At 36.4% G+C, this 72089-nt stretch overlaps 2 protein-coding genes across 5 annotated transcripts in view; one reads left to right on the plus strand and one right to left on the minus strand.

Annotated features, from left to right (window-relative positions):
* Positions 1-2768, minus strand: part of LOC133314423 (methyl-CpG-binding domain protein 4-like protein) — a 5252-nt gene extending 2484 nt beyond the window's left edge. Inside the window, exons 1-2 of the mRNA XM_061515933.1 lie at positions 2654-2768; positions 1702-2506 (exon numbers count right to left, since the gene is read on the minus strand). Coding sequence (XP_061371917.1) covers positions 1702-2502 — 801 coding nt within the window. The 5' untranslated portion in view covers positions 2503-2506; positions 2654-2768. The remainder of the gene's footprint in view (positions 1-1701; positions 2507-2653) is intronic.
* Positions 2769-37029: 34261 nt separating this feature from the next.
* Positions 37030-60269, plus strand: LOC133313628 (methionine aminopeptidase 2B-like). 4 transcript variants are annotated; one of them, XM_061515177.1, is made up of 13 exons: positions 37030-37297; positions 38003-38139; positions 40922-40958; positions 41049-41156; positions 50508-50607; positions 51114-51259; positions 52391-52482; positions 52598-52692; positions 57707-57803; positions 58560-58703; positions 58787-59004; positions 59904-60028; positions 60121-60263. In XM_061515177.1, exons 2-12 carry the CDS (start codon positions 38013-38015, stop codon positions 60012-60014), a joined length of 1275 nt encoding a protein of 424 aa, XP_061371161.1. In that variant the 5' UTR covers positions 37030-37297; positions 38003-38012; the 3' UTR covers positions 60015-60028; positions 60121-60263. The 4 variants fall into 4 exon arrangements, with proteins under 4 accessions (XP_061371161.1, XP_061371211.1, XP_061371035.1 ...); XM_061515227.1 differs by having other exon boundaries at positions 40925-40958; positions 59904-60269; XM_061515051.1 differs by having other exon boundaries at positions 59904-60268.
* Positions 60270-72089: the final 11820 nt, after the last annotated feature.

A 72089-nucleotide genomic window follows, 5' to 3' on the forward strand; every position in this document is an offset into this window, starting at 1 on the left:
CGGACCGGGGAACCCACCGGGTCACCGAGTCCCGGGTCGACCCGGCCGGTCCGAGCCGGGTTTTAAAACACTGGTTAGAATATATCCTGTATAATGCCATCACTGTTACAGTCAGCTGAGTCTGTTATCGTTAGTCTGTTAATGACGGTTGTAGAAGTTAATTATTAGACAGTTAGTTATGAGTTAGTTCTGTTAGTTTAGTCTAAAAATTTGTTTAAATTCTGGTTGTTCTGAATAGGGGATGGATTCTGCAATTCTCTCAAAGCTCATTCTCTCCCTTTCCACTTTCAGTCAATTTATCTCCTTTTCTATTACGGTATCAAAGCCCTAATTTCAGCAAAGACATGACAGTTGAGATCTGAAATTTGGAACATCTAAAAAAGAGGAAGAACGCTCTCAGAGTATCAACTCAGAATAAAGGTTATTGCGGATTCTCTCATGCAATCTGTCCATAGGTGATCCAATCTCATCTAGAGACCATATTAATATTATTGGGGAAGAGTTTTCAAAAGAATATAATGCATGCATTACATCCATGATCATCAGAATGGATCCATACAAAGCTTAGTTTCTTGCACAGGAAGCAAGAATGGAGAAGAATAGAAAGTGTACTTTGTCCGATGCAATGTCCGGGAACATAGATCATGCACCTGCAAATAATAGATTCTCTCAAAGCTCTCTGTCTCACTTTCACTTTCTATCAAATTCTCCTGTTTTCTATTAGCCTCTGCGCTCCACTAGAACATGACATACAAATCCGGAAAAAGAGTGAAAAATGATGTATGAATCCGAAGAAAGTCATTTGTGTCAACCCTGTTATGTATGGATGTCTAAACAAAATACTTGACCTTAGAGAGAGCCTAGGATTTCAAATGAGTTTTTCAAGGAGGAAACTTCGAAAGTTAGAAGTATGAGTAAGAAATTGAAAAAAAAGACTTGCAAGAGAAAACAACAGAAGAATCCCATGTCTAAATTACATAGTTTGGTTCAGAGAGAAGAACACTCAAGTAAATCCACAAGAGCTATACTCTCAATAATTGAAATCTGTAAGGAAATGAAACTCAATAGGACGAATGATTTTAAACAGAATAAGAGTATTGTGCAAATTACTAAGAGTGGATAGAGTAAAAAAGCGAGGCAAAATCCTCTATAAAGTTTAAAAGGAACACTCCCCACCCAAATGTCCTTCCAATAATAATGAAAACTATATATAGTCAACAATCAAGCAAAAGGACCTCATTTTGTGAAAAGAGTGGTATTTATATTCCGCAATGCTCTACAAATATTTCCCAAATATATTTTAATCTCTCCCTAAACATATCAAGAACTTGACACCTGAATGATAACCGCTGGGCTCTTGTTTCAAAGATGACAATACAGCATTGCTTTGGTAACCCACATAATAAACAGTTTAGAAACCCAAAAAAGAGATCTATAGCCTCAAGTTACAGAGCCTTTTAAAGCAGACCAACAGATGAAGGGCACTGCTCATGTATAACAGCTACAAATATTAGAGTGAGAAACATGCTTGTTCCTCCAAACAGTACTTATTCAAATAGAAAGATACAATAGCATGGTATATGAATGCCAAGGCCAATAGTAAAACATTGTCCCAGAATAGGGGCTAAATTGGGAAAAACATTATGCAAAGAATCAAATATCCAGATGCTATTAAATCAGTAGGCGAATACATGAATATACCTGCCGACCGGTAGTTCTGTTGAGAAGCATGCATATAACCAACACCCTCCAAGGGTCATGAACGTGATCCTCTTGAAGGAGAACAATCTCAGACCGCGGAGGCTTCCATGTGTTATCAGGAGTTCTTCTTTCATATGCCTCATCCCGCTTCTCAGAAGCCGAAAGGGTTCTTTTAACTGTAATCGGTTTTTCACTGCCACTAGATTTATTTTTCAATGTGCTTTCTTCTATTTTAGGCCCCTTATCGAAGTATGGAGAGACCTTTCGAGAAGAAGAAACATAGTTCACACTAGCCGAATCTTCTACTTTCAAATTTTTCGATTTCCTCTTGGCTTTTTCAACCCGTTCACATCCTTCTGAGCACGAGAAATAAGGGGAAACTATTCGAACTTTTTTTTCAGCATTTTTGTTCTCCAATGTACTTTCTTCAATTTTAGGCCCCTTCTCGAAGTATGGAGAGACCTTTCGAGAAGAAGAAACATAGTTTAGGCCACTAGATTTATTTTCCAATGTACTTTCTTCTATTTTAGGCCCCTTCTCGAAGTATGGAGAGACCTTTCGAGAAGAAGAAACATAGTTCACACTAGCTGAATGTTCTGCTTTCAAATTTTTGGATTTCCTCTTGGCTTTTTCAACCCGTTCACCTCCTTTTGAGCTAGAGAAATAAGAGGAAACTATTCGAACTTCAGTCAACCTCTTTCTCTTCTTTACAGCATTTTTGTTGTTCCTCTTGGACTTCTTGTCGACAATCAGAGTTTCTTCATTCAGATTAGAGTGTGGTAAAATAGCTGGATACTCCATTCTCCTAAAACGATAAGATAATAAACATTAAGCAGTTCAGAAGAGAATGTAGTTATTCAACGTCAACAAACTCACCATAGAATGAAAAACAAAAAACAAAAGAAAACAATATAATGAAACGGTGTCAGAGGGATAGGAGAAAGTAACTTACAGCGAAACGAGGGCTTTGAAAATAAGATATGGCGGGAAGAAAGGAAGGAAACTGAAGGAACCAGTAAGGGTTAGGGCAACAAGTAAAAGAGAGAAACTGAAGGAAGAAAGGCAAAGACTCCTCGATAATGGTAAAATGATATATTGACTATTGAGTTACTAGCACGACGGCGTATATGGACAATTATAAAACTTATTTAACTTTCTGCATTTTAAATTCAATTCTTTCGTTTAATGTTTTGATTCACGGTTTGCTTTTTTTTATTATCTGCAATAAATTTAATATGATGTTATTTTGGACAAAAATTATAGTATTTTTATAATTTTAATTTATTTCAAGATTATTATAATTTTTATAATTATAATTTTTTAATATTTCAATCTCAAAACGACGTCATTTTGAAAGTAAATACAAATAACTTATATGCAGTATTTACAAAATTATTTTTCATTTTGGTTTATTTATTTTTTTCTCTTTTCTTTTGTAAGGTTGGAAATCAAAGACGAGGATTGAAATGTCTGGCTTCATTTTCAATAATACTTTTCAATAAAAAATACAATGTCACTACTCACTGGTTCTATGTAGTGAGGAAGTAAATATTACTAATTCTGCAATATTTAGAGTTTTCCTTTGCGTCTATGTTCATTATTTTGAAATCAAGCCAGATTTAAAAATAATTTCATTAATAACGTAATTTAAAAGAATTACCATTATTTTAGACTTAGGACTCTTATTACCTCTTTAATTATCGTATCAATTCAAAATCTACCATTGAAAAGGATAAAAAATTAATCGTCATTGATTTCAGATTATTAATCAAATTAATTTAACAACAACAAAAGAGATAGTAAGAGCAATAAACTTAAAATAGTGATAAATATAAGCGTTCCAAATTAAAAGTAGATCTAAAATTCCATTAAAAGACAGTGAATGGAGGTCTAGAACCTCAATTTTGAAAGACCATGACCATAAAACAGAGTACAGTAGATCTCATGAGATGTTTTCAATATTATGATCATCGTCCATGAATAATATTGTATCAAGAATAAATTTGCTTTATAATTTATTGGGTCAAACTTATTAATTAATCAGTATTTCGCAATAAATTATAACCATTGATTGACAAAAATCAATGCATACAATCTAAAATGACACAAATTATTTTATTTTTTCCGTGTGAAAAATTATATCTTTTAAAAGGACAAATGTTTTACCCAAATAAAATATATGGCAAATTAAGCTACTAGGATTGTCTAGTTCTAAAGAGTGTGGGTAATATGCATAAGATCATAAATTCGAACTATAATATATATATGTCAAATTAAGTTACAAGGATTACCTTTAGTCTATTGAGATATATAAATGTGATGAGCTCCATATTGATTAATAATGAACTAAAAAATATATATCAATAGATAAACCCATAAATCAAATGCTTTGAGATTTTATATGGAGATATAATATCGGACTCACTTAGTGTATTTAATCCACTTAGCTCATTAATAATGTTCCCCCGTCACGAATTTTCCAGAGCTACGAAATTTTGGGGATGACATGAGATAACAAACAATAAATGTGCCGGATTTTCTACAGCTTACAATTAAAAAATTGTATTATTTTCACTGAGTTTCCATTTCTCATATTTTGTTTCTAATACTCTATATTTTTTTTTAGAAAAAAAAAACTTTTTAAATGCCATAGCCCATGGGTGATCATTTCCATTGTGGTGGAATAAATGTTGGATCACAATTCCAACATCATCTTCAATATTGATGATTAGAGATGTTATATGTAGTAGTAGGGTGTTAGCAGCAGTAAACGAGAGAAAAAGCATCCAGAAAAGGGAAATCTCTACGGAAACTATAAGGTGATGATGCTGAGAAGTTAAAGACCGGATAACTTTTAGATGATGTCATGTCATAGATTTCCGATACTCGGTAATATTACATAGACAATAGAGCGACATATATATAGCCACATCTTTAGTTGAGTTTTTCTCCTTCTAGGCTTTACAATTGCCAACCACATACAATACCTTTTCCTTGAGTTTCTCTATTGTCTGCAGAAAAGATGAAACAAGATATCATTATAAGCAATGGCACCGCAGAACAAGTTTTTATACGGTAGAGTTACATGGTGCATACCAAGCAAGAATTATTTGCCCATCTTCTGATGGAGCTGGCAGCGTTTCTGAGGTGAGAACAGTGCGGGGAATCGAAATCCAAATAATAGGTCGAGGTTTCAGTGGCATCAGCAACCCATATATGGTTTGCATAGTCCTTTTCCTTTTTTATAAGATTACAGAAACCAACCTGCAAATAATGAATATACAGGTCTCATCCAAGTCATGAAGGAATGCAACTTTATACTTGTTTCGCAAGCTAGACAACCTTTATTTATTTTCATATTATCCATAAGTTCATGGATTACTCAACTAGTCCAATTCGAGCAAGGTAGGATTATATGGGCAGCAAAGTTCTCCCTACCAAGTTTTAAACACATTATGTTAGAAATTTTTTAATTCCTCTAAACCTTTTGGTGATAACTATCACCTACAAGCCAAACTCCATCATACCAAATCATAAAGAAATAAGAACATAAAGGTGGAGGCATACATGTCTCTATTGCAGCGGAATAACTTTGATCTTGTCTCTTGGGGTTTGTAGTCTTCCTCAGTCAAATTACCCTAAAACTAAATTCCTTAGTGTGTCGTCTCTCTCTTGATGGGGAAGAGAAACTAGGGTTGTTATTTGACGTCTTGGGGATCATAACCCTTATAGTGTTTTTATCTTTATTGTTGGGCCAATAAGCTCCCATTATACCTAGTTGGCCCAACACCGGTATCCACTCATTCAGCCCATACTCACTTAGGAATCTATTTGAAAATATTTAACTGATCACTTTAATTTACCCAATATATCTAAATAGCACAATATAATTGTTAATATAATATGTGACCCACAATGATTATTAGAAAATATAATTTCCTAACAATCTCCCACTTGGGCCACATATTAACTTGAGATAATTATATCATATATCTTTAGTGCGCAACTGTATGCTATTTTTCTTTAGATCCTTAGATACAATCTGGTCCACCTCCTATATCAATATGAGATAATGGCGGCTTTTGTCAATTTAAAGCGTAACTAAACCTTCCATGGTCATCGCACCAATATATTCAATGACATAAATCAAGTATGGATGAGTGGCATGGAAATTACATGCAATGTGATCTTACCATGCCTATTTCCAACTGGTCCTACTTTAATCTTTATGAGATCAATCCTAAATTTTATGCATACACAAAGCAGAAACACTGCTGACTTGTTGTCACAATAAATCTTCAGTGGCCTTTCAACACCACTCACTAAATGCAGCCCTGTGACAAAGTTTCGCAGCCATACCCCATGGTTGGATGCCTCAAAACAAGCTACAAATTCAGCGGCCATAGTAGAGAAAGCTACGAGTGTCTGTTTAACACTCTTCCAAGAAATAACTCCTCCAGCCAACATGTAGACATAACCTGACGTGGATCTTTTACTATCTCGGCATCCAGCAAAATCAGAGTCAGTATATCCGACGATCTCTAATTCATCTGACCTCCGATATGTAAGCATAATCTTTTGTTCTCTTTAAATACCGCATAACCCTCTTGGTTGCTTTCCAATGATCCATTCCTGGATTGCTCAAGTATCTTCCTAACATTCCCACTATAAATGCTATATCAGGGGCGAGTACAAACCTGGGCATACATAAGGCTTCCTACTGTCGAAGCATAAGGTACTTTTGTCATTTCTATCATCTCAAGCTTACCTTTAGGGCATTGGGCGAGACTAAACCTGTCTCCTCTAGATATGAGCGTATCTCCTGACGTACAATCCTTCATGCCAAATCTATCCAAAATCTTTTCAATGTAGGCCTTTTGTGATAACCATAGGATACCTTGAGCGCGATCTCGAAGTATCTGTATTCCTAAGACAAAAGATGCCTCACCAAGGTCCTTAATCTCAAAATTTTTAGTGAGAAGTTTCTTGGTTTCATGCAATAAGCCTATATCGCTACTGGCAAGTAAGATATCATCAACATATAGTATCAGGAATATGAATTTACTCCCACTGAACTTGTGATACACACAATCTTCCACTAAGTTCACCTCAAAGCCATAGGAGATAATAACCTGATGGAATTTATGGTACCACTGACGAGAAGCTTGCTTAAGGCCATAGATGGACTTTTTCAATTTGCAAACCATAGACTTTGAATCTCCCAATACAAAGTTTTCTGGTTGCACCATATAAATTGTCTCATCAATGTTACCATTGAAAAACGCTGTCTTTACGTCCATCGGATGTAGCTCTAAATCCAAATGAGCCACAAGCGCCATTATTGTCCTAAAAGAGTCCTTCGTAGAAACCGGAGAGAAAGTCTCTTTATAGTCTATGCCTTCTTTCTAAGTGAAACCTCTAGCAACTAGACGTGCCTTATATCTTTCGATGTTGCCATTTGAATCCCTTTTAGTTTTAAATATTCAGTTACAACCAATGGGTTTCACACATTTAGGCAACTCAATAAGATCCCAAACATCGTTGTCTTTCATAGATTGCATCTCATCTTTCATGGCATCAATCCATTTATGAGCATTAGAGCTTTCTAAGACTTGTTGGAAGTTGATTGGATCATCTTCCTTCAAGCTTAAAATATTTTCATGCTCTTGAAGAAACACAATATAATCATCCGGAATTGCATTTCTCCTTTCTCTGGTGGATCTCCTTAATGACACTTCTTGAGTTTGTTCTATAGGTGGCATAGGGGGTGGTTCATTATTGTCTTGACCCAAAGCAATGTCAGGGACCAAAGCCTGTTCCATAACAATGTCATGAACAGGGACCTGATCATTAATTTCTTGTTCTGTGATTGCATCTTGTATGATGACAATATTAGGAAGAGAAATATAATTTTCTTCCTCATCAAAGACAACATTCCTTATTTTATCTTCCCCCTCAAACTCAACATCTTCAAGGAATCTGGCATTTCCCGTCTCAAAAAAAGGATCTTGTAGTGGGATTATAAAACTTAAAGCCCCGAGAGCGTTCATCATATCCAACAAAATAGCAGCTGATTGTTCTTGAGTCCAACTTTCTTTCATTTGGCCTATAAGGCCTCGCTTCTGCTAGACAACCCCAAATGTGTAAATGCCTTATGCTAGGTTTCTTTCCATTCCAACTTTCTTTCTTGAAATATGTACTTTTAAAACAACTTTTAAACTAAAACTTTTACGTGATTACCAAACAACTTTTAACTTTTCTTTTTTAAGGAACGGCTAAAAAAATGAAGGTTGCGTAGCCTCATGCGCGCGATTATTTTCCTCTCTGCTAGGGTTTGCTGGTTTGCGACGTTTGCAATCAATGGAGTCTGTAAAAGTGATGATTCAGGATTCGATGGAAGAAGATGGAGTTAAGGCTTCGAGAGAAAGGATCATTTCTGAAGAGGATCTCTCACATCGGAGTGGTAAGAAATCGAAGGGTGACGTGGTGGTTGATTCGACCATAGATGAAAGCATGCAGGAGAAAGGGGAGGGAGGATACGACTCCCAGACTGCCCCGGGTGTGTTTCCAGACGAGATCAAGGTGGATCTGAAGGGTAATCCCCCGAGAGTAGTGAAAGTTCGAAATGGCCTTGAAGGCCGATGCATGCAAGAGAGAAAAACAAAATTTTTCTTTGCGGAATATACATGCACATCAAGATCATGCTTTAGGAAAGCATGATGTTACCTTGTTCGTGAAATCACCAGATGATCAAGGCCGGTCTGAAGGGTTCAGACCCTCTAACGTTGATCCACACCACCCACTCGTCTAGGTGCAAGAACTCCTTCTTGTGAAGCCACCGGATGATCACCACAAAGAGGCTTGCTAGGCGCTCTATGTGTGAAGATGGAGGCTAGCTGAAAGTGTTTGAAAAAGTGAAGCTCTCAATGTGAAAGCTTCATAAGTGACGCAGGAGAGAGGAGAGAATAGGCTAGGTTTTCAGAAAAACCCTTGGAGGAACAACTGAACTCTTAGGCAAATAAGAGGAGAGTATTTAAAATAAAATACCAATCATTAGGCGCTAGATAGGAGAGAGAGAGAGAAGTGGAGCTGTTTTATTTCAAAAATTGCTAACGGGCTCCTAGAATATTCTCTTGAGAATTGGTTCAAAACCTATTCAAAATTCTGATCAGAAATCTTCATAAGATCAGCTATATGGTGCGCCCCATATAGCCCAAAAAGGTGACCAGATACATCTGAGTAGTTGCATTCAAATTTGAATCAACTCACTCAGATTTTCTCCCAACTGACTGAATCTTCTGGAGCTGATTTTGATGAGCAAATCTTGCTCACCAACAACCCAAATCAGCGCCATATATGGCCTTGGATCTTGTCCAAAAGATTCTCTCATGATACTAGTGATTTGTTCCAACAAGATTGATGTGCCTCTGGCAAGTATGATTTTCTGTGTTAAAATTGATAAGAATTGAGTCACAAAAGAGCAATTTAATTACATATTTGCTAATTATATTGATTCTTTCTTGTCAATAATATTTCTCACGTCTTGATTGTATTTTTACAGGAAATAGAACTGAAAAGATAAAAAGTTAAATGATGCAACTCATCATATTAGTGTCAGTACAATCTCCAGAGAGTTGGCGCAAGTTGACGCCAAAGTGAAGAAATCCCACGCAGAGTTGCGCCGTGCTGCACAGGCCAAATGCCAGAGAATTGGCGCTAGTTGGCGCCAGAATGGCGCAAACTAGCGCCACCATGCCACCTTGCGCCGAACTTGAAGCAAACCGGCGCCCAAAAATTACAAGGAAGTGGCGCCACTAAGCGCCCAAAGTCAAGGGAGAATGGCTCCAAGTGGCGCGGGATGGCGCCAATTGGCGCCCCAATGTGAAGGACTGGCGCCAGTCCACGCAACCCTTTCGTATTCGAGGCAGCAAGTTAGCGCAAACGTGCGCTAAACCGGCGCCAACTGGCGCCGGGTTGCGAGAAAATAACACCGTATTTCTGCGGGGGTATTTTTGGAAGAAGGAAAAAAATAAAGTTTATAAATAGGATCCTTGTGCAAGAGCAGCTAATTCCAGTCAGAGGAGGCCGACGGCAGAGCTCTGAAGGATTCTTCCACAGTTCTTCTTCTTCATCTATTTCTCTGTAATTTTATGCTTTTGAATATTGAATTATTTTTAGCCATGAGTATGCTTGGCTAGTTTTCTTTTATTGTAGTTAGGGTCACGAGCCCTATGTGAACCCTTGTTATGATGGATTGATTTAGTTTTATTTATTTATATAATTATCTTTGTCTTTACCTTGTGCGTATTTTCTATTTTCTTTATTAGAACTGATCAATCTGATAGTTGGGAATAGTTTGAGGGTTAGAACCCTAGATAAAAATATTGGGGTTTTGATCTTGAAAGGGGGTAGGACAACAATTGGTATGCATGCTAGGAATAGATGTGTATTTAATTGCGGATGCTTAAATTATTGCGCTCATTGCTTAAATCCCATGAGGAACATTGCAAGGAATTGGGGTTCCAATTGGGGATTAAAGGGTTAACCTTGCAAGGAATTGAGGGTTAACTAATAAATATTTTTAGATAATAATTTATCTGAGTAATTATATGAATAAATATTGTGAATCAATCCAAAGTAAGAAGTGGAGATCATAAGGTGAGTGCGCTCTAGCTACAATATTTTTCTCATATTTTAAAAATCAAATCTCAGCGTTATTGTTTTATTTCTCTTAAATAAAAATATAAAAACAAGTCTTTATTTTATTTCATATTGTTACTCGAATTCAATTCACAATTTTTCAAACAACAAACCGAGTTTTCCAACTTAGGGGGACTGGTTATTGTAGTACTTGGTTTACAATCCCTGTGGAGACGATACTCTACTTACTTTCTATATTACTTGTGCGATCGGTATACTTGCCGGAGAGCATCAAAGATCTCATCTTATCCTTTTGTTATGAAACAACCTTTCATAGGCAATTCAAATTCAAATTCAAATATTTGAATTCAAACATTCAAATATTCAAATTCAAATGTTCAAACATTCAAATTCAAAATTCAAATTTTCAAATTTCAAAATTCAAATTTCAAAATTCAAATTCAAATTTCAAATTTCAAATTTCAAATTCAAAATTCAAAATTCAAATTCAAAATTCAAAATTTCAAAATTCAAATTTCGAATTCCAAAATTCAAAATTTAAATGTTTGATAATTAATTTAACTAATTAAATTAATTAGTAATATCTTGGACTATCCAAGCCCATTACAATGAACCATGCGCCCTCCACCCCTTTAGGTGGAGTTCCAAACAACTTCTTGGGCTAATAACTATTATTAGGCCCAATACCTTTAATGCTAGAGCATCTAGACAATTAGGTGTTTGTGTGTGACCCATTAGGTCCAACTTAGCCATTGACATAAATGGGCTTGGGCCCAATAAGCCCACAACCCATCTAATGACAACACAGAGCACTAGCAATGCTTTGTTGCCCCAGAACTAGTTAGATTAATGATTTGATCATCCTATTAAACATATTTGGTTGCCGTATGTATTTCCTTTCGTCTCGGTTACCTTCCCATAAAACCTAGGGTAAGGAAGCGTATCAACCCCTGCGGTTTAGGGTAAGCTTTATTCGAAATAGGGAATCTTCAATTTACAGACTCTAAGGGTGTGTTTGGTACGAGAGAAATTTTTTGATGACCGGGAATCATGATTAATGGGAATACAGTAGAAATTGAGTTTACTTGGAATCTTACGAAAGAGGTGTTTGGTTCGCCAAAATATTACCGGGAATATTGGGTAAAAATTACTGATTACATATTTGGTTTAGAACGAAATATGACTTGGAATATGAGGTTATTTTACAAAAATAACCCCAAACTATTTTTACTTTTGTAATTGATACATTAGGTCTAGATTTTTATGTGTATTGGGGTATTTTTGTCTCAAAATTTATTGTTGTGTTTTCCCTTTTCTTGGTATTCTGATTGGTATTCCGAATTACCATATTATTTTTGGTAATCTGAATAGTGACTTTTCTTTATAAATCAAATTACCGGTAATCCTTGGATATCCGGGAATCGTAATTTATTCCTTCTACCAAACGTGGTAATTACATTTACCAAAGAAGGATTACCGGTAATCCTCTCCAAAAACTTGAAACAAACACCCTCTAAAGGCAGATCATCTCATGATCTCTTTTACTATGCATAGATTCCCGAGTCCCTGTAAATGTCATCCCGATTTCTCCGGTTTACAGATAACCTAATCTCTCACAGAGATTTGACGAATTCCTTCAGCTTATCACCCTAGCCCTATGTTCTTTCAGGACAAGCCCAACAGTATACCTATGAGTCTCCATGTTTCAGGCAGACGAGGTGCACAATCAAAGCATGCCTTCTAGAACACAGTCTAGTCTAGGTAATAACTTCTGGTCTTAGGAAAGACATACCCAAATATAAAGAGACTACTCTAATGATACTCTCTGTGAGAGTTCCTCATAGAGTCTCTTTGTGGGTTCGTTCAGTGCGAGCTATAACCTTATAGGTCCACCCACGACTTTAGCTAAGACATCTCCATATCTGTAGCACATGAGGTCTATACCTTGTATCCATATACAAATTGATAAGTCGTGCTAGTCTTACCCGAGATTACTGACCCCATTCTCAGTATCTCTAGACTAGGAACATAAAATTAGGAATGAACATCCGGTATTCTTGAATCCTCATGATTGTGATCTCATCACAGATACTCAAGAGATACCTATTTTATTCCACGGGGTTTATCAAGATATTCATAATATATTAATATTAATATCGAGACATAATTATGAAATAAGATAAAGAGTGCTTTTATTTATTTGCGACAATATTAAAAAGGTCTACATCTCTGTCCTTATTTAATCATAAGATTGTCTCCAGGACACCCAAATACTAACAAGTAGTGTCGTACAAGGATAAGCTCCTTCGTTTAAATGGGAAAGGAGGCCAGTCTAACTACGAAGATGAGGACTGGATCACGAAGCAAAAAAGGCAAGAAGAAGAAGCAGATCTCATGGAGGGGCTTGCACAAGAAACTCCTGAAGATCCACTTTGCCCGAGATACACCTTCTCCATGGAGGAACACAAGAGTGACTGTGAAAAATTGAGGAAAGCTCTTATCATTAAGATGCTTGGGAAACGAATAGGGACCAGATTCCTTATGTCGAGATTGCTAAAGATGTGGTGTCTGGTAGGTCCTCACGAACTTATTGATCTCGACGATGGTTATTTGCTCTTGAAATTCCAAGACGATAGTGACTATCGCCATGTGCTGGAAGAAGGACCATGGATAGTGAATGATCACTACGTGGTTGTGCAAAGGTGGAGGCCATTCTTCGATCCTTATGATGAGGATTTCAGGAAGCTTGTTGTGTGGATTAGGATTCCGGGGCTTCCCATTGAATTATATACAGCTCGGCATCTCTGGAGAATTGGGAATATCTTTGGTAGAACCCTCAAGGTAGATAGGAACTCGCTCCAAAAAAGTGATGTAGGGGAAGATGTGATCACTGAAAGAGCTAGATTCGCTCAGATTTGTGTAGAGGTTGATTTAAGGTGGAGCTTCCTGTCCAAGTTTACAATAGGAAGCAAAGTGTATCATGTTGGGTACGAGGGGTTACACCTCATCTGTTTCAAGTGTGGCTTGTATGGCCATAGAAAGGACCAGTGCTCTGTGGACCAGGGAACAGTCAAGCATCTTGAAAGGGAGGATGCAGGTCAGGGTATAGCTTATTCTAAAAAACCAGAGAAAGTTATTGTTTTCGACGGTCGTTCAAGCTGGTAATTTTGATCGTCGTTGAATCCTTCCCGACGATTGATTTGGCGACGGTTGGTTAACCGCCGCACTACTATTTTTGCAACGGTTCTAACCGCGACAAAATGATAATTCAACCGGAGCTATATACACCTTTTCTTGTAGTGGGATTTCCCTTGTTTTTTTTTTCTATTAATGGTTTTTATGTCTGTTCTTTCTTGGAATTGTAGAGGGGTTGGGAAGAAATAACCAAGAAAAACACATTTAATAGCCTTAGGGTCCAACTTACTGTGATGATGTTTATGAACATGAACAAAAGCAACACACCCAAACACTCGTGGAGGAAGACTCATAGTTGGAATAGAAGGGAAAAAAAAAGTTATAGAGTGAATATGACTTACATGGTCAAGTACCCGAGTGGGTAAACGGTTGATCAAGAATGCTGCAGTAAAAATAGCATCTCCCCAATAGTATTTGGGTACATGTGTCTGAAACATTAATGCACGAGCCACTTCAAGAAGGTGACGATTTTTTCTATCAGCAACCCCATTCTGTTGAGGGGTGTCAACACAAGTAAGTTCATGAATCATACCGTTATTTCGTATAAATTGGGAAAAACTGTGATTAACATATTCAGTACCATTATATGTTCTTAGTCTCTTGATTTTTTTACCAAATTGGGTCTCAACCATTTTATAAAATTGAAAGAACAATTGTGGTACCTCAGACTTTTCACGCATTAAGTAAACCCAAGTTACACGAGTGCAATCATCAATAAAAGAAACAAACCATCTATTTCCAGAAGCATGAGGGACTTTAGAAGGACCCCATACATCAGAATGAATAAGATCAAAAGGTTCAACACTCTTAGTAATACTAGACGGAAAAGACACACGATGATGCTTAGCAAACTCACAAACATCACAATGAAAGGACTCAACAGACTTAGACAGAAACAATGACGGAAATAAAGACTTGAGTAAACTAAATGGAGGATGTCCCAAGCGCTTATGATGAAGCCAAATCAAAGAATCAGCAGTTGATTGACCATGAGAGATCAAGATGTGATATGTTACTTTATTTGCATAAAATTGTGACACCAGATAGTACAACCCACCTTGCTCTTTAGCACTACCAATCCTCTTCCCCGTGGCGAGATCCTGAAAAACACAATGGGTAGGGAAGAAGGTTACAGTATAATTCAATTTTTTTGTAATTTTATGAATAGAAAGAAGATTCGTGGAGAGTTTAGGAACATGAAGAACATCTTTAAGATGTAAGGACTGCTGTAAGTTTATGTCACCAGAACCCGCAACTGATGTATGTGAGCCATCAGCTATGGCTATTGTATGAGTTCCAATGGTAGGATGATAAGAAGTAAAGGAGTCAGCACAACAAGCCATATGATCAGTAGCACCAGAATCAACAACCCAAGAATGTTTAAAATCATTACATGAAGAAAGGAAAGAATGCGTTTTGGAGCTCATACCAGTCATAGCCAAAGAACTAGTATCAGATGGCTTACTCAGATAATCAAGGATGGTTCGGAGCCGTTCCAACTCATCTGGATGAAATGCAGGTTGGGTCTCATTAGGTGCAGGAGTTATTTCAGAGGAAGTAAAATGTGCTTGACCACGCATCCTTGCCATCTTTTCTAAGACAGTTTGCTTACCATGGAGGCGAAAGCATAAATCCTTGATATGACCTGCTCTTTTACAATAAGAACACCATCGATCATCTCTCTTAGGTCTAGAAGATGCACCATCATAAAACTTTGTAAAGGAACTTCTTTGAGAAGAGGCCATACTGCACAAAAAATGGTCAAAGGATAACACCAAGAAGCCAAAAAATCAAAAAAAAAAAAACCAAACGACGTTTGATCTGAGAGTACAGCACAGATCCAGAAAGAGGATGAAGGGACGATCAAAATGGCAGTCGTTCGATTCGAAAATATGGTCTCACGCGCCTCCACGCGGCGGTGAGACTGGCTGCGCGTGGGCTTCACTCGCGGATGAAAGGGAGGCGCGTGTGGCGCGTGCGGTGGCCTTCCGGGCTGAGATTTTTGGGGCAACGTCGTCCGGCGAGCGCGATTCTATCTGGGGCTGGTCGGAGTTGAAAAGCCGCCGGGAAAAGGTCCAAACGCGATGAACAAATTTTGTTTTGTTGAAACGCGATGAACAGTAACAGAGGTCTAGTGTTTAACGTGACTGAAGTGTTAGTATTTGGGTGTCCTAGAGACAATCTTATGATTAAATAAGGACAGAGATGTAGACTTTTTTAATATTGTCGCAAATAAATAAAAGCACTCTTTATCTTGTTTCATAATAATGTCTCGATATTAATATTAATATATTATGAATAACTTGATAAACCCCGTGGAATAAAATAGGTATCTCTTGAGTATCTGTGATGAGATCACAATCATGAGGATTCAAGAATACCGGATGTTTATTCCTAATTTTATGTTCCTAGTCTAGAGATACTGAGAATGGGGTGAGTAATCTCGGGTAAGACTAGCACGACTTATCTACTTGTATATGGATGCAAGGTATAGACCTCATGTGCTACAGATATGGAGATGTCTTAGCTAAAGTCGTGGGTGGACCTATAAGGGTATAGCTCGCACTGAACGGACCCACAAAGAGACTCTATGAGGAACTCTCACAGAGAGTGTCATTAGAGTAGTCTCTTTATATTTGGGTATGTCTTTCCTAAGACCAGAAGTTATTACCTAGACTGTGTTCTAGAAGGCATGCTTTGATTGTGCACCTCGTCTGCCTGAAACATAGACACTCATAGGTATATTGTTGGGCTTATCCTGAAAGAACACAGGGCTAGGGTGATAAGCTGAAGGAATTCGTCAAATCTCTGTGAGAGATTAGGTTATCTGTAAACCGGAGAAATCGGGATGACATTTACAGGGACTTGGGAATCTATGCATAGTAAAAGAGATCATGAGATGATCTGCCTTTAGAGTCTGTAAATTGAAGATTCCCTAATTTCGAATAAAGCTTACCCTAAACCGCAGGGGTTGATACGCTTCCTTACCCTAGGTTTTATGGGAAGGTAACCGAGACGAAAGAAAATATGTACGGCAACCAAATATGTTTAATAGGATGATCAAATCATTAATCTAACTAGTTCTGGCGCAACAAAGCATTGCTAGTGCTCTGTGTTGTCATTAGATGAGTTGTGGGCTTATTGGGCCCAAGCCCATTTATGTCAGTGGCTAAGTTAGACCTAATGGGTCACACACAAACACCTAATTGTCTAGATGCTCTAGCATTAAAGGTATTTTGCCTCATAATAGTTATTAGCCCAAGTTGTTTGGAACTCCACCTAAAGGGGTGGAGGGCGTATGGTTCATTGTAATGGGCTTGGATAGTCCAAGACATTACTAATTAATTTAATTAGTTAAATTAATTATCAAACATTTAAATTTTGAATTTTGGAATTCGAAATTTGAATTTTGAAATTTTGAATTTTGAATTTGAATTTCGAAATTCGAATTTGGAATTTGAATTTCGAAATTCGAATTTTGAATTTGAAATTTGAAATTTGAAATTTGAATTTTGAAATTTGGATTTTGAACTCGAATTTTGAATTTTGAAATTTGAAATTTTGAATTTGAATTTTGAATTTGAATGTTTGAACATTTGAATTTGAATATTTGAATGTTTGAATTCAAATATTTGAATTTGAATTTGAATTGCCTATGAAAGGTTGTTTCATAACAAAAGGATAAGATGAGATCTTGTTGGAACAAATCACTAGTATCATGAGAGAATCTTTTGGGCAAGATCCAAGGCCATATATGGCACTGATTTGGGTTGTTGATGAGCAAGATTTGCTCATCAAAATCAGCTCCAGAAGATTCAGTCAGTTGGGAGAAAATCTGAGTGAGTTGATTCAAATTTGAATGCAACTACTCAGATGTATCTGGTCACCTTTTTGGGCTATATGGCGCGCACCATATAGCTGATCTTATGAAGATTTCTGATCACAATTTTGAATAGGTTTTGAACCAATTCTCAAGAGAATATTCTAGGTGCCTGTTAGCAATTTTTGAAATAAAACAGCTCCACTTCTCTCTCTCCTATCTAGCGCCTAATGATCCTCTTATGTGCCTAAGAGTTCAGTTGTTCCTCCAAGGGTTTTTCTGAAAACCTAGCCTATTCTCTCCTCTCTCTTGCGCCACTTGTGAAGCTTTCACATTGAGAGCTTCACTTTTTCAAACACTTTCACCTAGCCTCCATCTTCACACATAGAGCGCCTAGCAAGCCTCTTTGTGGTGATCATTCGGTGGCTTCACAAGAAGGAGTTCTTTCACCTAGACGAGTGGGTGGTGTGGATCAACGTTAGAGGGTCTGAACCCTTCAGACCGGCCTTGATCATCTGGTGATTTCACGAACAAGGTAACATCATGCTTTCCTAAAGCATGATCTTGATGTGCATGTATACTCCGCAAAGAAAAATTTTGTTTTTCCCTCTTGCATGCATCGGCCTTCAAGGCCATTTCGAACTTTCATGAAGAAGGTGTTTAAATGATGAATTTGAACAAGACGAGGGAAACAGAGGTCTTCTCGGTCCAAGAGGTCCCCAGAAATTTTTTTCCGGTGGCGGCTGATGGCAGCGAGAGACGAAAAAAATAAAAGGTTTTGTTCTAAGGACAATAGGCGCGGAAGCAGAGCCCTCAGGATCGAGAGCTTTGATACCAACTTGAAAGAAAAGGGTATTTGAAATATTATTGAATTGAGTAAATAATCTGTACAAAGATGTCTCTATTTATAGAGAATGAAAACCCTAATACTTGATCTAATACTTAACCTAATGAGCTTGGCCCAATACAACAAATAATAATAATTAAATAACCAATATTGACAACAGAGACCTTCAGAAATAGCACCATCGCCAAGAACAGCTGGAGTGCCTTCATTGATATTCGAACAGCCTTTAAGAAACACCACATTAGTCTCGTGCGGTATAACAAAATAATAATAATTATTATTATGCAAAATATAAGCAAAGGTTAATATTTAAATTGAAAATTTTGAACCTTGAAGAAGAATATTAGCCATGGAAGGGAGGAGAGGGGTGGCAATGGGAGTGGGCAAGGGTTTAACATTTGAAGCATCTTTACTAATTTTCCAGTGGTAATTGTTTTCAGCATCAGAGAATATCTGCCATGTTGACATTGTTTTCTTCTTCTACTTCTTCTTCACATGTGTGGATAAACAAATTAGGGATCAACTATTCTTTATTTTTTTTTAAGTTCACTTTTACTTTCGGGATGGCGAGAAAGGCTCTCATGGAGGGATGTTAGAAACGCTGCGCACTGTATTTTGAAACAATTTTACCAGCGTTCTATTGACCCGCTTATTGAATTTTACCATCAATTATTAAATTTTGCCCGCTTATTGACCCGGCTGGATACTGGATCACTGGTTCAATTAGTTGATTATTGGTTGAACTGCATGACTAGGTAAATATATATAAATCTATAATTTATTTTAAGAAAATTATGAAAAAACTTAAATATTTATAAAAAAATTAATACCAATTTCAAATAGTTGAATATGAAAAATAATAAATTTTACATCATTGTCCAAAAAAGATCAATCAAACATACATATAATATTTGTGATACTAGTATTTTAGATTTAGTAAACGACGTCTCCAATTATAAATCTGTGACACCCTCCCATGTATGCATCCAAGGGAGAAGTCTGCTAAATCTTATTAGAGTCGCAACGTTACGTATTGAAATCTGAAAATACAATTTTACGTCACAATAAAATCTTGTGTTGTAATCGGGTTTCACCAAAGAAAATGGCTAGAAGTGAAAAAAAAAACGTTTGATGCTGAAACAATGAATTCTTCCATGTAAAACAGTCTGTCTTGCAAAAAATCATTTAAAATTGAACTTATGAGCTTTCCAAAATTTTCTCTGACACGAAGAAAGACAACACCTGGGGCTTCACGTACATATAAAATATAGTTCATTCGAAGTTCTGTAGCTCCCGAAACAGAACTCGCAATGTACTCGATAAATAAGTGCAACTTTTCCAAAAACATACCTGACTTGTAAAAATAATATAAAATCGGGATTACAAGCTTTTGACATGAACTTTATATAATTTGAAAATAGACATCTGGGGCTTCACATACATATAAATTACACCTCATTCGGAGGTCTGTAGCCCCATAAACGGAACTCGCAAGATGCTTTCTAAATCAGTTCAAAAGTCCGAATTTAAATACAACAGCAACTGTTTTCGCAAATTAAGTATCAGGATTACATCAGTTTCAGACAGAACGTAAAAATCCAAAGTGCAGCAAAATAAGATCATTTTCCAACGTTTTCCAGTTTCTCAAAATATTACATCCACTTGGAATATTCAGCAAGCAATCAATAGAAACAGTGTACAACAGCAGAATTCCCAAGACAACAGCAATCAAACAGGATACGTCTAAAACAAACACTTCATCAAATGCTTCTAAGTCCTCTTGCAATTTATAAAAATTGAGCCCCAAAAGAGGTGAGAAAATCCTAGTAGTGTGGCAGAAAATCCAGCAATGCAACAATGTTAACTTAGATACAGAATTTCCAAAATTGTCACATCATCAAATAAATTCCGAACAGATACTAAAATGTAATCGGAATGCGTATATAACGCCAGAATACTAATCAGAATGCGTATATAACGCCAGAATACTAATCAGAATGCGCATATAACGCCAGAATAATGTACGTTCATAGCACTACAGTGCACGTACTACTAACTAACACAGTGGAGATTCCATTTGGCCCATCAGAGGGGAATTCCAACTGCGACCTATGCGAACTGAGCCACGATTCCTTCTCCCTGGTACCTGAGGGATGCCTATATGATGCATGCTCAGACATATGCTTACTTTTATCAAATATTTTAGTTTCCAAAACTGAATGCATAATGTTGTATGATATGATATGTTTTGCTTCGCACACATATGACAAAATGCAGTTCTATGATGTTCCTGAGTATGACTAAATATCAGAATCAGAGGGTCATGGTTTCCAAAATTAAAACATCAAAAATTCGAAACATATTGTGTCTCTAAACTGAATTTCCAGTAATTCATATTCCAAATCAAATTTCACTACCTTTAAATAAAATCAGATTAGGACACGAGAGCAACAAATCAAAAATCCAAGCACTAAATTAACAGTCACAAAGGGGTAATCCACCGAACACTTACATGGTACTTTTAGAGTTCCAACCAAAAATCACCGAATCAATCCCCTTTGATTAGAGGCTTGCACACCTATTCCATCAAATTCCACATTATTTTTCCTACACAACACATGAATTTTCCAAGCTCCCCAACTCTTGGGTTTAATCGGATTTAATGCTTCTATTACAAGGTATAATTGCTTCTGACTTAAATTCTATTTACCAAAGGTTATCAAGATACAAAACCAATATTTCTAACACATGTAGGTTCGGTTCTTTAGCCATCAACAAGGCTTCCAATTTTCATTTACAAAAGAGCCCAAAATCCAAAATTACATATGCATACAGGTTCGATTTTCATCATCAGCAAGGTGCTTATAATTTATCATTTTACATAGCATATCCTACATCATATGGGTGTGCTAATGAGACCTTTATACATGCTGTCCACACAAAATTAAAACATGCAAGGCTAGTTCATTATCCTGGTCCAACAGGGGCAGTCCTAAAACACGATAAGGAGCTCTCTTCCAAGCTCTACACAATTCTCTTCCGAAATAATTTTTCTGACTTGATATTAATTTTACCAAACGTTAACAAATGAAGAAAATCAAGGTTTTTAAGACATGCATATACGGTTTTCAGGCCAACAATTATAGTGCTTCTATAGTCATTTATCATCCTAATACCTACAAGGCTTGAGTGCGCTAGAAGGTCCAAAGCATGTTGTCTACAAAAGTTGTCACACATGCAAGGCTTGACAAAATATAGGTCCAAAGGAATCGTCCATAGAATAGTGAAGAGCTATTTTTCAAGCTCAAAACTCGATCTTGGGTTTGCATTCATCAATGTTCCCCAACAAAACAGAATAGAGGGAAGGGAAATGACAACACATAATTTCCTAAACTACACTTGAAAACCGAGAAAGCAAGGTGAAAAGAGGAACTTGTTTTCGTTAGTACCTACTTGCATGTACACCAAGATGAGCAATTCGGCCAAAGAGCAGCAACTAGCACCCACACCCTTCATCTAAGCAGGAAATCGAGCTTAAAATTTGCATGCAATGGGGGAAGAACTCCATTAAACTGAATCATGCAGTGAGGGACAAGAAGATCATGAATACACATTACCTCCTTGACTTGGGTTTGGCCGCACGCACAAGGAGGAAGAAAAGAAATGTGACTTTGATGTTTGAGTTCCCTTCTTGTGATGTGAGGCTCGTGGAAATGTGAAGGAGGAAGGAAAATGCTAGGTCCTTCTCTTGGTGTCTTGCGATTTTGGTGAGGAGGATGAGAGGATGGAGGTGAATCTTTTTTATTTTTCTTTGTGTTCTTCTCATAGAGAACTTGCGGTCCAAAGAGGGGATGAGAGGAAGGGATGATGCTGGACAAAAATCCGAACCAAAAGAGCTAACAATTCAGATTGGTTTCCTTACCCTAGGCGCACAAGAAAGGGTAAGATAGATGAGGGTTGCCATGACCAATAGGACTACATGCAAGGAGATTACTTTCTTCTTATTGGCTGCATGGGGCGGCAAGGCTGATTGCTTTGGATACTAATACAAGTAATTAGAATTTTCCTTTTCTTTTCTCCTACACCTAGCGCATAAAAGGGGATATAAGGATGGACATGTGGATGATGCTTGGCCAATAGCAACTAACATGTGGATTTTGTTTAGGATGAGCTAAAGGATCATGTGTAGGGATTTCTTGGGCTGACTTACACCCCCATTTAGATGCTTGGGCCAGAGATCTAAATGGGTCATAGGGTTCAAAAATTATCTCTTCATGACCGACCTCATATAACATACTCGGTCGAATGAAGCCTTTCCCTAAAAGGTCCTCAATGTGCTTCTTCAGCTCCGCCAACTCTGGTGGCGACATCCGATATGGAGCCAATGAAACGGGCCCCACACCAGGCAATAAGTCAATGGAGAACTCTATCTCCCTTTGCGGTGGAAACTCTGGAATGTCCTCAGGAAATACCTCAAGGAATTCCCTCACCACAGGAATGCCAGTGATATCCTCCTGTGCCCCACTCACCAAACCCCTCAACATGACATATCTGAATGCCCCTGCACTCAAGGCCCTCCTAGCCTGCAATAATGATATATATGGCGAGGAACTGGCTATGGAGTCACACGAAGACATCACCACACGCTTGGCACAACAGTCAATCATCACACAGTTCCTGGACAACCAATCCATGCCCAGAATAATCTCCAAGTTAGCCATCGGCAATCCTATCAGATCCACCGAGAACTCACGGTCATCCCACTGAAACACGACATCTCGATGTACAGAGGTAGAATCACATTTTTCTCCGGTGGTGGTAGTCACCCGCAACAGTGGAGAAAGCACAGACATGGGCAACTCAAGCCCCACAGTAATCGGGGTTGTAATAAAAGAATGCGTAGCCCTGGAGTCAAACAATACATCAACAGAAGATCCACCAATGGAAACAGTACCTCTGACAAGGTTCGGAGCTCGGTCCGACTGCTGTCGATCCAAAGTGTAAAATCGCCCCGTGGCAGGTGGCACAACAGGTGCCACTGTAGGTGGAAGAGGAACCATCTGTAATGGAACTGCCCGAACTGCTGCAGCTCTTGCCGTTGACGACGGACACTCTCTAGCATAATGGTCGTCCTTGCCACACTAGAAATATATAGTTTGGTCGGTAGCACACGGCCCCAGATGAACCTTCCCACATCCCGTGCATCTGGGAGTAGGAGGTCTCGCTGCACTCCCCTGAGCGAAAGTCCTCTTAAACTGAATAGGCGCCTGCCTAGCAGCCAACTACTTTTCTTTTCCCTTATCAGCAAACTTTATGTCCTTCCAGGAAGTGGAACCACCAATTCCCTTCGTCTCAGCAATCTTGGCCCTCTTGGCCTTACTCGTAATGCAGACATCCTCAATGTCCTTACACTGCTGTACCAGTGTACCAAAATCTCTCGATGCAGCTCCAGCAATATGCTATGCAATCACCTCACTAAGTCCCCTGCGGAACTTAGCAGCCAAAAAGGTCGGAGTGGGCACAGCCATCCGAAAGTGGGCGAACTTCACTAGCTCATTAAACTTGGCCAGGTACTCGTCAACAGACATCGAGCCCTGCACCAATCTATCAAACTCCCCCTGTTTCCTCTTCTGCGCATCATAAGGGAAGTATCTGCCCAAAAAGCAGTCCTCGGAGAATGGCCATGTCATAACATGACCCTGCACCTCATAGGCGTGAGAGGTGTTCATCCACCACTCATGTGCATCGCCCTCCAGCATGTATGTGACGAACATCAGCTTCTGCGGGTCAGTACACTGCATAACTCGAAAGACCTTCACCAATGCCTGCAGCCATCTCGCAGCAGCAATAGGATCAAACGGCCCATCAAAGGAAGGTGGCTTATGCTTGCGGAAAGCATTAAGCCAGCGGTCTATAATATCGTGATCCTCAACAGGCTCCATATAGGGTTCCATCACCCCAGTAATGTGACCAGTGCCCTCAACATGGCTCTGACTATCGTCCTGCAGACTAGGTGGAGGCGGCGGCGGCGGTGGAGGTGGTGGTGGAGGAAACTGACCCTCAGTGCGGCCAGCCCTCATCTCCTCCAACATGACCCTCATCATGGTCATGTTCGCCAGCCTGTTTGCCTCAAGGACATCTTCGGTGGCCTTCCGGTTCGCCTCTCGAACGACGTCCATCATCGCTAAGTTGGCCAATCTAGTGGCCTCCTGATCGGCTAGTCTAGCCGCCTGCATCTCAGCCAATGCAGCCAGGACAGGATTCGGCTGATCCTCAGTGGTCTCACGGTTCCTCCTAGACATTACCATGACTCTGCACAAGTTACACAAAGAATGAGTTGATCAGGCCCACGCAATGTGGTTACATATACATTATCATAGCAAAACCTAACAGAGAGAACACACAAGACAGACTCGCAACCAAACATCCTAAGTTATTGCAATACATACAGGCTTTTCCCTAGAAAGTGCTCTGATACCATAAAATGTAACACCTCGTGTATACCCGGTTTGTTATCACATCATCGTATTAAGCCAAGCTTAATTAAAAATGCGGAATAACTTTTTCTTTTCACTTATGACGTCATTATCATTACCAAGTTGAATTACTTAATTCATTTCCAAAAACATTGTCTGTATGTAAATTGCAATTAGACAGCTAACTGAATTACCTCAGTACATAAACATCTGTGAGTATCTAAGTCATGGAACTACAACACGTAGACCAGACAATATCCTGATACATTATTAATTACAACTCGAAACCAAAAGCATAAGGTCAAGTCAATGTGGCATGGACAATCCCCATGCTCACCAAATAAGGCAACATTGCCCAACAGCAGTCTCAAATCAAATAACATGACAGTAAGGATAAAGCAATATCATCATCCAACAAAATCATAATAGCATGCAATCAGCTAAGCTCCGGCCTCCTGCCGCTAGAGGTCTCAACCCCCGCATTACCTAAACCTGAAAATGGTGCCCCAAACGTGGGGTGAGATCTCTAAACAGAAATCTCAGTAAGTCAAGGGGTCCTCAAGGATCTTCCACCCCAAGCTCACTTACATGTGCAATATAAGTTCCAAAAGCGGATTAATAGTATAAGTTCCAAAACCAGTGCAATGCAGCATATAATCATGCCATGTGTGTTATAACTATTCTACTGATCAGAGAAATGCAGGAATACGTCTATTACCCACATCAGTACACGCCCATGTTGTACCCGCCTACAGGACCACCCCATGGCCTCCTATCTAGGCGTAACACCACATACATATCATAAAGCATTTGCACTTAACAGCTCAATAGCATTTCAATAAAACAATACATGAAAACACATCATGCATATAACCATCCCTTATGGGACATGGTGGAAACAACAATGGCTAAACGGAGGACACGAAAGCTTACCTTGCAAGCTAGCTATCCAAGCCAAGAGTCCACACAAGCTCAAGGTCCACACACAACACAATCACGATATGTTTTGACCAATAACAACATCAATATTTATACTCTACAAGCATACGATATAAAGACAACGCCTTTCCTTTACGTTTCATGTCTTTAGGCTTCTCACAAAGCCACAAGCCCTTAATCACTTGATTCTAACTTAGTTTAATTATTACAGAAGTCCACATAAGTTAATCATGGGTCCACAAACCCAAAATGACATTTTGTATGAACAGTACCGCTACTGTTCTCGGAAACCCATAATATCCGGATATTTGTCGGGGCCATATCCGGATATCAATATCCGAATATCATATCCGGATATGCATTTCCGGATATCATATCCGGATATCCATATTCGGATATCTCAAAGCCCATATCCGGATATCATATCCGGATATTTCGCGACAGAATGCAGTTCTGCATTTCACGAGATATCCTTCCCAAAGGTGGTTCATTTCACGATTTCAGAAGCTTAAACATGCATTTCTAGGTGTATTAACTTTAATTTATCAACTTTAATCCATTACATGCATCAAGGCTTCATTTTTAACTAAAGAAACCCTAGAATAAAGGTGTTGATCATACCATAAGCTCAAAAAAGAGGTGGATGATGCTCTTGGAGCTCACCAAACAACTACTCAAGTTCTGACTTCTCCAAGGTACGAAAATGGTGATCAAATGTTGGTTTTTTGTACCAAAGATCACTCCTTGGAGCTCCCACAACCAAGGAAATGGCTCCCAACACCCAAACAAAGAAACTCAACCCCACAACAACCAAAAATAGTGGCTGAGCAACCAGAAAATAGCCCCCTTTCACACTCACAATGATTCCTCTCACTCACACAAGGTATTAAGTGAAGAGGAATGGAAGAAAAGAGGTCACAATTCTCACAAAATGGATGAGAAAGCAATGGAATAGTGTTTAGCTGGTCAGCCACCCAAGGGGTCACATATTCTGAGTGTATGGCCTAGGATTTTGGGCCGGAAATGCATATATATAGAGGTTTAAGTCTTAAGCACGCAGTATTAGCTCTAATAGCTACGCTTAGCATTTTAGTCCCAAACTTAGGATTCTGAACCTACTCATTTTTCTAAGATTTGTCATATTTTTATTTTATTTTTCGCAGCACCTTTCCGGTACCCGCTTTTCCATAGACAGTATCAGTTCTGGCACCGGTTCTCATTATTTTGACCTGAAACTTGTTTTACTAATCCTATATAATATTATAGGAATATTCATGCACTTATTATAATTTTTTGGGACACTTCGTCGGTACGCATTTATACCGAGTAGCAGAACCGGTATCTGCATTTTTCGTTCGAAAAGCGACTTTCAGTATTATTACTCACTTATCATAATTATTTAAGCCTCACAATAATTATTAGGGTCAATTATGGAATTATTTCCTAATTCTCACATTTATTTAATTAATTTCCTTAATTAACGGTGCAAGTTCTTACAATTTGCTCCTCATCCACCCCTGGTGGCTTCATAATGTTGCAGATTACATGGAACTCCTTTAGATGTTTGTGAGGATCATCACTTGCAAGACCATGAAATTTGGGAAGCAAGTGTATCAGTCCATACTTAAGCTCAAAAGGTACATCAGGGTTAGCATAACGAATACATAGAGGCTGCTCATTATTAGCATCAGGTGCAGCCAATTGCTTAAGAGTCCTATTATCCATGGTCATAGAATCAAATAAATTGCCAAACGAATAAACACTAAGTAAAGGACTCGAACAAGCAGACTCAACAGACTCAGACTCTAAGGTATGCTCAGGAACAACTCTATTGTAAGTCATCCTACGAGCTTTACTAGCAGCATGCAATGATCTCTCTATCTCAGGGTCATATGCATATAAATCGTCAACACTGGTAGTACTCCTAGTCATGCATCATAGGCAAAGGCATACAACAGTAAAGTCGCAAAACATACGATAAAACACAAAAATTGCAGAAAATAGCAAACAGAAGTAAAAATAAATATACGAAAAATACTAAATGACCTTGTTAGCAACTCGGCAAGTGCACCGATCGTGAAAGTAATAAAGTGTACCGGAGTACGAGATCGTTCCCACGAGGATCAGAATTTCAAGCACTAGTTCACTAATTGCGTTTTAGTTGGACAATCAAAGATTTGGTTTGAGAGAATTTTGATGAAGAGAATTGCAAAGAACCTAAGTTTAAAAACAATTAAGAACATGCAAGTATGAAATTTCTAGAATTAAAAAGAATGAATGAGATGATGATGTTTGATTGAATTTAAAACAAGCGTGGTTAAGGTTTCGACTTCCCCCAATATCCTCAATATGTTATGAATTAAAAAGCCAAGAATCTGTTTCTTAATATATTGTCAATCAATTCTATCTGAGTTAATTACGGCTCAATTCCTTGTTACCATATATCTATGTAATCTTGAAAGAACTCTAGTTCCCCGAATATTCCCCCAAGAAAACATGCATTAAGATCAAGAATTACAAGATTGCATAATTACCATATGTCTATTCATATTTCTATTCCTATATCACAAGGATTATGATAAATTATCAAGTCAAGGTTCATGCACCAACATCCCTATTGTCATACAATTCCCCAAAATCATTCTATAAAGAACAAACTCATAGAAAGCATTAAAAACGGATAATTTATTCAATTATAAAAAGAACAGGATTCAGAGACAATTTAATTCATAAACATAAAGATTCAATTGGGTTCCATCTACCCTTAACTACATAAAAGACTACTCTAGCATACTGAATTGAAAAGAAATAATAAAGAAAAGAGAACCCCAAGCCTCCATTGGTGTGATGTTGACTTAGTTTCTCAGTGTTCCAGTGCTCCGTAACAGGATTCCTCCTTCAAGCTTAGTGTAATGCTCTGGAATTGTGTATTGGTTTGTGCTCCCAAGCTCCTTATTTATAACCACAGGAGTTGTATCCATCATCTAATCTTCCAATGAATCCATACAAGATTTGTATTTGATTTCATCTTTGTTTCCTTTTTCATGTAAAATCTTGGAGATTTGGTTGATGTATTAGAGTTTCAAATCTTCGTTGTATCTTGCTTCAATCTTCTCAGGAATCATCTTGATTTGTTTCCGTTTTAGTTCCATATCCTATCTGAACAAATCTTCTTTAAATCTTTAGCAAATCTTTGGTAAATCTTCTCGATGTCTAAACGTGCTCTTCCCGAAAGTAATTGTTGTTTTCTTCATCTTGTGCGTTTAAACATGCTTCTAGGGCGCTAAAACGTCCTCTTACAGTTGGTACACACTTGGAATCTTGCTTGCTTGTGCTTCAACTTAACTTGATGTCTTCCTTTGGTTCCAAATTGCCATAATAAGTGTTAAAAACCTTGTAATTCAACATTACGACAACATGTTAGCACGATATTCAATTACTGTCTTCCTTTGGTTCCAAATTGCCATAATAAGTGTTAAAAACCTTGTAATTCAACATTAGACAATATGTTAGCAAGATATTCAATTACTGTAACTTTTACAACATAAAACCATAATTTCCATGCAATTCACAACATTTATCAATCAGAATTAAGCCTAAAAACATGGTAAACTAAGGGTTTATCAGACCTCAGAATGCTATGGGACCAACTCTCCTAAACTCTAATTGACCCTACAGACTCAAAAATCAAATAATTTTTTTTCAAAAAATAAAATAAAATAATAAACGATTGAATTCGGCTAAATTAAGTCACCAATTTTCAGGTAAATCGGAGCAAGTTGAACAATAGCAGAAATACCCGATACGTCCTGAAACGACAAAGAAACACTAAAACGGGTTAGTAAACGACAGAATTTGGCAAAATTAAGGGTCACCTCACGCCCTTTTAGGGCATTACTTATGCTCAGAAGGTCGAAATCTTTTGGGAATAGAACTTCTTGAAACAAATCGCTTAGACCAAAGTCTGACCGATTTCCCAAAATTGCCCAAAACGTAAACCGTAATGCAGAAAACGCAAAAACCGAGATAAGATGCAGTTGCAGATGCAAATTTCGATGCAGAAACAAAGGTGCAAAAATCGAAGTCAGAAACACAGATGAGTGCAAACGCATAAACAAGAAAAACGCGCAAAAAACCAGAAAAACGCGCAGACACACAAGAAAAACGCAGACTGAAAGGAAAAACGACCAAAAAATAAAATGCACACAATATGCAGATGTAGAAGAGGAACAAATGCAGAATTGATGCGAAGCAGAGAACAAGACGAAACATAAAACAGACAGCAAAACTGAACCAGAAAACAAGACAAAAATAGAAAACAGAAACAGGTGAATCAGAGCAGAATACTTAATTATTATTTTTTCAGACACAAAAACGAAAATTAAAAAAGACTGAAAAGAGAAGAAAGAAATAGAGAAAGAAAAGGGAAAGAGAAAGAGCGCTTTGACGTGCAGATTCCATGTGAACTCGCGAACAGCCAGACAAGCTGCAAGCCTGCGAAATCAGAATCCTGCAAACCGAACTGCAAACCACAAAACACAAACAGAAAATGAACAGAAACAGTGAACGATTTAAACCGATGCAATTTCCCCGGCAACGACGCCAAATTTGACGCAAGCTGTCGAACTCGCGCAAATTAAATTTTTTTTTATTTAGGGTTCAGAAAAATTGCAGTAAAGTGGAAACCTTAAGTCGTCTCTCGAGGAAATTGTTTGGGTAAAAATCGATTATGAAAACAGAAAATAAAAAGGGGGTTTTGGATTTTGGTTGAATAATTAAAAGATAGAATATAAAAATTGGGATTAAAAATTCGTAATTAAAAATTAACCAACCTAATCATACTCTACAAGCATATGACACAAGACAACGCCTTGCTTTTACGTTTCATGTCTTTAGGCTTCTCACAAGCCATAAGCCCTTAATCCCATTTGATTCTGACTTAGATTAATTATTACAGAAGTTCACATTTACCAATCATGGGTCCACAAACCCAAAATACCATTTTGTATGAACAGTACAGTTACTGTCTCGAAATTCCCAGAATATCCGGATATTTGTCGGGAGCATATCCGGATATCCACATCCGGATATCACAAGTCCCATATCCGGATATCAATATCTGGATATTTACAACCCCATATCCGGATATCAATATCCGGATATCATATCTGGATATCAATATCCGGATATTTCGCGACAGAATGCAGTTTATGCATTTCGTGAGATATCACTCCAAAGGTTCAACTTTTAACCCAAAAGGATGTCCAAGCATGCATTTTTATTCACTTTTAGGTTCACGTTCAGGTTGGTTACTTATTCCACTCATTAACATGCCAAGACTCAACCTTTAAACAATGAAAACTCATTATCAAGGTTCAACAACTTACCCAAAGCTTAAAACAGAGCAAAAAGATGCTCTTGGAGCTCTCACTTCAGCCTCTAAGGTCTGCTACAAAGGGAGCACGAAAATGACAAGCAAGCATGGTTCTTTCTCACCAAAGGTAGCTTATTGAAACTTCATCACTCAAGACAGTGGCTCCTACTCCACCAACAAGGAAGTCAGCCCCCTCAACACCACAACTCAGAAGCTCACACTAAATTATGGAGCACCCAACACCCTCACAAGATTGACTCTCACTCAACAATGGTGTTTTGGTGTAGGTTTCATGGAGAAAGGTGGCTCCTTGGTTCAAAAATGAAGAAGAGAAGGCAATGGAACAGTGGAGGCTGATCAGCTGCAAGGGTTCACACGTAGAAGGCACAAGGAATGACCTAGGATCATGTGCCAAAGCCTTATATAGGCCACTTAAGTTTTAATCGCACTGTATTAGCGCTAAAAGCCACGCTTAGCATTTTAATCCCAAACTTAGGATTCTGAATCTACTCATTTTTCTAAGATTTGTCATATTTTTATTTTATTTTTTGCAGTACTTTTCCGGTACGCGCTTTTACTTAGCCAGTATCAGTTCTGGCACTAGTTCTCATTATTTTGACTCCAAACTTGTTATACCAGTCCTATATATTATTCTAGTAATATATACACACTTTTTATAATTTTTCGGGATACTTCATCGGTACGCATTTATACCGTGGAGCAGAACCAATATCTGCACTTTTCGTCAGAAAAACGACTTTCAACATTATTAATCACTTATCATAATTATTTAAGCCTTATCATAGAATTTCTCATAATTAATTTATTAAATTCTTAAGTTAACAGTGCATGTTCTTACACCTAGCCCCTAAACCACTAAGCCCTAGCCCCCAAACCCTTATACCCCCTAAATCCATAAACCCTAAATATCCCAGAAAAATAATAGTAATTTATAATACAATAAATTAATAAAAGTAATAAATTATAAATTAGTAATAATAATAATGGGTGATAAATTGTTATTATTTGATTGATCATTTTGCTTTAATGTTTGATTATTTGATTGCTAATGTTTGATTGGATTAGGATGACTCAACAAACATAAATTGTTTAGATATGATGACTCAACAAACATAAATTGTTTAGATATGATGAGTCAGCATTGAGTCAGTAATGTATAAGCCGTAAACTTCAACTATAAATAGAGACCTAGCCTAACCAAACCAATTCACTCTCCTCTACTACTTTTTTTCTCTTCTCACTCCAAAAAGTTTATTTTAATTATTTTCAATCTTTATATTTTTTTATCAACCGGTTCTCTGCCCCAAATTACTCTTTTCTTCTAAAAGTTAGCGAAAACGGAGACCAGGTAATCCTAATCCCTAGGTATTTTTAGATTATATTTTATGTCAAATTTGGTATGTGTAATCCTAATCCTTAGAAGTGTTATGTTAATTTTATATGAATTTTGATAGGATAATTATGATCCTAAATATATCATAGGGCTATCTTATATGGAATATATTGCATGTAATCCTAATCCCAGATAATTGTGTTGACCTGTATATATAATTACGTTCCTTATAAATTCGATTTTGTTAATAATTACTATCTGCTAAATGTTTTCTCAATTTGCTTCTGCCGAACTTGGAACTGCATGTATACACCTCGCTGCAAATTTCTTTCGGTTTCTGTGCAATTCTTTAAATTGAATTCAAATTGTTGTTGCTTTTATATATGTAAACATTGTTCATAAAACAAAACTCTCCTTCTCGATTTTTGTGCGTCACTTTCCATTAAATTAGATGCCTGATCGGTTTCTTTCAATTTGCAAATTAATATGTCCTTCACTTTTGCTTATATGCATATATTTGCAATGATATTTTTCTCGGTTTACGTGATCAACCTATTTCAAATACATGCTTTCAGTATATGTTGTTAGTTACAATTGTTTCTTTTGAATCCTGTGCTTTATTTTATAAATTGAGGCACTAAAATATATATATATGTTTTGATAAATTAGAAATTAATTGTTAGTTGCAGAAAATAGATATTACATATATTTGAAATAAATTGAGGAATTTTGTTATGTTTGTATAAAAAAAAAAATTAATAGTGGGAGGATAGCTTTGGGATGGTACCTCCCAAAGTGATGAACACAACTTTTGGGCTTTATGCCTCCGATGTGAAACTGATGTGAAAATGATTATATCCGTTCTTCCCAAAGTGGTGTCTGGCAGGGTTCCCCGGGATACTAGTAGCAACTTTGGGAAGAGGTGTGCACACTAGGAAGATGTGAATTGATTATGGCCAAAGTGATTTGTTTGTGACTGGCAGGGTTTCCCGGGTCACAGGGTAGACTGGCAGGGTTCCCCGAGTCTACCATGGTTCTCTTCCCACTAAATAGACTAAATGGATTAAATAAATATTAATATAATTAATAACAATTTGACATTTGATTCGAATTTTTGAGTTATATTATTTTATTGGATTATCATGAGTTACATTCTTTTTGTTTATTTATTTATTTTTGTATATCAGATTTGGATTACCAGCTTTGCTGACTTTTGTGTTTGTTTAACTGCAATGATCCTTCACGGGGAGCAGATTTTCAGTGAAGCATGTTGCAAAGGATGGGGCTAGCTGTGGGCAGCGAGGATCACGACTCGGATATTATATTTCTAGCTAGTTTCTAAGTTTAGAAATTTTATGAGATTTAAATAAATGCATAAGACATATTTCCTTTATTTAAACTTTAGTCTTTGGTTTTATTTTTAATGTAATAAATTTAGCCTTGCACCTGTCCATAGTACAAGTGCGGCAGTAACACTTTCCAAATTTGATTATTTTGAACTTCCGCTGTTATTTACAAAAATTATTGAAATTATTTATGCTATTATCAATTGTTAGAATTTGGGGTGTTACAAAATGGTATCAGAGCCCTGAGTTTAACTTGGGTTCACTTTTGATACTAACTCAAGGGATCAAAGATCCCAGAGTTAAATAAATAAATAAGAACATAAATAATAAAATAAATTGAAATAAAATAAAAAAATTAAACGTGAGAGATGGGTAGTGAAGGGTTATTTTCTTGTCCTTTAAATAAGATTTACTTGAAATTCTAATAATTGCATGTTTGGAATTATTTTGTGACTTGTTATGTGATTTATTGACTAGTAAATTTTATTTTAGCAAATGAATAGAATTTTCTATAGGCTAAAAGGGTTTCTTCTAGATGTAATTTTTTTTTTCTTTCTTTGAGTAATGATGAATAATGAAATTCTTATTATTTATTTATTTAAATAAATTGGTTTATTGTTTGAATTTAAATTGCATTATCTGATACATAATACAAATATATGAGATGAGGAAAGTGATAGTTAGAGTTGACTATGAGAACAAATTCAAACACTTAGAATTTTAAAAAAACATACGATCAGGTACTATACCCGTCGTAACACTAGAATGGCTGCAAACAACGTTATTGCAGAAGAAATGGACCGACGTCTGAGGGCTATTGAAGATCTTGCATTAGCACTTGGACAACAAAACGCCCATCAGGCTAATGCCGAGAATACCATTTTTAAGAGAGTGGCATCTCATCATCCACCCACTTACAAAGGGACTATCGATCCAGTTGCTCTTGAAAATTGGATTCGCGACATGGAAAAGCTGTATGAAGTGACAAATTGTCCCGAGAACATGAAGATTAGCATTGGCTCATTTTATCTGAAAGAGGAGGCGGATAGTTGGTGGTCCACGGTGAAGACGGGCTACATAGCTGAAGAAGGATTTAACTGGGAGATTTTCAAGGAACGAGTCTGCAATAGATTCTACCCTGACGCAATTAAGTGGCAGAAACAGGAAGAGTTTGCAAGGTTCAGGATGGCAGGAAAGATGACAGTGCAGGAGTACACTGACAAGTTCATTGAGCTATCACGTTTTGCTTCAAATCTTATTCCTACGGAGAGGGACAGGGCACGTAAGTATGAAAAAGGGCTGACATTCAAAATTCAGAAGTCCTTGGGAGGTATACCATCACAGACCTTCCAGGAAGCTTATGAACGAGCTTTGAACATTTTTGATATCTTACAAACTGAAGAGGAAGTCATGGAGAGGAACAAGAGAAAGCAATTTGGCAGTGGTCCTCAACAAGTTAGCGGTGATAAGAAGCCTCGTTATGATAACAGGGGAAATAACTGGAGTGACAAACAACCACTGGGACAGAAGTATGCTGACAGAGGTAATTATGGCGAGAATCAACTCAAGATCCAAGTTCAAGGAACAAAACCATACTCTTGTAAAGTATGCGGCAAGCAGGCACACCCTGGGAAGAGGTGCAATGGAGAAATTATAACTTGTTTTCAGTGTGGTGGCAAGGGGCACAAGGCTCACCAGTGTACTGCCAGGGGATTCAATCAGCAATCAGGCTCTCAAGGAGGACAACCAAAGCCAGATGGAGGACGAAATGGGAACAACAACCAAGGGGGTAGGAACAATGACAATCAGCCCCGCTACCGGCAGAACTTTCAAAATGGAAATGGAGGAAATCGGCAATATGCCACTATTGGAAATCCCAACAATGGAGCTATAGCAGATCGAGCGACAGGTCAGAATGCTGCTATTAATCAAACCACAGGGAGTCAAGGAAGGATCTATGTCATGAATCACACTGAGGCTGCGGCAAACCCAGATGTTATTACAGGTACTTTCTTACTGCAGTCTGTACCTGCTTATATATTGTTTGACACTGGTGCATCACTCTCCTTTATTTCATCCTCTTTTGTGGAGAAAACGAGAATGGTACCATCTTCTACCTTCTCAACCAATGTTACTTTACCCTCTGGAGCTGTTGTCTCTTGCTCCAATGTTTATGAAAATATCCTGATTAGTATAGCTGGTTCTGAGCTACCAGCTGATCTAGTCCAGTTTGACTTGGCGGATTTCGATGTTATTTTGGGAATGGATTGGCTTAGCAAGTATAGGGCTAAGCTAGATTGTAGGGAGCAAAAGATATCTTTTAAGGGACCAAAGGGGAAGTACCTCTCTTATAAAGGTGTTGTACCCAAACCTTCCATTCAAATAGTCTCTGCTATGACTATTAAGAGTTTACTTATAAAGGGACACCCAGTTTATTTGTGCAACGTACACGACTTAACTCTCGAGGAGAAGATTGAACAAATACCCGTGGTCAAAGAGTATGCAGATGTTTTTCCCGAAGAGATTCCTGGTATGCCACCTATTAGAGAAGTAGAGTTTGCTGTCGATCTTATGCCCGGTACTGCTCCGATATCAAAAGCACCATATAGGATGGCTCTTTTGTGATTATATAAAGTTGTTTCGGGAATTTTGAAGGATGAAAGATGAAATACTTTGTTATTAAGATGGATTATTAGAGTAAAGAATAAAATTGGTAAATACAAATTTAGAATAAGAATGAAACTAAAAAAATAAATATGAAAACTCTAAAAAAGTAGTATATATTTTTTTTTTTAAAAAAAAACTTCTCTTGGGAGCTTTTAACTTTTATTTTTTTATTCATTACAATAAAAAGCTCTTTTGATTATAAGAGTTTTTATAAAAATATGTTTGGCTAAACTTTTATTTACAAGGAGAAGAGAAACTAAAAATAAGAGTCCTGTTTGATTGGTTTTTATTTTTTTTCTTAAAATTGTTTTGTAGAATAGTTAATGAAATATATATTTTATGTTTTTTTTATTTTTAAAGTTAAAAATCAAAACAAAAAATAAAAATAACCTTGGCATATTCTTTAATTTTGATTTTCAAAACTAAAAAATAATTATATCTTTTAGAACTATTTTTACAATATAGACTTTATAAAATAATTTTTTTATATTTTTTTTCTGAAAAAAAATATTTTAAAAAACAGAATTCGAACAAGCCGAATTCACGAGACTCTTTAGCAACCCAAATTTTGCGACCAGCCCAGCCCAACTCAAGTGCCCATGTTACATCCTTTTCCGTGCCCTAGACAGCTAACCCAGATTCAATCTTTGTTAGGTTGAGTTTGTATTGAGTTCTGACGCTGTCGGGTGCCTATCGCCGCTCGAGCCGGAGTGACAGCCTCGCGTGGTCGTGGGCTCCTTTGCCCTTGCTCGCCTTCTTTTCTCCTCTCGCTCTGTCTGGTCCTGAAGTGCTTCTTTGTGAAATTTCATCCTTCGGTTCGACAGGTCAGCTACCACGCTGTCTCTCGCCAAGTGACCAAGTATTACTCATCCCCTTTCTCGTCAGAATACAGCAAAGTCACTGTGCATATCAGCTGGGTAATATTTTATGTTTTATGCTATGTTTCGCCGTCTTACCCATGTGATCATGCTACCATCTGCTCCTACTGAGAAAATATCGAGCAGTAGTTTACCACTTTGCAATTTTGAATCTAATATTGACTTACCTGAGATGTTTTTCTTTTTTCTTTTTAGGGGTTTAGGGCTCAGGGCGGAGGTAGAAGGACTTTGTTGGGGGCTTAAGTGCAAATTGTTTACGGAATTAATTGAAGAAAAATAGAACTATAAATTGTTGAACTGTTAAAGGGAATAGTGGATGAATAGCAGAGCTGTGGGTCAAAATTAATAGAACTTTTATGATTATGTTGCACTGTTGCATTATTCTGTTATAAAGTGGAGGCACTTTACGTTTTTTGAATTCTTCTACTGTTCTATCATCCTCTACAAATGATTGATGCTTTCTCTCTTTATGTGATTAGGTGGGAAAGATTATGAAATTGAATGAGCATGTGATGTGAAATGCAAGGAAGACCATTATTAGTTAAAATATAATTAATGTGTCAGCAATTCAACGTATAATCTATATCAATACCATTACTTATTACATGTAAAAGAGAAAGTATGAAAGGCCATGATCCCCATCAAACAATACCATGCGTCCCCCTGGATGAACTATTCTTTCTGTGATTATTTTACTTTGGGTTGTTTGTAAACGAACACTTTGTAATTTTATCATGCATGCAGGTCTTCTTTCATGGCAGAGGGAAATTCTCATTCAAACGCTCTGCTGGAAGAAAATGGAGCTTCAGAATCTCCAAGTTGTCTAGAAGGGACCGCTGAGCTTTCCCCACCATCACAAATAGAGGGAGATGACAGTAAAGGTAATAATTATGTTATGCATATGTCCATTACAGCTTAATGGAATGTATTATGTGCAAATGAATTTAGCCAATATAAATACTAAATTGCCATTTGACATGGTCATAATTGGTGAGCAAAGAACTATTGTTGAGAAGAAGTATATCAGTCCCTTTTCATTTCTTTTGTAAGTAAACTCAATTTTTCTTTTTCCCCTATGTTTCCTTTTCACTTGTCCTTTTGCTAGATATTCTAAATAGCAAAATCCAACAATACAAATATTCTCTTTTGCTTGGAAAAGGAAAGTGCATTTTTCTCCAGTATTAGGATTTATCTCTTGCAGCTGCCTCCTAATTAGTTATAATTCCTTTTTTCAAATGTAGCATTTTTGTAAAATTTCAATTGAATGTTCGTAGATTTTGTTCTGTAAGGTTATAGCTTAAATCAAATAATCTTACACGCGACACACACACATACACACACGTCTATATATATAATCAAAACCCAACATGCTTTAAATATTGGATTAAGGCTTTTTTGTTGGAGCTTTGAATCCCCAACTTATTTGAGTGAATTGGCACTGAAGAGCGTATTCGGATTTGATTATTTTGTTGACCATGATTCTTTTAACCAAAAAGCTTTCTAAGATTGCTTTTTAAAAAAGTGAATATTTCCCCAAAATAATCATTTTCTAAACATGCTACAATTCCTCTTATATCCTATGGCAAGTGGGACTTAGAAAACATACCACAATTTCTTGTAGCTCTTTCACTTTTTTTTCCTAATTGTCCCCTCGTGTTATCAAAGAGAAATATATATGGACTTAATGTGCTAACTTATATTTAAATGGTAAAGGCTTGAAGTAATAAACTACATTATCTTATTAGTATATGAGATCGTGAACAAAAGTATATGGATGGTTTATTCTTGGAGCAGATCATGAGGGTTGGTTAAGATTGAATGCAATTATGAATTTATGCAACACTAATATTTCTTGTAGCCTATTATTCGGACATGTTGATGCTAATTTTTTAGAGAATAAATAATTTTTTTATCAAAAAAAAAGAGTAGGTGAAATCCCATGCTAGCCCCACTAATAGAGAGTGGGTAAGTTATTTAGTGGGGCTAACACTTTATAATAGAGCGTTGAAAAACGAGTGTCAGTGTGTTGCTAGCTTTTCTTGTATCCATTTTGGTTTAACCCATATTTGTTCCAAAATAAGTATATTATAAAGGAAAGGAACATAGCTATTTAGCCACTCGAGCAATGTTTTTGGAAACAAAATTCCCAAAATCCAGCTTGGCTCCTTATAAAAAATATGGTCTTTTTCTAATCACCCCAATTAGACCAAAATAATTTCCTTATGATCTTCTCATACCTTTGAGCCACTTTGAGATATTGTCCTAATTGGGAACTGATCCTAAAACGGACTTTGGGAGAGCCTCATCCCTGAAGCTAGCTCGTAAGGTAGGAGAGCCCAAAGTCTATATAAACCCCACATCAAAACCTTGTGTTTCCAATGTGGGACTCCAAGCCCCATACTTTGCATTTGAATCTTAACATCCCACCACGCTTCATAGTCCCGGCGCCCACGTAGCCTGGCTTGGTGCTAACTTTTTACTAGCCTTGGGCAAACACTACAATGCCAGTCTCACCAGTCGTGTTGCTCGATCGTAACTGGGAGACATAGTGGAAAGCTCTAATACCAAATGATGTGAACCTTGGGAGAACCTCACCCCAAATCTAGCTTGTAAGGTAGGAGAGTCCAAAGTCCATATAAACCTCACACTTCATACCTTGCAAATGGATCGTAACAGATCCCTTCTTGGTAAGCCCATTTTGAAAGATAAACTCGATTGCATTACTAAAAATGATCAATTCAAATTACATATTGCCTAAATACCTCTCACAGCTATTCTCCTCACGCATATGGTATATGTAATTGTAAAAATAGGTGCCTATATATGTTTGGATTTTTAGGTGGCTACTTTCTTATGGAATAAGTTATTTGAAGTTCTTGCAAATTACTGGGTGTGTCCTTATGCATTGGAGCAGTTTCTAATGACACAATCTTAAGGTTTCATTTCATCAAGAAAAAGGAGACCAAGATAAGCATGGTGTTCTTTTTTGCTATTCTATGGTCCATCGCTTGAAACTGAATTGCCTGCATATTCAAGTGTGTCTTGTTCCTAAACATGTGATGGGCTAGGATTATGCTTGTGGCTTCTCTTTGGTGTTTTGCTCTGGACTATTTGAAGGTGGTTGCTATTTCTAACGTGCAGCGAGATGAAGCATCCTTGCTGCATTTTTTTCATGTTCATTGTTTTGGGATTTTCTCTTTTGACCAATACTTTATGCTCCCCAACAATGTTGTTAAAATTGAGATTTTAAGTAAAATCGGAAGGGGATTAAAAAATCGTAAAATGTAAAATCGTAATGTAAAAAAATCGTAAAATCGTAAAAGCATTTGGAATATTGATAAAATCGTTTTGATAAAAAAAAAAATCGTAAAAACATAAAATCGTAATGATAAATCGAGATTTTAACAACCATACTCCCCAAGCTTGTGTTTTCCTTGCTTCTCTCTTTTTTCTAAAATAGGATCACTAGTAATTATCCACATCATCTCGTATAACCATTTTTCTATTTAGGAACATTAAACCGCTTTAGTGATGCTGTTATAATCAGTGTCTGTGAATTTGTGATGTTTTATTTTTTAACTATTTATTCTGGGCAAGTAGTATTACTATTATATACCTGCTATATTGTTGGTTAAATTTGAATGCATTTTGCTCTTTTGACAGAAGTTTCAAAGAAGAAAAAGAAGAAAGCCAAAAGCAAGTGAGGACTTCTTATAAGTTATAACATAATGATTATTCTCCTAATTGTGAATTTTTTTCTGAAGTTATGATTTTATCGTTGTGTGGTCAGGAAAAAGAAAGAACTCCTTGAGCAGACTGATCCTCCGTCAATACCTGTTCTTGACCTTTTCCTGTCTGGAGATTTTCCTGAAGGTGAAATTCAGCAGTACAAAGACGAGTAAGTTGATGGTGAACAAATTTCAGCAATAACCGACATTTTCCTTGCAAATTCAGTTTGAATTTGAATTTGAGTAAAGTGAATTCCCCTGTTTTTCTTTTTCTTTTATTTTCTTAATATTCATAAAGAAAAAGAAAGAAATGCCATAACAGAGGAAGCACATTTGACTAACCAAAGCTTGCCTGTCAAATAAACCCCTCTGAAATAGCAATAGCTAAGCTTAGCACCATAAAAAGGCTAAGAAATAAGGGAGGCAGCTGCATAATTTGGTACCCATCTATACTTCTCCCAGAACCTCAGAATTGACAAAAGAGGAATGAAAGACTTCATCCTTGGAGGGGGCCTTGGATTTCTAGGTCTCTCTTTACACTTTTCATCTTCACATCTTCAATACAGCCAACATTTTTCATCCATGACTGATGACCCATCTCTGCTTTGCATTCAACCAGCCTCACTCATGATCCATCCACCATTTCTCATACAGCATCTATAATTTGGTCCTGTACTTTTGTATATGGTTATGCTTGTTAGACTTGTTGCTATTTAAGTTTTTTTTTTCTAATGGACTCTTGTTGTTTACTGATGATTAAAATAGCTCCATTGTAGGAAAACTCAAGAAAATTAAAGAAAATGAGAGAAAGAGTTGAGAGAAAAGGAATTGCAGAGAAATCATTTTATTCATGAATCTGAGAGAATGAGTAATACACTGTGTAAAGGAAGACTAGCTCTATATATAGAGCTAAGGCTGGCTCTTTGATGAGTCAACAATCTAACTGATTAAGCAACAAAAAGAGAAACAAACTAACTGAGTAGTGAAGGTAAATAATCTGCTATGAAAACAGTAGCAAGAGTAATCTACCACAACGTAGTAAATAAATTTAAACTAACTAAGCTACGCTAATACTCCCCCTCAAGCTTAGCAGGGTTGGACAAGGCAGGCTGAGTCCAAAACTCTGAGCTTTGTGCGAAAGTCAGTGAAGGGCACAAGAGGCAGATGCTTTGTAAATGTACCAGCTAGTTGTTTTGTTGCAGGAATGTGAGAAACCAAGATATCTTTGGCAACAACTCTTTCACGGAGAAAGTGCAAGTCTAACTCAAGGTGTTTGGTTCGAGCATGAAGAATGGGATTATGTGCTATAGCAACAACACTTAGATTGTCACAAAGAATCTGTGGAACAGATAAGGACAGCTGCAGCTCCTGAAATACAGACTTAATCCATAGTATCTTAGCACATACAAGGGCCATGCTCCTGTATTCTGCTTCTGCTATAGACCTAGCCACAAGGATTGATTCTTTGACCACCAAGAGATCAAATTTGGTCCAAGAAAGACGCCAGCACTTGAAGTGGACCTCCTATCATCAGGGTCACTCCCCCAATCAGCATCACAAAAGGCAGTGGGGGGAAAGGAGCGAGAAGCTGATGTGACTGGTTGGAAATGAAGTCCAAAAGTTACGGTGCGTTGAAGATACCTCAAGATGCGTTTGACTGCCTTCCAATGATCCACCAAAGGTTGGCTCATGAACTGACATACCTTATTGATAGGGAAGGCAATTTCTGGCCTTGTTATGGTTGCATACTGCAGTGCTCCCACCACTCCCACCACTGATCTATACAAATGCGGATCTTCAAAAATGTTACTACCAAATCTCGATAATTTGCTCCTGAAGGCATAGGAGTTGAAATGGGCTTGGCTTCAAGCATATTAACCCGAGAGAGAAGGTCTCTGATATATTTTGACTGACTAAGCAACAAGGAGCCAGAGGAGATTTTCTTGACTTTAATCCCTAGAACGTAGTCCAAGTTTCCTAGATCCTTTAGTGCAAAAGTAGAATTGAGTTGTGAAATAAAAATCTGAACGAAAGTGGCATTATTGCCAGTAATGATGATATCATCTACATACTCAAGCATGTGCAATCTCATGTGTCCAGTCTTGTAGATGAACAAAGAAGGATCACACGTACTAGCTTGAAAACCAAAAGACAAGACATATTCTTTGAGTTTATTAAACTAGGCCCTTGGGGCCTGTTTAAGGCCATATAGTGTGTTTAATTTACAGACTAGGGACTTATCTCCAGATTCAAAACCAGGTGGCTGGATCATATATACTTCTTCCTCTAGGTCCCCATTTAGGAAAGCATTGTTAATATCAAGTTGTCTTAGAGACCAACCATAGGTGAGAGCAATAGTGAGTACAGCCCGAACAGTAACAAGTTTTACAACCGGGGAAAAAGTTTCATTATAATCAAAACCTGGCCTTCGATGAAATCTCTTTGCTACCAATCTTGCCTTCTAGTTGTTGATACTGCCATCTGGGTTTTCTTTCACCTTAAACACCCATTTACACCCAATAGCTTTCCTGCCGAGTGGTAAGGAAACAAGAGACTAAGTTTTATTAGTTTGCAAAGCATTATATTCAGATTCCATTGCCTGGAGCCATTGAGGGCTGGCCAAGGCTTGCTTGACAGCGGTAGGCTCAGTGTGGGTAAGTAGAACCAGATTTCTAGCCAAGGTTTTAGACCTTGTGGCAATGGAGTGGGTGGTGAAGGAGAACTCAAGGAACCTGATGGAGTATATTCAGAATGAGATGACTCTGCACTAGAGCTAGAACTAGGGCTGTTGGAGTATTGAACTGATGATGGAGAGGACTGAGAGACAAATGAAGACAAATCAGTTGTAGGAGAATGTTGTGTTGCAGAATTTGAGGTACTAGAAGGCTGTGGAGCACTATTTGTTGGCATTGAGTTATTAGAACTGTGTGAAGGAGGATCAGTGGGAGAGTTTGTTGGAGACAGATCATGTGGAGTTGGTAAAGGACTGGTGACATGCTGAGGACTATGAGTTGTTGTAGGAGATATAGCAGTTATAGGATTATTAGGAGTAATGTTGTGATCTGATGAGGAAACAGATTGAGGTAACACTGATATAGGCACAGACATAGACATGGACATTTGGGAGGTAAACAGAGTATTAGGATGGGACTTGTTGTCATGCCATTCTTTGAAGGGAAACCTATATTCGTTAATCAACACATCTTTGGATATGAATACCCTACCATCTGGACTCAAACAAAGATATCCCTTATGATTTGGTGAATAACCAAGAAAGATACATTCTTTTGATCTGAACTCTAATTTATTTTTATTGTATGGCCTGAAAAAAGGGAGGCATGCACAACCAAATTTTTTGAGAAGGTTGTAATCAAGCTGGTGTTTGTACAATTTAGTGTGAGGATTCTCAAAATTAATGGCTGATGAAGGAAGCCTGTTTATGAGGTAAGATGCAGTAGTAAATGCATAGTCCCAATATTGCATTGGAAGGGATGATTGAGCCAAGAGTGACAGGTCAGTTTCAACAATATGACAGTGCTTTCTCTCAATTACACCATTTTGATGGTGTGTGTGAGGACAAGTGACACGATGTGTTATACCATGTAAGTTCAAGTATTGAGTAAAGATCCTATATTCGCCACCCCAGTCTGTTTGTATAGCTTTGAGGGGTAGTTGGAACTGGTTTGTGATCATGTTATGGAACTGTTTAAAGATGGTTATGGCATCTGATTTTTAACTTATTGGATAGAGCCATGTATAACGAGTATGTGCATCAACAAAAGAGATATAGTACAGGTTACCAAGGGTGGATTTTAATGGTGAAGGACCCCACACGTTACTGTAAAGTGTAAACTAGAGTAAATGGTTCAGCATATACTGATTTGAAGGTGGAGCATGTAGTCTGTGAGATTTGGCGCAACAAGAAGAACAGAATTCTCTTATTTTATTGCTGATGTTTATATTAAAAGACTTGACTATACTTTTGAGAGAATCAAAATGTGGGTGTTCCAAACGACAGTGCCACAGAGAATACAAAGAACCGGAAGAATTACAATCACTACTATGAGTATCAACAACTACAACACTAGGACATTGAGTACTAGTATTAACATTGTGATTGACTACATTGGCAGAGTCTTTGTTACAAGTATTATTTGTTAAAGAGGAATGATCTTTGAGGAGTTTCAGATCTGGAAAGTAGTAGAGTCCATCATTTCCAACAACACCTTGAAGAAGAGTTTTATGTGAATCCTGACATTTTACAAAACAAACATCAGGGTGAAACTCAAAGAAAAATGAGTTGTCGTTAGAAAATTTGCTAACACTAATCATATTCTTAGTGATTGAAGGAACTAATAGCAAGTTTTTAAGGATGAGGAAGAAGATTCCGTATTAGAATCAAAAGGAGAGAGAAAGGATGAGGAACCAATGGTAGTGATAGGCAAACCTTGACCATTTCGTATTAGAACATGGTCTGTACCACTCAGTTGTTGGCCTTGGATGATGTTTTGAAGATTCCAGTCACATGACTCGATGCTCCAGAGTCATGTAGCCATTCAACCATAGGAGCAGAGTTAGATGTTGATGGCAGGTTGGATGAAGAAGTAATATAGGCTTGAGGCTGGTTCTGTGGTCTGACATATTGGAAAGTCCTTGTTGCTTGAGGCTGTTGTTGAACGAAGAAATGTGGAAATGTTGTATTTTGTGGTGGAGGTAGGTTTGGAATGAAATTTTCTTCAAACCTATGCCAACAATCTCTCACATCATGGCCAAATTTGTAGCAGAGTTGGCAATGAACATTTGTTCTGTTACCTCATCCTCTTCCACAATTAGTCATGCCAGATTTGCCTCTCCCTTTGTTCTGGCTATGGAAGGTGTTATATTGTTGAAAATTTGCTTGCTCTGTTCGACTCTGTTTTCTGGTTTCAGAAACAGTCATCTTCTTCATTTGAACTAGGCTTCTGTGAGACCTGAACGCGTTGGGTCCGTGGTAGTCAAAATCGCGATTTAAATCGCAAAATCTCCGATTTTACAATTTTTTCAGCAAAAAACGATCTGAATCGGATCCAGGATCGTATTTGAGCAAGATCGATCAAAATCGTTGGGGAAACTCATAAAATCGTAAGATCATTTGAGATCGTCGATCTTGCAAATTTTTTTGACCCGATTCAATAAATCCGTTTACCCGGTTTTTGACCCACTTGACCCAACTTCTGAAATGGGTTTTGACAAATAAAAGACCCAACGGCCCATTTACAAAGCCCTAATACATGCCAAAGTTACAAACAGCTCCTCCTCAGCTCAAAAAACAGATCGAGAGAGACAACACTTTCGCCGTTTTTTTTCTGTTTCACTTTCGCTCAACCCAACAGCTCCAGGTTCTTTTTTGTAAGCTGTTTCACTTTCACTGTCTGGGTCTTTGTTTTGCTCTTTTATTCGCTGTCAGTAATAAGTAAATAACCCTTTTTTATTTGCTTTTTTTTTTTTTTTTTTCTCTTAACTTTTTATGTTTTTTTATCTATTATTCTTTGGTGAGCCTATGCTGGTTTCTTTTATTTGCTTCAATTTTTTTTTCGCTATGAACTTTATGTGTTTTTTATCTATTATTTTCTTTCTTATTTGTTTTATTTCAAAGTTTATTCACTGTTATTCCATGTTTCTTTAATTCTCTTAATTTTTTTGATTCACTGTTATTTTTTATTTGCTATTATTATTACTTATTAGTGTATTATTACTGCATTTTCTGTTTGTGTGGCTGTTTGTTTTTATTCATTTTTATTTTTGTTTGTTAAATTCCTATTTTGTTTTTCATCTTCTCTTTTATTTTTTTTCTAATAAAATTATTATTATTACTTTTTTTTGCTCTGTATTTCTGTTCTGTCCATTAAGTTTGTGGTGGTTTGGCAATTGAAAAATGCCATGCTAGATGATGATTATGTTTTGAATGCTTTGAAGTTTTCTTTGAATTGTCTTTTAGGACTCAAGTTGTGAATTTAATGTTATTTTGAATGCTATATATTTTTATTTGAAGATTGAATTATCTTTTATGAATCAAGTTGTGAGTTAAATATTATTTTATATGCATAAATATTTTTTATTATTACTAAAATTAAAAAAGTAAGATTTTTACGATCCGTGCCGATCCCACGATTTACGATCTTGCCACTCCCTTCCGATCTTAAGTAAAATCGCGATCTTGACTACCTTGGTTGGGTCAGGTTTATCTGAGGTCCTTCAGCCAACAACTATTCGTTTTGTTTAATTAAAAGTTGTTCATGACTCATTAGCTCAACTCCAATGTCTTCAACGGAGTATGCTTTGTCTCTACCATGTACCATCATTACAAAAGGAGTGTATTCAGATGAAAGTCCTTCAAGAATCGTTTCTGTGTTCTTCAATTGTGACAGGGCTTCCAATAGACTTCAAGGAATCACAGATCGTTTTGATTCTGGTCAAATATTCTTTTGCGCTCTTTGTTCCTTTCTTCATCGTCTTTAACTCGGATCTGAGTTGTCTAGCTCGAGATTTCATAACTCCATGAAAGAGTTTGTGAACATTCTCACAAGCTTCAAATGAATGCTTAACAGGAAGAATATCATTAACTACCTGTTCCGAGATAGTGGACAGCAACCACGTCAATAACATTTGATCTTGCGTTATCCAGTCTGTATAAGCCATGCTCAGTACATCATTTTCACGATCTTCCTCTGAATCATACTTCAAAGGAATTTTTGGATTCACAAGGAATCTTTGAAGCTGGTGAGAAGTTATGATTGGATCTACAATTTGATTCCAAAAAAGATTGGCTGAGCTGCTTTTGAATCGGAATTGGATGCAGAAGACATGGTTTAGGGGATAGTGTATGGATCAGGCCCTGTGAGAGGGCTCTGATACCATATTAAAATAGCTCCATTGTAGGAAAACTCAAGAAAATGCAAGAAAGTGAGAGAAAGAGTTGAGAGAAAAGGAATTGCATAGAAATCTGAGTCATTGATGAGTCAGCAATCTAACTGATTAAGTAACAGAAAGAGAAACAAACTAACTGAGTAGTGAAGGGAAATAATCTACTATGACAGCAGTAGCAAGAGTAATCTACTACAACACAGTAAATGTATTTAAAGTATCTAAGCTATGCTAATATTGATAGTAATAAAGTTTTAAAAATATCAATTATGTGCTATTTTTTTAGTCTTGTGACCAACCCACCCACCTTTCCCACGTGTCTAGTATCTTTCAATAAATATACCAAATTTTAGTTTAGGTCCTCTCAAAGTTTTGGGTTTTGGTTTGTGTTCTCAAAAGTGAGGACTTTTGGTCTCTGACATATTCCCTCCCCCAGTCATCTTGTTCCCCTGTCTCTCTTTTGTAAAAGTTCTTGGGCCTCTTCGTGAATGTGAAGGTGGAGCCAAAGTCCACAATGGGCCCACCAGTGCCATAGCAATCTGGCACCAAAATCCTGCTAAAATTCTCCACTCGATTCTTGCTAAGGAGGATTTTTCAGATGGTCGCATAGATAAGTCCAATGGTTTTTGTGTCGTCGGATGATTTTGTCTATTCTCCACACATTTATTGTCTAGAGCCTATCACATAAAGCATTGCAAACCCCACGTTAATTCTCTCCATGTCAAGGCCAAAATGCAATGGAGGCTATTCCATTGACCTAAAATTAGGAACTCCACCACAAATTTTCCTTTTGATTTAGGACCTGGGATGCTGCTTTTGCTCCTTTCATTATCTATATTTCAAATGTAACTCCTTTCACAAACAACAACCCTACCAAAATCCCCAAGTTCATTCTCAAGAACTCCTCTTCCAAGTTCACAGGTTCTAAGAACCCAAAATTTGGGTGGATTTCCGGTCCAATGTCCAATCACGCTGCCAAGACTGCAAACCAATGCCAACTTTTTTGTATATCAACCTGCCGGAACTGTCGGGTTCAACCACTGGCCAGAGTTGATACAATCGCAGGTAGGCTCAAATGATTATGCTATTGCTTGGTGTCTAACCACGGCAGGTCCATTGTGGACTCTGGCTCTCCCTTCATGTTCACTTAGAGGTCCATGAACGTTTGCAGAAGAGAGAAAGGGGGAAAGAAGATGATTGAGGGAGTTGGAATGTAACAAGAACCAATAGTTTTTTTTTTTTTTTTAATAAAAGGGAGACAAAAAACAAAGCCCTAATTTTAGACGGACTAAAACTAAAATTTGGCATATTTACGTTGATGGTACAAGACAGTAAGACACTTGACAAAGTTTGGCAGTCTGTTTGACACGTAAGCACTTAACAGATTTATGATAATGGCATTTATCAAAAGTGTTCGCTTTTTTTTTTTTAAAAAAGGAGACAAACCAAAGTCCAAATTTCAGAGGGACTATAAGAAAAATATTTGGTATATTTGTTTTGTCCAATAATGTATTTAAGCATAATTATGTATTTTACAAATTTTTTGAGCTTTTTATTGTAGCTGATATCATCGCTGTAACGGCTGCAGTGCGACCTGCTATGCTGCTTTAGCTTTTGGATGTGGCTGTTCCAAGCTGCATTCCACCATTAACTACTATGACTGCAAATAGGTTCCACCCAAAGAGATTATGATTCCAAAGCTTAAGTATCATTATGATTTTGGGAAAAAAAAATGTAATTCCTAGAATTATAAGAATGTTGGAGAGAAATGGAAATAGTAGAGATCCACCTCAAATCTGAATGGAACTGATGGGCCTTCACTAAATATCCAAGCCCATTGGTTATCATTAGTTAGGATTAGTATATATAGATATTTAGGATAAGGTTTCTGGAGGCATGAATTGAGAATTGGTTAGTGGAGAATTTGGGGTCCTCTAGGGAACTCTTGTAGCCTAGGTGTGTTGGCTGTGAGGGGAAGTTGAGGTCTCTTGGGATTTATTTTCTACATTTTATCTTTGTATTAGTGTATGTAAAAAGAGGCTATGCCTCCATTGTTAATGAAATCAGTGCTATATTTTTCTGGGTTCCATCAGAAACCAAATGAAAGAAGAAAGCAATCTGATACAATTCGATAAAACAAGATGAAGGAAAGAAGCAGAAACTATCTTTTCATTTTCTCTTGTATTTTTCCTTTCATTATTTCAGTTTCTGTCACACATATTGTAGGGTCAATATCATGTACTGTAATGGCTGAGTTATTATTGATTCACCTTAAATCAATACAATTTATGTTTCATTTTCCTTGAAACCTTTGTCCATTGTGTTTGGGTTGTATAACATTCTATTGGAAGATTGATTTAACGACCAACTCCATTTTGCAAAAGAGACATGTGAGTGGACCTACCACTTACTTGCCAAACAAAGGTGTGCCTAAATGAAACGCATGCAGTGACGAACGCCATTAATAACTACTTGGGTCTCATGTTTCCACTGATGTATTTATTTATTTATTGTCTTCTATTTTAATTTTTTTGCTTTTCCCATATCTCATTATTTTTTTCCACATTCTGTGTAAATTTACAAATATCTATGTATTTATGTTGGGATCTATATGCCAGTAACCTATGGAGAACTACATCAGAGGAGAAGAGAGAGCTGGAGCGCCTTCAGAAACCTATATATAATTCAGTTCGTCGAGCAGCAGAAGTTCATCGTCAGGTTGCGTTTTTGGTTGTTACTTTCCAGCATTAACACTTTGTTTTGATGGCCAGTATTGGGGAAAGAAAATTGAACTAGATTATCACTACATTGTTTGGATAGGCAGGAGGAAATGAAGAGTGGAAAGTGAAGGAAAAATTAATGTGGGTCTGACCCCCTATTTTTCATTCAACCAAAATTTGGAGAGAACATTCAGAGAAATTTGGGTTCAATGCAAATCAAATCACCTATTTTACAGTGGTTAAAAGATATTAGTAATATGTTTCAATGTTAGTATCAAACTTGGAATTAGTTGTCTTGGCATTTGCATTCCTCGAACTTCCGTTACATTTCTACATGAGGAAAGAATGTCTTATTTTCCTCGTGTTTAACTCTCTATTTGTTTCATCTCTTTTTCTTTTACATTCAAATGAAGAGTTGTTGAAGAGTACATTTGTGCTTTGATAAAGCTTGGTGTCATAAAAGTTATGCAGTGTATATACTTGAGTTTATTTATGTTTAAGTAGGTTCGCAAATATATAAGAAGCATTTTAAAGCCTGGAATGCTGATGACTGACTTATGTGAAACATTGGAGAACACTGTTCGTAAGCTAATATCAGAGGATGGCCTGCAAGCAGGCATTGCATTCCCCACAGGATGCTCTTTAAATTGGTAACACACTATACTTTGGTGTTCTATTTTTCTTTTATGTGTTGCGGTTTCTTGCTTTATGGTACTAAATGTTGGGCAATAAAAGGGTCAGCAGGAGCATAAGTGTTGAAAAGATGAGAATGTTGCTTTGGTTGAGTGGTCATATAAGAAAAAAACAAGATCATGAATGAATGTATCAGAGGGAAAGTAGGTGTAAAGAACCTTGGGATACACCACCCCAAAAGCTAGCTCTAAGGGTGGGAGTGCCCAAAGCCTTATAAAGGCCACATTAGTTGCACATACAACTAATGTGGGACTATATATCTCAACACGCCCCCTCACACAAGAGCCCATTGGGCTTGAAGAGTGGACAATGCAACAGGCCCAGCCTACCTGTGCTAAGAAACACCACAAGAGAAAGTGGGAGGCGGCGAGGCTCTGATACCATGTAAAGAAACTTGGGATACACCACCCCAAAAGCTAGCTCAAAGGGTGGGAGTGCCCAAGGCCTTATAAACTCCACATTAGTTGCACATACAACCAATGTGGGACTATATAGTCCCACATTGGTTCTTTACATGGTATCAGAGCCTCGCCGCCCCCTCACTTTCTCTTGTGGCGTTTCTTAGCACAGGTAGGCTGGGCCTGTTGCATTGTCCACTCTTCAAGCCCAATGGGCTCTTGTGTGAGGGGGCGTGTTGAGATATATAGTCCCACATTGGTTGTATGTGCAACTAATGTGGAGTTTATAAGGCCTTGGGCACTCCCACCCTTTGAGCTAGCTTTTGGGGTGGTGTATCCCAAGGTTCTTTACAGTAGGAATGACAACTATTGAGGAAAGGATGATAGTACTGTGCCTCAAATGGTTTGGACATGTAGAAGACCAATTGAAACCTCAGTTAAGAGAGTTGATCAGATGAAGGATTGCCAAATAATTAGACATAGAGGAGACCAAGAAAAAAAAACTCTTAGTGAAACCATTAAAAAAGGATTTAGATTTAAATGGCCTCTACGAAGATTTGGTTTTCAAATAACACAGAAGCATCGTTTGATTCATGTAACCAAACCCACCTAGTGTGGGAAAAGGCTTTGGTGGTTGTTTTGTGGTTTCTTCCTATAATTATTTTCTTAAATGAAACTCTTTTCCTCCAGGGTCGCTGCTCACTGGACCCCAAATTCGGGAGATAAGACTATACTTCAGTATGATGATGTGATGAAATTAGATTTTGGCACCCATGTAGACGGTAATATCGAGGAATTTTTTTTATCTAATATTGGATTATTGGAATAGTTTTAGTAATTGGGGTATTTATTTTAATATTACTCTGTTTAACCTCTTGTCATGAATATTGTGTGTAGGATATATTGTTGACTGTGCTTTTACGGTGGCATTCAACCCAATGTTTGATCCTCTGCTTGAAGCTTCCCGTGAAGCCACCAATACGGGTATCAAGGTACCTTCTAGATAAATGCTTAATCCTATGGCAGGTTGGTTTTCATTCACATCAAGACAGGAGTATCACATCATGTAGCTGCACTATATGTTCAATTAATAATGTCATAAATCATAATGCTTGCATCTTTAAGGGTGTGTTGTAATGCCCTGTGTGCACTGATATGTTATATCTCATGTTCTCAAGTGCAGTGATAACATCATTTGAATGCCTAAATTAATTCCTTACAAAGATAATAGTATGCAGTTCATAGAGGCCATCAGGGGTATTCGCTATTCTTAATAACACACCATACGCACAATCATAACTGCTCAAGGAACCATCTCAAAATAAAAATAAAAATAACGATGGTAATTTTCGTTATGGAGGGCCATTATTATCCAAATCTTACTGCCAAATTTTCCAACTCATTATAAGGAAGGTATTTCAACTTACTCCGGTACAGAACATGTTTAATCAGCCCTAAATCCATTTTATTAGGAGTTAGAGCATCTTCCTTATCTCAAGAGCATCTTAACTTAGCAAGCTGTTTTCCGTAATCACCCTTAACAGGTCAGATTATGCTTCCATTTCATTATTTTTCATTCTGAATAGGGAAGTATTCGGATACTTCTTGAAAAGTATTTGAATACTCCACTAATCACAATAGAGGATTCAAATACCTACCAGGGAGTATTCAATGGACAGAACCAATTATGCAGTGGAATTTACCTTTTACAATACTCTAATCTCACAACCTCTTCAGTTCTAGATTTGATTCCCATTACCCATCTTCACTCAGTATAGTTGTCTATCAAATTCATGGTATAGTTAAAACAAGATTACAGAATGTCTAACCATTAGTTCATATCCCTTGAAATATAAAGATTAGGCAATAGTCTAAATCTTTACATGTACTTCTAATTTTTTTTTTTTTTAGAGTCCAGATCCTTTATCCAAGTGGACTCTCGGTGCAAATGCTGTAAAACGTTCAAAAAACTTCACTCCATCCATTCTTGCAAAACACTTGCATCCATCCTTAATTACATCATAAGTTTTTCGGATCATACAAGTTTACTTGAATTAACTACACAAAATGGCAGAAGCATAGACTTTTACACATGTAATAGCTCCATCATAGCAAATATCTAGACAAAGATCCTTCCTAAATCCATTCTTCCATTGCAATCAAAGCTTTAACTAGGCATCATTTACTCATTTTCCTTTTCCTTCTTTTTGACCTGGATAGAAAACTCAATACACAATAGATAGAAGTAGAACAGTAACACAAACTAAATTAGAATTATTCCTCTAAATCATAAATCTCTGAGACATCTTCTAAATATATTCAATGACGAATCCAGGAAATAGCAACTTTGCAATTATGTAAGGGTAAGGTTACGTACAAGGATTGCCTCCACCACACACTCGCTAGTCGGGTTTAACGGGGAGTTATTTTTACAGTACATAGATTTACAAAAGCATGCATTCGAGAGGCATGTTCTATCTTTTTTCTCCTAACTTTTTGACTTAGTTCCTCCTCTCCCAAATTACAGTTTCCTACTTATATTTATAGACCCATAACTGCTATAACCACTCTGCAGAAACTTCTGCCTCCATTATCAAGCAGTTATTTCATAGCCGCCTTCCCATTTCCTTAAGGTAGTAGTTGAGATGGTTTATTTCCCCTTTATTGTCTCCTCAAATAAAGTAATAAACCTAAGTAGGTTTTGGTTGTCCAACAATACTCCCTCCTAAAGCTTTCACCTTGTCCTAGAGGTGAAGGTGAAATTCCAGAAAGTTTATTGTAAGAATTGTTGGATCTTCCCAAGTATTCTCAAAGTTAGCCAAGGTCTTCAGTTTGAATTCTCTGGCCCTTTTCATCCAATTCTTCTCCCATAATCAACAATTGCAATTGGCGATGTTTACAAACATGACCAGGATGAAAATTCTCATCACAATTAAAACACAACCATTTTGATTTCCTATCCTCGCCCAAGACAACTGCCTAAGACACTCTGAATTGTTTCTTCCTGGACTCTCGGCAATCTTACTTGTGGAAAGATTTTTGATTAGAAGATTAGCGCTAATACTGTGTGGACCACTAAGACCCTCCCGATTGTTACTTCTTGTACTGTCGGCAATCTTACTTGTAGAAGGATTCCTGATTTGAGTGAATCACACAAATAGGAGTTCAGATTTAACTAGCCACAAGGGATATATCTGCTGGAATAAAGAAGGAAGGACATACATTTCAAAAGATGTGTTAGTCAATGAAATCAAGTATCCCTATCCTTCTTGGGTTGATTCTAAGTTTGATCCCATTCCTATGGTACCTGTTCCAGCTCAACTTCCTGTCTTATCTTATCCTTTAGTTGATTCTTCTCTTACAAGGTTCTCTTTCCATAGTAGTTAATTGCGCCGCAATAGCGCCGCGAGCGGTGCCGTATAGGTGTTACGGTGCCTCGCCGCAAGAAATTGCGCCACACCGCACTGGAACGCAATAGCGGCAATTGCGATCGCATTTGTGGCCAAATCGCAGCCATATTGCTGTCATAAGGCAAAATGTCAATTTTGTCCTAAATTTAAATGTGTAACAGAAAATTTTTAAGGGTTTTTTAGTCTATTAGCGTCTCTCTCGGTCACTTAAGCTATCTCTGCCTTTAAAAAAATGTTTTTTTTGGTCATTATTTTTGTCATATATCTATTCTGCTATTTCTGCAACCGCAACCCGCTATAGCGTTTTTCGGGATTGGCCGCGACATGCCGCAATCCGCATTTGATAACTTTGTCTCTGTCACAAACTCAGTCTAATCTCTTTACAAATATTCCTGCTTCTTCCTCTACTCAACATCAGTCTCTGTCTTCCTTTCCTCCTTTACAATCTGATCATCATATTGATTCTCCCTCTCTCAATATTGTTCCTACAACATCATTGCAATCACATTCTAGTCCCTTTTCTTCAACTTCTAGTCCTTAATCTTCTTCTAATTCTACTGATCTACCAACATACTCTTATTCTCAGCCTCAATAAACTTGAATATAATGCTCTTATGACTAACAATACATGGACTCATGTGTCTTTGCCTCCTAACAAGAAAGCTATTGGGTGCAAGTGGGTTTTTAAAGTGAAGGAGAACCCTGATGGCACGATTAATAAGTGCAAGGCATGTGTTGTGACCAAGGGGTTTCATCAACAAGCAGGTTTTAACTATAATGAAACTTTCTCACCCGTGGTCGGACCTGTCACAATTCAGATTATGCTCACATTAGCTCTTACACATGCTTGGACCATTAGACAGCTTGACATAAACAATGCCTTTCGAAATGGGGATTTACAAGAGGTTGTTTATATGAGTTTGCGCCCTGGTTTTGAACGTTCAGATAAAAGCTTGGTGTGTAAGCTCCACAAAACCGTATATGGGCTAAAACAGGCACCTAGGGCCTAGTTTGACAGGTCCTTCCTTATAACCTGTGTCCCTCACTTGTGTTGAGATTCTGCGGATACATTCCCTTCTCCGTGAGTTGCAGGTCCTTCCTTATAACCTGAGCACCATTGCTCTTTTTCACAATCATGTATTGCATGCCAGAACCAAACGCATGGAATTAGATATATTTTTTGTCCGGGAGAGGGTGCTTGCTCAAGATCTCATTGTATCTCATTCCTGCTTCTGATAAGCCTGTAGACACACTTAACAAGGCTCTCCCCCCTAGTTGTTTTGCTGAGTTGCGAACCAAACTTAGGGTTCTTGTAGTCTTGTATTACTGTCACAGCAATTTATCATAAGCTTGCATGTATAGATTCCCCCCATTAATCTGTTATAGTGCTGTTATAAGTTTGTTAGTTAGCTTCATCTGACTCAGCTGTTGAGTCAACATTCTCCGCTTTATATATTGAGCACACTGTATCTTGTTATTCAGTTTTTACAATATACATTACTGATTCAGATCTAAGATCACATTTTCTCTCTCTCTCTCTCTCTCTCACACACATAACTTGAATACACGCAAAAGTATAGTATTGATGATGCACCCTCGCATGCATCCATGGATTTTTTTATCAAACGGCTGATAAAAGCTTGTGTGTATATTGTCATGATGAACCTCACACTTGATCATGGCTTAAGAATTTTTTTAAAATTCACTTCAGTCCTCCAGTTCTTATTATTTACGCTTCTGCCCCTATATTTTCGGAAATTGCAATTCTGCCCCAAAGATTCTAAATCGATATACACGTGGATGTTATATGTGTCTTTGCCCTTGAACTTGTCATATGATAGTATTATTTTTATGGCTCTGTGGTGTTCAGTGCGTGGCTGGTTCGAGTGAGATGCCATTTCTAAGGTCCTAGGAGATTATTCTTGATTTGAATTCATTTTTCTTTATTTTTTTTCATTCTTTTTGTCCTATTATGTATCTTTATTTTCACTGTAGGTTAATTTATTTTTCCTTGTAATTGTATTTTGCTATTTTTTTTAATGGATAATGTAAAATATATATTTTTTAAATTTTATTTTTATACTTTTTCCCTCAATCTTTTTGTACTTTTAATCTGGGTTCATCTCCAACTAGTTTGGGATAAAGGTGTTGATAGTATTGATGTTGATGTGTTTCTTTATTTTTTTATCTGTTTGGAAAATATCTTATCTTCTATGTAGCTGTACTTGGCCTTTTTTCTCTAGCAAAATTTTATTTCTATCCAAATATAAAAAGAAAAAATAATGTTGTTTGTTGGATTCAAAGAATTAGAGGGGTCTTTGACATTGTACAGTCTTTCTATCTTACTTGATGTTAACAGTAGAAATGACTCGTGTGTTTGCAATATAGCTCCTTTATCTGTGTTTATGTTTTTTGTGTTCACATACGTTTATGTCTTTATATATGCGTGGGTTTATCATAAAAGTTTTATTGATCTGAAATAATGAACAAACAAGTTTTTTTTATTGTTCTGGGAGCAGTGATGTTTTGGTTATGCACCACTTAGATCATGTTGTAATTTGCTGGTTCCTCCAAAATGTTGTGGCTTACTGTCCAGGAAGCTGGAATCGATGTGCGGCTTTGTGATGTTGGTGCCGCCATTCAAGAGGTCATGGAGTCTTATGAGGTTGAGATTAATGGGAAGGTGTACCAAGGTATGATGGTTGTTGGGATGTTTATGCTGATTTATTTTGTTAATTTTATTTGCTTCATAAATCTCTCCATCTATATTTGTATGCATACATTGAATTTTAGGAATGGAACAAATATAAAATTTACATCTCATTGTCATCAAATGAAATTGGGATGTTCATAGCTATTAACGCCTTGATTTTGTCAATATATAGGCTTGAGAGAAGTGAAAACGGCTAAAGAATTATTTTCCTACCCATCTTATAATTTATGATATTTGTATGCATATTCAACATCAATATCACCCTTTTTCCAAATTAATTAGGATCCATGGTTGATGAACCCAAATAGAAAGTAAGAAAAGATTAAAGGGAAAAAAATAAAGATAAAAAATAAAATTAAAAACAAATACATACATACGAATAAATATAGGGAAAAAAAACTAGAAAAGATCGTCCGGAACATAGGAAATTATGAGCCTACCCTTCCCCAATATTCATGGCTTTCCTCCACTTTGCCCTGAGACAACCGTATGCCAATTTATTGCCTACTCCATTAAGGCTTGTTTTATTGTTTTTTCCCAGTCAAGTTTTGGCCAACCACTTCCTTTGTGTTCGGCCCTTGGTAGCAAACTTCTTATCTTGTTGGAGCATCTAGGGATCTTCCAAGAAGATGCCTAAACCATCTCAATTTATGCCCAAACCTTTTGTCATATCTTCATTTATCACAATCTATATATCATTAGAGTGATATATTTTGCAATGGGAATATTATTGCAGTCAAAAGTATAAGGAATTTGAATGGACACAGCATAGGCCGCTACCAAATCCATGCTGGAAAATCAGTTCCAATTGTGAAAGGAGGAGAACAGACAAAGATGGAAGAGGGTGAATTTTTTGCTATTGAAACCTTTGCATCAACTGGTAATAGGTTTTTTCGGTGTTGGACATTGTTATATTGGCTTTTATAATGCATGATGGAATTGGTCATTAAATGTTATGTTCAGGGAAAGGATACGTACGAGAAGACCTGGAGTGCAGCCACTACATGAAAAATTTTGACGTTGGTCATATCCCGCTGAGATTGCCTAGAGCTAAGCAACTGTTAGCAACTATTAATAAGAACTTCTCTACGTTGGCCTTTTGTAGACGGTATTTAGATCGCCTAGGAGAGACTAAATACTTAATGGCATTGAAAAACTTGTGTGACTCTGGCATTGTTCAGGTACGTTTTAGGAATTACAAACACCAACAAATTTTGTGGATATAAAGATTTTTAAAAATTAGAAAGTTGAATAAATGTTGTAATGTGAAAAAAATGGTCTTTCAGAGTGTTTGGTAGCTGTGAACTGTAGCCTGTGTGTTAATTATTGATAGCTTTCATTGGCTTGACTTCCGTTAGTTCTAGTCCAATATTTTTACACCAAATGGCTAGCAGCTTACATTTCAATGCAGACATGAAGTTCTGGTTAACAAGATTTTATGTTGTCCTTAAATTTTTTGAACATAGATTAAGCTATTTATTGTCTAAACCTTATCATCCAGTAACTTTTAACTTGGTTGACAAACTTGACATACACGTCCCTTTAGGACTATACATTTAGTTTTTACATCTGTTTTCGCTATGAAGCATAGACAATAATACTGATACAAGCACGTGACACAATATGTCATTTATAATGGATCAATAATTGCTATTTTGTAAGCCCCTCCCAAAAATGCATGTAGCATCATTTCTATTGATATTTGTCAAAACAATTCTTAAACAAACTTGCCATATTAGAACTAGTCATGTATATATAAGAGAAAAAATATGTGTATCTTTTTTCAAATTTTAAATGGCCAAGTCTGAGTTGTCAGCTGAATTTTTGTAAATTGGACACATTGGCACATGTTAGTTGTCGTACAAGTATTTGTGTTAGACACACATGTCCGATACTCAACACAGCACCAAAATGGTGTATTCATGCTTCTTAGGTTATTCTTCATGTTTTACATCAAAGTTAGATGTAAGCTTTTATCTTTAATTTAGCATTCCTCTTGTTCTCTTACTTTCAAGTTCACTGTTTGAAATGATGCTTGTGAAGGATTAATTTCTCCTCTATTCTTTCCTCCTCCTTGCAGTCTTATCCTCCTCTATGTGACGTGAAAGGAAGCTATGTCTCACAGTTTGAACATACAATCCTACTCCGACCAACATGCAAAGAAGTTATATCGAAGGGTGATGATTACTAAGCTGATTTGAAGTGGTATTTTGTTTATGGATACACCACGTACTATTTTTATTTTTAAACTGTTTTCGCTATGCCATGCCATCAGCACTTCGGTTTTGTAACTGTAGGTGGTCTGCCTAGTTTGGCATTGATCGTTTAATAATCTGCATATTCCCCCAATCGTGGCAGTATCATATAAAAAGGCACACTAACAAAACCATTTTGCTAAACGTCAAATTTACAAAGCATTATCCGTTTAACCTACTTGGGCATGGAAGAATGCAATATCATGTTGGATATAGAAATTTATGCTTGCAGCTATATTATACGATAATGCAAGATAAATACGCCTCCAGAATTGTCTTGATGCAAGTATATTTGGAACATCCATTTTAAATGTTTTTTTTAGGGAAATAGGTACTCTGTCTCAGAATTGCCTAATTTCGTGATCGTGGCAATACCACAAGCCTTAATGAAGGCATTAAGTATGAAGCAGATGCAAACACAGTATGCCTTCAACACATTGGTATAATAAATTTTATAATTTGTATAGGGCCAACTGTTATAACGAAATGTGGTACTTTGCTAGTTTGATTATTAAAATTATAATATAATTCATAACTCATAATGTGTCAACTCTTGAATTGTTAAAAGTCGTTTAATAAGGAAGGAGTAACGTTATAATTTAAAAAGTTCATGATTAATTTTTTATGAAAGTAAAAAAAGTTATCCTTATAGGGTCCGTTTGTTGGACAAATTAAGAATGCATAAGATTAGAGGATTGTGTAGGAGTGTTGAGGCGAATTATAATGGATTATATGATATAAATTGACAAAAAAAATTCTTTTTTATCCTAGTTTTATATAATTTTTTAAAATTGATTTTAAATTATTTTTTTTATTTTCACTTTAATTCTTATTTTAAATTATTAAAAAAAATTAAATAAAATAGATTAAAATATATAAATAAATTACAAAACTAAAACAAAAAAATTAATTCTTACCAAATAAATTTTAAAAAATTAGGTTTTAAATTAATTATTGATGTTGGTGTTTGGTGGCTAATGACAATGGATAGTAGTGGATGGCAGCTAGTGTAGTAGATGGCAGTTGAAATGGTGGCAGCGACGATTATGGGGGCTGATTGCAATGGGTGATGGTGATGGCGCTAGTAACAATAATGGTGGTTAATAGATGATGGTGTTGGTTGCGGCGGCAATTGGTGCGATGATGGCAGGTGGGGATGGTTGATGGAAGTAGTGGTGGCGCTGGCCAATAGTGGCGACAACAGTTGTGGTGGTGGTTATTGTGCTGATGGTAGGTGGGTGTGGCCAATGGAAGTGGCGGTGGCTGTATGGAGGATGATAGATGTCAATTGTAGGAGCTGATCGGTGGTGGTGGCAGCGGCGGCTAGTGTGGCAGTGGTGATTAATGCCTAGTGGTTAATGATGGTGGTAGCTAGTGACAGTGGTGTTGACTAGCTTATAGTGATGATCAACAACGATGGTGGTGATTGGTGGATGGTCGGTGGAGGCAGTAGTGGGTGGAAAAGATGGCCGATGAATGGCTATAGCAATGATAGTGGCGACTGGTTGTGGGCTTGTGGCAAGGGTTGACCTCTCGTACCTAGCAAAGTTTATAAGAGAAGAGCATATGGCTATATTTTGAGTGAGAGAATGTGATATTTTCTATCTTATCCTATTCATTTATAACTTAAGTCTTCCCTCATGATAGTTTATCATAATGAGGGCAGGATAAAATGAGTTAATATAATAAGCTTATAATATCATGTTGGTTCACCAAATAATTATAAGATAACATATTTTATCATGTCCTCTCTATCTTAAACACCAAAGAGGCCCTTAAAATCAAAGCATTATCATAACTTTAGTGATAGTTTATAATAACACTTACTTGATAATATAGTGATTAAAGATCAAATTAATACTAAGACTTTTTTTTAATCAATTTGATCTTCTAGTCAAACTTTTCACCATTTGTTTAATACAATTTTAATTAAGGACTAATGATTGAAGAATATTTTTCTAGAAGCATAATGCTAATTGTTAGTTTATTTTTATTTATTAAAAGAGTTGTTAGTTTATTCTAGTTGTCAAATTGAAAAAGAAAAACCTTGTTTTTTTTTAATAAATCATGATTAAATGTTTTTTACTCCAAAACAATATTATTTTGGGTTAAGGAAAAATTTGTAAAAATTAAAACTAATATAATCCCAAAACAAATCAGAATTACGACATATTTTTTCCCGATGTTAAAATCATATCATTTTGAATTGTAGAAAATAAATTATCTTATGTGATAGTGATATGAGAAATGTTAAACTTGTATATTATTATACTTTTATTATTCCTTAAATATCAAATAAATATGGAGGATAAAAAGAGTTTTTTCCTCTCTTTTTTCTAAGTCTTTGAAATCCCAATTCCCCAAATGATAATTTTGAAGCATAGGTTGTGATTAGGGGTGTTAACGGGCCGAGCCGAGTCGAGCTTTGGTCTTAAAAGTTTAATCCCGTGTTTAAATGTGTCAGTCTGACTAAACCTGTTACCTATTATGAATATAATTATTGGCATGTGGTCTGACTTATTTACAAAAAATAAAAGCCTGATTTAGCCTGTTTTAAAAAAATAAGACAACAAAAATTTATCCAAACAAAATATACAATCAACAACACTAGTAATTCCATAAATATTTATAAATTCAATGTATATCCAAACAGTATAATATAGAACAAACTCATTCAAAAAGTTTGTTTAACCAATAAAATTGGATAAATGGATTGAGGAGAGAGTTACAAGTAGTATAAAAAATATAAAAAAATAAATATACTAGGCCAGCTTGAGAGGTTATAAGGCCGAACTTTTGAATTGGAGCCTGAAACTTTTTTTATTAAATGAGCTTTTTTACAAAGTTCAAGCCTTGTTCCAACAACCAATTTTAGACATATAAGTTTAGGCCTTCACGAGCCTAGTCAGAGGCCCCTGATTCGTTTACCACCCCTAGTTGTGATTATAGATTCAAATTATTTTAATTTGAAGAATATAAATACATCTTAAAAAATATTTTTTAAATATTTCTTTTGGGAATGAATTCCTTATGTTTCATACTTCATTTTAAAATAATAATAATGTATGCAAAATTTTATTTATTCACGGGCATATTAGCTGTCATAACTTTAATAATAATTTTTTTAACACAAAAACGAGAAACTAATTAGTTTAACAGAACAATATTTCTGCAGTTAACGCAAATAAGTTATTTGCATTTACTTTCAAAACGACGTCGTTTTGAGATTGAAAGATTAAAAAATTATAATTAGAAAGACTATAATAACCTTAAAATATATTAAAATTACAAAAACACCATAATTTTTATTCTAAAATGACGTCGTATTGGGCTTACTGCAGATAACTTATATGCAGTAACTGCATAAAAAGAGAACCCTTAGTTTAATTATTAAATGGGGAAATATTTGTCATTTTAAAGAATATAACTTTGTGTCATCTTAGATTCTAACGGTTGATTTTCGTCAATCAAGGATTAGGATTTACTCGGTCAAATTTATTAATTAATTAGTAATTCACAATAAAACTCAATAAATCCTAACCGTTAATTGACGGAAATCAACGATTTGGATCTAAAATGACACAAAGTTGTATCTTTTAAAAGGATAAATATTTTTTGCTTATTAAATAATTAAGATTTTTTTAGGATATAATCATATTAAAATAAAGAAAACATTTTAAGAATTTATAGAATCAGATAAGTCTTAGAGCATGAATCTTCGATTCCAATATGGTACGGAGATTTTTTTGATAGACAAGAAAAATCCCGACCCTTTCATAATTTTCCTTTTTTCCATTAAGAAATCTGAATCCTATTATTAGATTTGAATCCGCCATCAACATCTAGATTGTTTATATGATAGAGAATTTTTTGTATTGGTAATAGGAATTAATATTGGTACTAAGAAATAGTACTCAAAGACTCGACTCTTACCTTACTACAAATTCATTTACGAATTTTTTTTTCTTTCCTCAAAATCACTTCATTTCTTAGAAAACTTAGTCTCATATTTGGTGATTTTATATATTTTCTATTCTCCACAATATTAAGAGGAGAGAAATAGAAATAATATTGTGGAGGAGAGAAAAGGTAAAAAATCAAAAAACACATTAATTTTATCTAAAATGACATAAAATTATATTCTTTATTTTAAGGGTTCAATGATTTTATTTTTGCTATAGAAAAAACATTACTCTATCACACTCACGTAAAAATAAGTGGATCTTATTAGTTTTTTTTTCTTCTCTTTACAATGGACTTGTTCACTTTAAGTGAGTGTAATAGAAAAAAAATATCTACAGCAAAAATTGAAATATTTTTTCCTTATTTTAAAATAAAATATGAAAGCATATATTTTCATATCTCATATACGAGTAAGGTTGAAATCAAATTTTCCTTTAATAAAATATTATTTTTAATAATATTCTTAAAATTTTATTTAAATTTAAAAATGTTTGTCTAAGCCAATGTCGGTTTTTTTTTTTTGATTAATTTATCAACATGAATATATAGTTTAGGTTTTTCTGATCAGCAAATTTAAATTAATCCATTTGCAATATCAAGAATCTTATATTCTAAGACAAAGCCATTCTTTGGCAACTTCTGACACGTGTCTCCTTCTCCTTCACTTTCAGGTTTGTTTTCACACTACACAATTCAAAAAGTTTCCTTCTTTGGTAATTCAGGGAATAAAAAAATTCGAAAAGAAATTATAATCTGGACTCAAAATTGAGGGCCACGATTTGCTACCTAAAATCAATGGTGCAGATCTGTTCTCATTTTTATTGGGACACAACTCATCTTTTTTTGAAATTTGAAATTTGGAGTTCAAAATTTAAATTTGATTTTTAAAAACTGACAACTCAGTTAATGTTCACCTACTTTCTTGAAATTGTTAAACGTTTAACAAAATATACAAGCATCCTCACTGTTCTATGAATTGCAAAATATACACGTTATCAGCACGAGCTAACTAATTGAGCATGACAATCTCTCTACCGCCTCTCTCTATCTCTCTCCGTGTGTGCTAAGAATAGCAAGCTCAGAATCGCCGCACGGTGATGCCGCCAAGCTCCGCGATGCGTTCGATTTGTACGATCGCGACAGGACCGACCTCATCTCCATTTCCAAATAGGATAAATCTATCCTGCCACTATTGCAAATACTGACCCTGTCAACAATTCGTCTAAAAAAAAAAATATCGAAACCCTGTCACAAGAACACCGCCATCACGGATGCTCTCTTCGACGAACAGGACCATCTTCATCGCTTGGCCGTTGGCGCCTCCTCCATGTCTGTTGATCACCTCTGCCGCTTCCTGACGGAGCACTGTCACCACCGAGTCCCGTGGACTCACTCCTTGAAATCTCAGCAAGGTGAGTTCCCTGACTGTTTAACTTAATTTCGTGACTCATATTGTTGAATTTAATATATTCGCTTTACGAATGCATAATTGGATGGTTAGATCTGTTAGTGGTATTTAAAATCATTGGTGAATTGAAACTATAGTAGTGTAGCTACATAGGCGTGGTTTCTGTTGCTTCTGGAATGAGATAGTTATTATTTAATTATGTTTGCAATTTGAGTTAAATGAGATCTGAAAAATTCACTTTGTCTTTCGGTAAATTCACATTAAGTTATTGATCATATGTCTTTTATGATTAATTTTAAGATAATTATATTAAAAGTTGATTGATCAAATTTATAGGAAGTTTTTTTTTAAGGTCTAGAAGAGGATAAAAAGAGAGAGGAAGGTAGTAAACCTAGCTAGCATCATGGAGAATAAACATGCGAAGAACTTGAGCCGAGTGATGAAAAACGCAGTGCGTAAAATTGTAGCCGAGTGATGGAAAACTCAAAGGCTATTGCATGAAATAAAACAGCACCGGTTATTATTATTTAGATTTTTAAAAAAAATAGAGTGAATAGAACGGGATGTGATAAATTTGTTATATTTAATCCTATTTAGAATTATCATTTTTTGTAATGTAAGCAAAAAATATGACTTATACATGCTTATTTGATTAAGTTGCATTCAAATCCCGTTCAGACAATATTTTTTTTGTAGGGATTGTTGCTATGAATTCGTGTTCTGATTTTTGTATACTAATTCTCTTTTTTTCGTTTTGTATGGCGGAACGTTTCGTCGTATTTAATGATGTGTGGGTTTAGGTTTCGTCGTATTTCACAATCAGGTATTCTTTTTCAGTTCTTCAATTTTGAATTCTCTATCATGCATTATGTTTCTTTTCTTTTCTTTTTCTTCTGTTTTCCTTACTAATGTTGAATTATTTGGAATGAGTTTTAGTTTTTCTTTTCTATTTCTGAACTCCTATTCTCTCTGATACAGTGAAAATCGTGAAAATCCTTTCACAATCAGGTATTCTTTTCCAGTTCTTCAATTTTGAATTCTCTATTATGTATTATGTTTCTTTTTTTTCTTTTTTTCTTTTTTCGTTGCTAAAGTTGAATTCTTTGGAATGAGTTTTAGTTTTTCTTTTCAATTTCTGAATTCCTATTCTCTCTGATGTAGTGAAAATCGTGAAAATCCTTTCACAATCATGTATTCTTTTTCAGTTCTTCAATTTTGAATTCTCTATCATGCATTATGTTTCTTTTCTTTTTTTTTTCTTCTGTTTTCCTTACTAATGTTGAATTATTTGGAATGAGTTTTAGTTTTTCTTTTCAATTTCTGAACTCCTATTCTCTCTGATGCAGTGAAAATCGTGAAAATCCTTTCACAATCAGGTATTCTTTTTCAGTTCTTCAATTTTGAATTCTCTATCATGCATTATGTTTCTTTTCTTTTTTCTTCTTCTGATTTCGTTGCTAAAGTTGAATTATTTGCAATGGGTTTTAGTTTTTCTTTTCAATTTTTGATCTCCTATTCTCTCTGATGCAGTGAAAATCGTGAAAATCCTTTCACAATCAGGTAATCTTTTTCAGTTCTTCAATTTTGAATTCTCTATTATGCATTATGTTTCTTTTTTTTTTCTTTTTTTCCTGTTTTCGTTGCTAAAGATGAATTCTTTGGAATGAGTTTTAGTTTTTCTTTTCAATTTCTGAACTCCTATTCTCTCTGATGCAGTGAAAATTGTGAAAATTCTTTCACAATCAGGTATTCTTTTTCAGTTCTTCAATTTCGAATTCTCTATTATGCATTATGTTTCTTTTTCTTCTTCTGTTTTCGTTGCTAATGTTGAATTCTTTGGAATGAGTTTTAGTTTTTCTTTTCAATTTCTAAACTCATATTCTCTCTGATGCAGTGAAAATCGTGAAAATCCTTTCACAATTAGGTATTGTATTTCAGTTCTTCAATTTTGAATTCTCTATCATGCATTATGTTTCTTTTCTTTTTTCTTCTTCTGATTTCGTTGCTAAAGTTGAATTCTTTGGAATGGGTTTTAGTTTTTCTTTTCAATTTTTGATCTCCTATTCTCTCTGATGAAGTGAAAATCGTGAAAATCCCTTCACAATCAGGTATTCTTTTTCAGTTCTTCAATTTTGAATTCTCTATCATGCATTATGTTTCTTTTCATTTTTTTCTTTTGTTTTAGTTGCTAATGTTGAATTCTTTAGAATGGGTTTTAGTTTTTTTTTTCAATTTCTTAACTCCTATTCTCTCTCATGCAGTGAAAATCGTGAAAATCCTTTCACAATCACGTATTCTTTTTCAGTTCTTCAATTTTGAATTCTGTATAATGCATTATGTTTCTTTTCATTTTTTTCTTTTGTTTTAGTTGCTAATGTTGAATTCTTTTGAATGAGTTTTGATATGCGCCTAGCATATAAGGAAATCTGAACCAAAAAGAGAAAGAATGTTGATGAAATCTTGAGAAAAAGAGCAAGAATCACTGTTAATTTGTCAGAATCTTAATCAAGGATTGAATACTGATTTTATGCTAATTTTGTAGGAAAAAGCAAACAAACTGGAGCAAAACGAGGATTTTGCAAAATCAAAATCCACGCTCAAAGCGTGGATCTCACGCTGGCAGCGTGGAAGAAATTTTTCAGACAGAAGCGTTCACGCTTGAAGCGTGAAGTTGACGCTGAGAGCGTCAGTTTGCGAATTCTCAGACCCCGTGTTTTGCAACGGGGCAATTTTGGAAAAGAAAAAGATTTAAAAATCAAGTTTTTGATTCAGCAATGAGATCTCTATCCAAATTAGAGATAAGATTAGATGATTTGTGGTAAGATTGAATCAAGATTTGAAATTCTAATTTATCAATCAAATCTCCAAGGTTGTTACATGAAAAAAGGAAACAAAGTTTAAATCAAATACAAACTCTTGGATGGGCTCAATGCCGGTGGTTATAAATAAGGAGATTGGGAGCACAACCAAAAAACCAATTCATAACTCAGAGCAAGCAGTAGAGGACTGAAGATCAAGAATTCTTCTCCATTCTTTCTAGTAATTATAGTTTTTATGCTTTCTTTTGAATATTTGTTTATGTCGGATATAACTATGTCTGGCTAAGTTCTTTTATTGTAGTTAGGGTCACAACCCTATGTGAACCCTTGTTATGACGGATTGATTTAAATTATTGTACTCGTTTACATAAATTTCTTTATCTTATCTTGTGCGTATTTGATATTTTCTTTATTAAACCTGATCAATTTGATAGTTGAAAATAGTTTGAGGGTTAGAACCTTAAATAGGGATATTGGGGTTTCTGATCTTGAAAGGAGATAAGATAACTATTGGTATGCATACTAGGGATAGATGTCTATTTAATTGCAGATGTTGGAATTATTGTGTTCATTGCTTAATTCTCATGAGGGGTTACTAAGGGATTAGGATTCTAAGTGAGGTTAAAGGGTTAAGTTACCAAGGGATTGGGATTTAACTATTAATATATTGAGATCATAATTATCTGAGAAATTATATAAACAAGTATTTTGTATCAATCCAAAGTAATAAGTGGGGAACATAGGGAGAGTGTTCCCTAACTGCAATTCTTTCTCATATTTTCAAAACCAACTCCATTATTATTCTTCTTTTCATTCTTCAAAATACAAAAACTCAAAAATAAGTCTTTACTTTTATGGTTACTAAGATTCAATTTAATTTTCCCAACAAAAGATCAAGTTTTTCAACTTAGAGTGACTAATTATTTTAGTACTTGGTTTTCAATCCCTGAGGAGACGATCTTTCTTACTACTTTACTACTTATGCGAAACGGTATACTTGCCGGATAGCATCAAGTTTTTGGCGCCGTTGCCGGGGATTGAAAATTTCAATATTATAAATAATCTTTGATCTTTGAGATTGAATTTTATTTTATTTTATTATTCTTGTTTGCATTTTACAGGTGCTATTAACAAATTTTTCTGAGTTTTATGCGAGGTAGACTTCCATCTAAAGACTTTTTGCTTGATCCTGAAATATCAAGGACTGAGAGGAGACTGAGGAAGGCGGCTAGGCAGATAATTTGGGAAGATTTGAAAAGCGTACCTGCACAACCAAAACAAGAGATGGAAGGAGACAACAACGATGATGGTGGCATAGGCCACAATCCACCCCCAAGATTGTTGGAAAGTATTCTGACACCAGTGTTCAATAGGCCAAACTCAAGCATAGTCAGGCCGACGGTGGAAGCAAACAATTTTGAGTTGAAACCATCATTGATTTCTTTGGTGGCAAGAGCTCAATATTCTGGTGCTGACGAGGAAGACCCTCATGAGTTCATAGATCGATTTCTGATGATCTGTGACACTACGAAGCACAATGGTGTGCCAGCTGATGCTATCAGGCTCCGACTATTTCCTTTTGCTGTTAAGGGAAGTGCTCTCAAATGGATAGAAAGGCAACCAGCAAATAGTATCTCAACATGGGAAGATTTGTCAAACAAATTCTTTGCCCATTTCTTTTCTATGGAGAAATATAATCAGCTGGTGAATGCAATCACGAATTTCCGTCAATTTGAAGGAGAATCATTGTGTGCAACTTGGAATAGGTTCCAAGAACTTATCCGGAAGTGTCCACAATGGGAGGGAGACAATGACAGAAAGGTAGCAATTTTCTTTAATGGCATTTCTCCTGAAACAAGGTTGGTGATTAATGGTGCAGCTGGAGGTTCTATTCGGCAGAGTACCTCAGAGCAAGCCCTCAATCTGATAAAGAAGTTGGCAAGAGATGAAAATGAGAGTGTTCCAGCCTCAGTAAAAAGAGGAGTGATAAAACAAGAAAACAATGACACTTTGCTCGCTGAATTGTTATCCAAAAAGATTGATAGTAAGTTTGACAGCTTGGAGCAGCGATTTCAAAAATTCCAAGTGTCTCATGTTCAATCAACTCCTCAGGAAGCTCACAAATCCAGCGAATGCTCTAATTCGTTATCAGATGATTCACCTCAACAAGTACAAGTGAATGGAATATGGTATGACCAGCGGCCTCAGCCGTCAAACTTTCCAAGGAACAATAACTATAGTGCTGGAGGTGGTGGTGGAAATTTTCAGCGAAGAACTCAAGGAGCTGGCATGGATTACAAATCTAATAACTACCAGCAGCCTCCACAAATCCAAGCAAAGGAACCCTCTGAATTGGAAAAGCTAGTGGCACAGATGGCTCAACATTCAAATGCTTTCATGGAGGAGCAAAGAGCCAACAACAAAAATACAAGTGCTTCCATAAAGAATCTGGAGAATCAGATAGGCCAACTTGCAAAGCAGGTTTCAGACAGAATTCCGGGTACTTTTCCTAGTAATACAGTTATCAATCCAAAGGAAGATTGCATGGCTATTACCACTAGAAGTGGCAAAGTTGTAGCACCGCTTGCAAATCCAATTCTTGATCGTGTGGAAGACAAGGAACAAGCGGAGAAGCAGAAAGGAGCAATTGAACCAGAGGCTGAAGTAATTGTGAAAGAAAAGGAGAAAGAAGCCGTCATTGAAAAGGAAAAACCATCCTTCTTTGATAAGAACTGCCCATTGACCCATGAATATATAATGGCTCAAGCACCTTACCCAGAAAGGTTCAAGAAAGAGGTTACTAACAAACATTATGACAGGTTCTTAGACATCTTCAAGAAGTTGCACATCAATATTCCTTTTGCAGAAGCCTTAGCAAATATGCCTGGATATGCAAAATTCATGAAGGATCTGTTGAAGAAGAATAAACTGCAAGAATGCCAAACCGTTGAACTTACTGCAAAAAGTAGTGCATTCATTCAGCAGAAGATTCCTGCTAAGCTTCGTGATCCAGGTAGTTTTAATATTCCCATTACTATTGATGATATTGCCATTGGCAGAGCTATTTGTGATCTTGGGGCTAGTATCAACTTGATGCCTCTTTCTATTTATAAGTCACTGGGAATTGAAGAATTGAAACCCACAGAAGTTTCTCTTCAACTTGCTGATAGATCTGTAAGGAAACCTAACGGGATCATTGAAGATGTTCTTGTCAAAGTTGACAAGTTTATCTTTCCTGTTGATTTTGTGGTGTTGGATACAGGGGAAGGAAGTGATAAGCCTCTACTTTTAGGTAGGCCCTTTTTGGCTACAGCCCGTGCTCTAATTGATGTTGAGCAGGGAATGATTAAATTAAGGATGCATGATGAGGAAATCAATTACAATGTTTTTGAGGCAATGAAAAGACCAGCTGAGAATGATGATTGTTTTCAAGTTGAAGTGTTTCAAGAGCAACATAAGAAGATGCGTCCACAAGAAAATGATTATGAGTTGAGAGCCCGGGATCATGTTCCTTTTGAAGGCAAAGAAGTTGCTGTGGAAGAGCTTAAAGAAAAAGCTGATGATATAGAAGATAAGCCACCCAAGGTTGAGTTGAAAACTCTGCCTGATACTTTGAAATATGTATTCTTGGGGAATGAAGAGACTTATCCTGTAATTGTCAATACGGCACTATCTCCTGGTCAAGAAGAGGAGCTTGTTGAAGTTCTAAAAGCTCATAAGACTGCCATAGGGTGGTCTATTTCTGATTTAAAGGGTGTTAGTCCCTCTATTTGCACACACAAAATTCTTATGGCAGAAAACATCAAACCTGTGAGACAACC

This window comes from Gastrolobium bilobum, unplaced genomic scaffold (assembly GCF_033153095.1).
Source record: "Gastrolobium bilobum isolate Gb01-03AN ecotype WA unplaced genomic scaffold, APGP_CSIRO_Gbil_v1 utg9450, whole genome shotgun sequence".
Lineage (NCBI taxonomy): Eukaryota > Viridiplantae > Streptophyta > Magnoliopsida > Fabales > Fabaceae > Gastrolobium > Gastrolobium bilobum.

Excerpts from the sequence above, each read along its gene's own strand:
- LOC133313628 (XM_061515051.1), top strand. The coding sequence starts at position 38,013 with ATGGCAGAGGGAAATTCTCATTCAAACGCTCTGCTGGAAGAAAATGGA. Across the intron at positions 50,608-51,113 it reads CAGCAGAAGTTCATCGTCAG|GTTCGCAAATATATAAGAAG; the intron begins GTTGCGTTTTTG and ends ATGTTTAAGTAG. Across the intron at positions 59,005-59,903 it reads GTGACTCTGGCATTGTTCAG|TCTTATCCTCCTCTATGTGA; the intron begins GTACGTTTTAGG and ends TCCTCCTTGCAG.